At 48.9% G+C, this 69,737-nt stretch overlaps 3 protein-coding genes and 1 pseudogene across 4 annotated transcripts; 1 reads left to right on the forward strand and 3 right to left on the reverse strand.

Moving 5' to 3' along the window:
- Positions 1-3,533: 3,533 nt before the first annotated feature.
- Positions 3,534-17,514, reverse strand: POLR1E (RNA polymerase I subunit E). The gene is made up of 12 exons (XM_039234753.1): positions 17,364-17,514; positions 16,701-16,804; positions 15,425-15,501; positions 13,484-13,569; positions 11,306-11,364; positions 10,477-10,621; positions 8,588-8,695; positions 7,669-7,765; positions 7,158-7,291; positions 6,152-6,233; positions 5,344-5,475; positions 3,534-4,031 (listed from the first exon to the last, which is right to left on the reverse strand). Exons 1-12 carry the CDS (start codon positions 17,437-17,439, stop codon positions 3,872-3,874), a joined length of 1,260 nt encoding a protein of 419 aa, XP_039090684.1. The 5' UTR covers positions 17,440-17,514; the 3' UTR covers positions 3,534-3,871.
- Positions 17,515-30,125: 12,611 nt separating this feature from the next.
- On the forward strand, positions 30,126-42,373 carry ZBTB5 (zinc finger and BTB domain containing 5). 2 transcript variants are annotated; one of them, XM_039234847.1, is made up of 2 exons: positions 30,126-30,291; positions 39,504-42,373. In XM_039234847.1, exon 2 carries the CDS (start codon positions 39,508-39,510, stop codon positions 41,539-41,541), a length of 2,034 nt encoding a protein of 677 aa, XP_039090778.1. In that variant the 5' UTR covers positions 30,126-30,291; positions 39,504-39,507; the 3' UTR covers positions 41,542-42,373. The 2 variants fall into 2 exon arrangements, with proteins under 2 accessions (XP_039090778.1, XP_039090779.1); XM_039234848.1 differs by lacking the exon at positions 30,126-30,291 and adding an exon at positions 31,639-31,684.
- Positions 42,374-44,811: 2,438 nt separating this feature from the next.
- On the reverse strand, positions 44,812-55,396 carry GRHPR (glyoxylate and hydroxypyruvate reductase). Its single transcript, XM_039234857.1, has 9 exons — positions 55,271-55,396; positions 53,594-53,724; positions 52,393-52,465; positions 51,727-51,843; positions 50,758-50,846; positions 49,551-49,655; positions 48,659-48,794; positions 47,718-47,848; positions 44,812-45,154 (listed from the first exon to the last, which is right to left on the reverse strand). Exons 1-9 carry the CDS (start codon positions 55,351-55,353, stop codon positions 45,033-45,035), a joined length of 987 nt encoding a protein of 328 aa, XP_039090788.1. The 5' UTR covers positions 55,354-55,396; the 3' UTR covers positions 44,812-45,032.
- A 14,054-nt stretch (positions 55,397-69,450) lies between these two features.
- The window catches only part of LOC120233509, a 774-nt pseudogene continuing 487 nt past the window's right edge, over positions 69,451-69,737 (reverse strand).

Here is a 69,737-nt window from a genome sequence, read left to right on the forward strand (position 1 = left end):
ACAGAGAACACGAGGCCGCGCTCTCACGTGGCACCCCTTCTGTGGCTGCAGGGCTGACTCGGTGCCTGCGCGCCCGCCCCTCGAGCCCAGCTGACTCAGGTTAAAGTGAACGTCACCCTCAAACATATTATCCCCCCTCAACAGATGGGGAAATGACGCCACGGGAAGATTAAATAACCCGGCCGGCCTCGCACAACCTCCCGCAGGGGAGCACGATGCGATCCCTGCTTAGGAGCCGGCTCAGGGGCTGCGGACAAAGCCCTCCGGCGGCGAGCAGGACTTGCGCAGCAGAGCCGAGAAAGAAACAAGCAGAGGGCACCTGCTGAAAGCCACTCCAACGGTCCCTCTTTCCCCGCGTGTCCCCAGAACGCCGTTTACAGGGTGATTTTCCACCACACGCAGGAGAGGGGCCGAGTGTGAGTGTGCACGCAGAGAGGAGAGAGCGGGCCTGTAGGCGGCAAGGGGCCTGGCGACTGGCCCCAAAGGTGTCGGGCCGAGTCAGGGCCCTCTGCACCCCACAGGGCTCCGCATGAACTGGCGAACTCCGGCCTGAGACCAGGCCTGTTTCACTCCTTCGATGAGTACTAGCAGATCCGAGGGGGGCAAGTCAGGGAGACACACAGGATGAGCTGGACTGTCCCTGCAGTCAATGTCATCAAGGAGTGGACGTAAATCACATAAATACAAGTGGAGAGGAGTACGGGCACAGCAGAGGGGCTGGCAGCGTCTGATGATGGGACCGCATGTCCAGCTGTGGCTATGGCGGGGGGGGGCCGGGGGGGGGATACAAGAGCAGGTGACCAGGCTATGAAGAGTGGGACAGTGACACCTGCAAGGGTGAGGCGAAGGACATAGAAGTGCAGGAAGGGAGAGGACTCGGGGCTTCCCTGAAATCCAGGAAGAAGGATATAGGGGACCAAGGGTATGTCAAGGAGGGTTGAGGGACTTAGGGTAGGAACGGCAGGTGGAAACCCTATCACCAAAGGCCTTAAGTGTGGGACTAAGGAGATAAAACTTCCCTCCTGGCCACAGTGCTCAGCACGGTGTCTTGCTCACAGTACACACTCATTCTGTTTTGGAACAAAACGTAGGAAGGCAATTTCATTCGTGGCAAATGTACGACAACTCTAAATGAATATGCCACAAAAATTGCCTCAATTCTTTTTAGGAGTTGGTATCTGGCTGGGACCTTTATTAAATTTATTTTTTTAAGTTTATTTTTGAGAGAGAGAGAGAGAGAGACAGACAAAGCACTAGTAGGGGAGAGGCAGAGAGAGGCACAGGATCAGAAGCAGGCTTCAGGCTCTGAACTGTCAGCACAGATCCTGATGTGGGGATCGAACTCATGAACTGTGAGATAATGACCTGAGCCAACGTCAGATGCTCAACCCACTGAGCTACCCAGGAGCCCCTGATCGGGACAACTTCTGAATTTAGTTTAATGATCTAAAGTATTTGCTGGGGAGCCTGGGTGGCTCAGTCAGTTGGCATTAAACTCTTGATTTCAGCTCAGGTAATGATCCCAAGGATGGACTCTGCAGAGCGTGGAGCCTGCTTAAGGTTCTCTCTCTCTCCCTCTCTCTCTCTCCTTCTATCCCTCTCCCCCACTTGTAGGCTAAAATAAAAATTAATAAAAAATAAGGGGCACCTAGGTGGCTCAGTTGGTTTGAGTGTCCAACCTTTGGCCCAGGTGATGATCTCACTGTTGGGAGGCCCACACTGGGCTCGCTGCTGTCAGCATAGAGCCCGCTTTGGTCTTCTGTCCCCTTCTCTTTCTGCTCCTCCCCCACTTGTGCCCTCTCTCAAAAATAAAACATTAGAAAGAAAAGAATAGCTCCCTGGGCTCAATTACAAATGGAGTAGAAAGAATAATCACAGAAATTCAAGAGGAAAAAAAAAATCAATCTATTTCCTTCCCCCAAAGCTTTCACTTCTATACACTCCTACAAATGGGCTCAAGACCATTCTTATGAAAACACCACCTGCCGGGACTTTGCAAGATAAATGACGTGCCCATGTTGCTTTCAAAGCACTGAAGTTCAAACAATGCTCTCCAATAGCTTCTCTCTCCTTAAGTAACACTCACTTATAGCCAAGGATTATAACAGTAATATGTGTGCCTGGCATAAAATGATGAAATTCCAGTTGACCCTTGAATAACATGGGTTTAAACTTTGTGGGTCCACTTACACGTGATTTTTCCAATAAAGTACTGCATTTTCCTAACATTGTTTTCTCTATCTTAAAGAATACAGTAATGCTATAATATACAAAATACGTGTTATCAGTAAGGCTTACAGTCAAGAGTAGGCTTGACTTGAGTAGGCTCAAGTTTTGAGGGCGTCAAAAATTATACACGGGAGGCACTGGATGGCACAGTTGGTTAAGCATCTTCCTCTTGATTTCGGCTTGGGTCATGATCTCATGGTTTGTGGGATCAGGCCCCAACATCGGGCTTTGTGCTGACAGTGTGAAGCCTGCTTGGGATTCTCTCTCTTTCCCTCTGTGCCCTTCCCCTGCTCGTGCACACACTCTCTCAAAAATAAACTTAAAAAAAAAAATTACACATGGACTTTTGACTGTGTGAGGGGGTCAGTGCCCCTTAACCCTGGATTATTGGAGGGTCAAATGCTCACAGAAGAAGGAAGCAAGACGGAGGCCAGCTTCTTGATCTCCCAGCCGTTAGAGCTGAAAAGGGGCGGGAATGTGGGGACTGAAAGCACTGGTGGCCGGACTCAGCACGGCGGTGTCACGTACCAGCCTCCGGAATCCAAGAAGCGGTCTGGGCAGAAGTGGCATCTTGATGCCCGGCTGGCAACCCGAGCTATGTGTTTTTGTTTTCATATGTTTGTTTGTTTTGAGAGAGAATCCCAAGCAGGCTCTGTGCCGTCATGGCCTCGATCCCACAAAGCATCTTGATCTGAGCCCAGATCAAGTCAGACACCCACCCTACTGAGCCACTCAGGCGCCCCCAGCTGTGTGGTCTTGAGCTCAGCAGTTTCAGAGGCAATCTCCCGATTCCCACCTGTGCAGCCCTTTCATTCTATCCAGGCATTAAATCCTCTTTTTAAAGGGGTCTAGAGGGGCGCCTGGGTGGCTTAGTCGGTTAAGCGTCCGACTTTCGCTTAGGTCATGATCTTGCGGTTCGTGGGTTCGAGCCCCGTGTCAGGCTCTGTGCTGACTGCCAGCTCAGAGCCTAGAGCCTGCTTCAGATTCTGTGACTCCCTCTCTCTCTGACCCTCCCCTGCTCACATTGTCTCTCTCTCTCTCTCTCCTAGAAATAAATAAAACATTAATAAATAAAATAAAGAGGTCTAGAGCCATTTGTTTTCTGTACTTCACTCTGATTCATCGCTCTCGAAAAACGTGCTTTCAGAGCTGAGCCCTGCCCTCTGTGGGCCTCAGCCAGGCACAGCAACCTCACGACACAAGTGACCCACAGCTGCTGGGAAAGCCAGAGGCCTCCGCTCCCAGCCCAGCCAGGACGCATTCTCCTCCCCAGGCACTCCACTGGCCCTTCAGGACTAAGCATGGCACCTCACAGCTCTCTTTATTAACACTCACCGTTAGGTCTGGCTTAGGGCCCAGCCTGTAAGATCTGTCGGCTCGGACTCCCCAGGACCCACCCTCCCACAGGAACCACCCGCCACTTATAATCACAGCAACACCAAAGGAGAGAGGTGAAGTCAGTCCAACACGGCCTTCACTTTATGTTTTCGCTGAAGACAAGCACGACCTGAGATGTTCCTTCTGGCTTCATACCCACGCCAAGGCAAGGCTTCTTTTTCCTTCTCATTTTAAAAATAAAAATGGAAATGGACACAAGGAGAGTCCCTGGGAGGCCAAAACGCTCTAGCTGGAAAGCACGCCTCTAGGTGATTCTCCTCCGCTTTGACTGGCGGTCTGAGTTCTGGGCTGGAGGCAGCGGGATGGACAGGGTGCCCAGTTTGTGATCCTCGTCCCTGCCAGCTGCTAGAGACACGCTTCTTTTAGAGATCTTCAGCCTCATGGCTCTCGCTATCTCAATCATCCTAAGGAGCAAACACACAGAACAAATGGGAGAGAGGGTCCTCAGCAGGTCTGCGCGTGACAGGAGCAAGCGGCATTCACACTCCAGGCCCCGAAGACAGAATCCCCAACGCAGCCACCAGGAGCAGAGCGGAGAAGCAGACGAGATCTGCTCCAGAGCCATCAAAAAGACTATTTTATTCTATTTTATTTATTTTAAAAAGATTTTTATTTTCAAGTAATTCCTGCACCCAGTGTGGGGCTCAAACTCACAACCCCGAGATCAAGAGCCGCATGCTCCACTGACGGAGTCAGCCAGGGACCCCAAGACCATTTTGTTTTACTGCGTTCCTATCAGTAAGTATCCATACAGGTGATGGAAAACCAGGTTATCTAGACACAATTAATAACTTTGTTTACTTCTGATAACCAGGATTGAGCACTTGCTAGAATTCTGCTACAACTTTACGGGCTCTAAGCATCTTGTTTCTTATTTACAATCTCATTGCCTGTTAGAATGCCTTCTATGGGCAGCTCTCAGGATAACCCCTCCAGAGACTGCTAGCAAAGCCCAGACGAGGGTGTTTTCACCGGCTCTCCTGGAACACTATTGGGGGCCCTGGCTACCAGATGCTCTTAAATCATCCACAGGCCAACATACCCCACAGTTCATGATCCTGGGAAGTCCTGCCTCCTTTGTCTGAATCCTTCCCGGCAAGGCTGGAAAGGGCCTGAGACCACATGGACTCTCCCAGGACCTGCCGAGCCTGGCCCCGCTGCTCAACAGGGCTGCTGCGTCACAGAAGCCCCAAAGTGACATCCCTGACAAATGGCGGCCCCACCGTGCCTGGCAGCCCCTTCCATCGGACTCTGAGGATGTTCTTTTTGCTAGGCTGACATTGGGTTCTGTCACAAGTTCCACCCCTGGGCTCCACCCCTCAGGACCATACAGATCCCCTCTCCCCAGCGACAGCAATTCAGAGACCGCTGGGTTACACAGAGGCAGAATGCTATGGGAAGGCTCAGGCTCGAAGCCCAACAATTCCCCTTCTTGGTGACCCTGGGAAGTCACTGACTTCCTTGAACTGAAGGTTCTCCCCACTGGTTTTTAGGAAAATCAATGAGATCACGACAGATTTAATACTGTGTGTGGAATACACCAGGCACTTGGTAATGTCTTGTTTGCTCATTCACTTAATCACTGATTCGCTGACAACTGTCCTCTGACCTGTATCAAATGTCCCCAGTTCCCTTGATAGTGCCTCCCCTGCTTGCCAGTAGTACTAAAAATACATTGAGCACCCTGCAGGAAGTTTATCATTCTGTTGTGCTCACCTTCTCTCACTGAGCTTCAAGTCCCTCTGTAACAACGTCAGGTCAATCTGGAAGTCACTTATATGCAAAGCCAGAATGATTACGTACGCAGTGATCTTCGCCTTCATCGAATCCGAAATTAAGTTGCGTAGGCTACAAAATCAGTGGCAGCGAAGGAGAGACAGCGTTAAACTCTAAGATGATTATTCCAGGAGCGGAATAAAACCATCCAAGCCTGATTCTCGTGCATATTCAATCTCTTCCCACCTCGGGTAGAAGAAAAGAAATCTGAGCAACATTTCTTGTGCGGTCAAGCTAGCCGTGCCCTCACATACCGTGGAGCGGCAAGCCCATCCCAGTGTTCCGTCCGAGCGGGACAGAGAAAGCCACACCTACACTTTCCCCAGGCACGGTTAGGGCTTCTCAAGGCCACAGACCCTCTGAGCGTGTCCCCACTGCTCAGCAGGGCTGCTGGGAAAACAGTCATCTCAAACTCACAGTGTTGCCCTTTTCTGCACCACTGCCTTTCCATAGAACATTGGTTCTGTGAGATACTAGGAAAGGTTCCTTGGAACCTTTGGAAAGAAGTCTCCAGCTGCAGGACCTCCCCTGAGCCTCTACTGTGAACCTCTCCAAGGGGGACACAGCACGTAATACACAGTGTTTCCTCAACTGATCTGACCCCAGGCCCCTGCAAAGGGCAGTGAATGCTCGCCTCAGCAGTGTCTGTGGACGTGGAACCCAATCCATGCACTCATCCCCACCCTCCTGCCCTCCCCCACCCGCTTTCTCCTCTACAGGCAGAGCCCCGGCAGCCAAGCCCCCTGACCTGCCGTTGTTGTACGTCAAGCAGGTGAAGTGCTTCAGAAGCTTGGTGCTGAGGATGTGGGGGACCCCAGGTCCCAGGGCGCCTACAACACAAGGCTGAGTGTGAGCACTTTGTTTCCAAACCCTCACCCCACAGCTCCTCCACGAGGCGGGAGAAGAGGCCAACAGCTGGGCCCCCGCAATGAACAGACCCACGTGCTAAGAGAAGAAGGGCCCATGAAACGGAAGAGCCACTTCCCAGTGAAAACGTGCTCAGGTAGGCTTCGGCCCGCACACCGCGCACGCCCGGGGGACGTTCATGACGAGGCAGCGACAGGGAGGAAAACCAGACTCCAACGAGGCCTAAAGACCTAGAATTCGTAAGATGTTACAAACCAAAATAGGTAGCGGAGAAAGCCCAGGGAGAGGGAAAGGAGGAGAGGCTGAAATGTGACATAAGCAGCAAGCAAATCCTGAAGACATACAGACTCTTGGGAGCTCAACCACGGTAACAAGACGGCATCACCTTGCACCTAAAACCACAGGCGGGTTTCCAATGCTGGGTGGATATGGGGCGTCCACGCGTGAGCCTCGCTGCGTGACACAGGTCACCAGCGGGGAATGGACTCTCCTCGTCAGTCAGAAATGAGCTGACACAACACAAACCTGCCACAAGCCTCCATATGAGCAGGGCCAATTTTCATCCCAGAGGGCTCATGCTTGCTCAGCAGTCCCTTGAAACATGCATGATGTGACCGGATACTACACTTTGCCCCACGCAGACGAGAAGTAGTGAACGTCAGGTAGTAGTGAACAAGCATACAACCCAGCCTCTCCCCATTTTCAGATGAGGAGAGGGCTGGGCAGGCCCTGTCAGCCTGCCAGCATGCCTACAGGAAGCTCACCGTTACACACTCACAAATAGAAACAAAGACAGACACATCAGTTTTCTTCTCTCATTAGAGCCAGTCTAACAGACAAATAACAAGCTAGAAATAACCAGGATAAAATGTCCATCATGCACTCACTTTTCCGCTTAATCACTTTCTGTGCTCGAAATCTGATGAGCGTGTCCAGAAACCATATGCAGCGGGCCTGGTGGTCTCGGCTCTTCTCATCTGATGGCAAAGACTTCAAGGCTTCTATGACAAAGGAGCAGTGGCTGAAACAGAGGAAGGTGTCAGACCGGCTCTGTCAGGGGCTATTCATGCTGTCGGTGAAAACAGCGGGCATCCTTCACCGCTGGTACACACTCAACAGTTGAGGAAGGACCATCCTATCAACGCTTTTTATGACACAGTGAGCACGTTTAGTGCCAAGGCAGCAAAGGACTAGACAGTAAATAATTTAGGGTTTGGGGGCCATACGGTCACTGCAAAAGCAGCCATTAATAATACACAAATGAACATAATGAGCATTAATACATAAATGAGCATATAAAAAGAACCCCTAAAGGTCCATTTCATCTGACTCTGTCATGTTCTGACATCACTGCCCCGGACACTCCATCCGCCCAAGGGGTTGAGGAAGGGGAGGTACCTGTTCTCTTCAATCATCTTCAGGATTTCCTCTGAGGAGATGTTCCTGAAAGCTTCAGATGGGCTCTGAAGAGCTTCATACTCCGGAGGGGAGAGAACTAGTCACAGGTCAAGAACACAATCTGACCAAAATGGAAACCACCTGGCTAGCTCATCTCAGAGTGGCCCCTTTTTAGAGATAGGACAGCTGAGGCCTAGATAGGGGAAGATCACATAACACACGGGCTGAGATCAGGGTCTCGGTTCTCCAGACTCCCAGCCCAGAGCGCATTCCCTGCCTGGGCTCTTCTGCCTCCTTGGCTTACCACAAAGTTACTGCAGGCATTTTCCCTTCGACTAGACCTGTGTAGTGAACTTCTATTGTCCAACCCGAGCTTTAGAAATCAGTCTGGCTTAAACTTAAGGCACTGGTTGACTTAAAAGTCTTATTTTTGGGGCACCTGGGTGGCTTAGTCGGTTAAGCGTCCGACTTCCGCTTAGGTCATGATCTCGCGGTTCGTGGGTTTGAGCCCCGCGTTGGGCTCTGTGCTGACTGCCAGCTCAGAGCCTGGAGCCTGTTTCAGCCTGTGACTCCCTCACTCTCTGGCCCTCCCCTGCTCACGCTGTCTCTCTCTCTCCTAGAAATAAATAAAACATTAAAAAAAAAAAAGTCTTATTTTTGACTTCTCACAGAGTGACCCCCACAGGGCTGAGCTCGAGGTCATCTAGCACTCTGCCGAGGAATGGGTTTGAATCCCAGGGGCTGAGGGCCAGTCCCGCAGCTGACTACCCAGTGACAGCGCTGGAGCAAGTGCGAACGTCTGGATGTAGCTTCCGTGAGCACTGTGGGCCCACCAAAGCCCAGAGGGCCTGTCTGTCCACTCGCGTACACACATCCCAACCTGGGAAATAAAGCAGTTTTTCTACTGCGACAAGGATACGGTCTTCAAATTTATACACATCTTCAGGCTTGGCCGCATCAGCGTGGCAGGGAGGAAGGTACAGGGAGTCTTCCTGCAGATCATCATGGATGGCGTCATTGACCAGAGCTTTTTCATAAAGGAGAGGCGGTGTCAGTATCATTCTATTTGTCTGCAGGTTCCCCGATACTCTATATACGCTCCAGATCGTAACAGGCCCGGAAATTCCTCATCTGAATGCTTCTGCCGATGTGGCCTGAGCCCCCCAGGAGGCTGACAGCTCCAGGACAAGGTCCACCCACGCCACAAACCTAACCAGGCACCGGAGAAGGTGCACCCGGCGTGGTTCCCCTCATGTGACTTGTAATACACCTGAGAGAGACCGGTGTGCTGACAAATATGTACAATATAGGAGAAGCTAAAAGTGAGGGATATTCAAAAGAGCCTTTAGCGGCTTAACTTCCAGAAAACTCCACATATTGTGAGTAAAAACAAAAAAACAGAATATAAAACTGTGAACTACCCTACAAGGATAACCATGTAAGAATGAAGCATGCATATAAACGTGGACAGAGAGGAACACAGAAAAATTATAATTGGTCTGGTAAAATGATGAGAAATGGGTGAATTATTTTTCTTTTTAGATGTCCTTTGATAGCTGGCAGTAAACTCAACAAAAACATTAAAAAATTTACTTATGTGGGGCGCCTGAGTAGCTCAGGTCATGATCTCACAGTTTGAGAGTTCGAGCCCTGTGTCAGGCTCTGTGCTGACAGCTCGGAGCCTGGAGCCTGCTTCGGATTCTGTGTCTCCCCCTCTCTCTGCCTCTCCCCTGCTCGCACTCTGTGTCTGTCTCTCTCAAAAATAAACGTTAAAAAATTTTTTTAATTTACTTATGCTTTCAAATAAATGGAGAGATATATTTTTATGTTGCTGAATAAGAAAACATAATATTGTAAAGATGAGGATTCTCTCCATACTAATCTCAATTGCGTTTTGAGAGAATCTGACAAAATAATTCTTAAGATCACTTGGGGGAAAAAGCATGCTACTCTAACTAATGTTTGTGAAAAATAAAAGGAAGGGGTAGGAGGAACTTGCCCTATCAGAAAATAAAGCGGATGATGAGGCCACCGAGATCAAAACAGCCTCATGCTGCCACGGGAACAGAATGGACAATGAAACAGAGCGCACAGAGGATATGCTAACGTGAGGAGGACTTTTTAAATCATCTTCTACAAAGAAAAGGATGGAGCTGGGGACAGTTGGTTAGTCCTTTAGAAAATATAAAATTACGTCTCTATCATATGCCAAAAAAATCTGAAGATTTAAATGTAAAAAGTAAAATTGGGAAAGTACTGCAGGAAAATATTTACTTATGAGACCATAGGATTTGGAAAGATTTTCTAAAAATTACTAAAATCCTACTTTGACAGAAAAACTGCTCTTCCATAAGGTTTCTCTCACGTTCTTACAATACATTTGAGCAATAAATACATCGTTAAATAATACAATGAAATACGCAAGCTGCTGATGAACTTGGGAACGGAGGGAGGCCCACAGTGAAGGCCTGCCTCCAGAGGTTCAGGTCAGCAGCACCAGCGTCACTTAGGTCTTTCTCCCCAAAACCTCCCTGTGGCTCCCAGAGACATGAGGCCTTCCCCCTCGGCACCCTGGCATCAGCGGCACGGCATGCACATCCCATGCCTGTCTCCTCTACTTGACCGTGAGCTCCCTGAGGGCAGATGTTTCTCACTACTTCCAGAGTCCGTTACCAGGAAAGCGCTCAGGGAGAGGCCGGAATCCAGCCTGAACGCCCGTTATTTCCATCTGTGGGGCAGGTCAAAGGTCTCAAGAGAAGAGAAAGCGGTCTCTGCGAGCAGACTCTTACCCAGGTCCCAGCTGCTTACCAGTCACTCCTTTGGCGTCAATAATATTCTCTGCGGCTTTAGCTACCGCACAATTTAGAGATTCATTGCCAACTCTGTTCATTCTTCTGGAGTTCAAAGCCCGCTTCTGTTTGGTGGTGCCAAAGGCTTCAATGCAAGAATCCATCTGTGCAGAGACAAATTTGGTTCATCTAGGGACAGGCTGGGCACTGCTCTTCCTGTGGGACTACGGGGAAACCCTCAGCCTTTCTGAGCCCTCTATTCTCTCACCTGCAAACTGGGCTGAATCATACCTATCTCCCATGCTGGCTGTATTAACAGATCTGAAGTACTTGCTTTGTAAACTGTCATGGGCTATTTCCAAAGCAACAGTGTCTCCATTTGTAAAGTAAAAAGGCCAGAATTAGCACTTTGTCCCTCTGAGCCTGAAGACAACCTCATACCCGTTCTCAACACAGTGCTCCAGGTGGTCCTGAAGATTCAATCAAGTTGCCATCCTGGGGTGAGATGAGCTTTGTAGGAACCGCCTACCTTCAAGATCCTGAAGTTTACTTTTGTTTTAATAAGAAAGTTTCCAGGCTACAGCCAGTATTTTCTGGAACTTGTATTACGCTGCACCTATATCAGCCCAGAGAACCAGTCTGGCACACTGGCACAGAGCAGTGTACAGCTGCCCCACACGGTGCTCTGTGAGGCCACGGAGGCCTCTGCAGGTGGCCTGACCAGAGAACCACTGACTGAAAGAGCTGGGCGCAGCCCTGTGTTCGGCCAGCTCGTTTTACTGATGGGGAATCACGAGGCCCAGGAGGAACGCATTTTGGGTGCCACGTCTCAGTTCTGTCACACTTACCTTTTCTCTAAAAGTTCTGGCCTGATTCTCTTGTGTCGATTCACTCTCGACTGATTCATCTATCAAAGCACAAAACAAACAAAAACAGAGAGGAAAAAAAAAAGCGAGCTGTCAGGCCCAGAGATTATAGTAGTGTGTAATAGTTATTTAACAGCTAATCTCAGAAAAACAGATTTCTTTACTGCAGGACTTCCCAGAGTTTAATACAATGGATCCTGCGAACATTTAGTCTGTGGCTTTAGTGCAGTTAGAGGATCTGGAATAAATTAAGAATAAATTAAGGAGTCAAGCGAAGGGGTCATCTGGTCCAAACTCTTCATTTTATAAATAAGGAAAAATGAAGCCTCCAGATGAAATACTTTGCCCCAGGTCAGCTGACAAGACAGTGGCCAAGATGGGATTAGAAACTAAGTCCTTGGTTCTTTCCAGTAAATAGTTTTGCACTCCTTATAAAAGACCTAAAAGTAGGTAGGCATAAATGTGAGGTACGTATTACTTACATGAAGCTCTGAAATCTCCCAGTAAGTATTCATATATAAGGGGCAGTATAATCAAGTGGACGCAGGAGCATGAGCTCTAAGGCACCTTGCCCGAGTCTTAATCCCAGGTCATATGTATACACACGACATGATGTGGTATTTTATACAGACATGAACAGCAGCACTATGTCCCTACCAAATCAGTTCACTTCTGTGCCAGTTTTGTCCTCGATAAAACAACCAGAGGGTTATTTTATGTGAAGTAAAAGATGTAGTGCACTGAAAGTGCTTAGAACAGTGACAGTACATAGTAAGGACTTAATAAATGTTGTGTGTGTGCGTGTGTGTGTGTATACATATATACACTGTCTAGAATAAACCATTATTTACACATTTTTTACATGTAAAAACAAAAACTTGTTTAATCAACAAATTAATAAACAATTTCCTTTGCCTCTTTGGAAGTCGGAAGAGCATTTAGAGGATAATTTAAATGTAGTTACGTATGTTTGCAAAGCAAGGAATTCTTTTTGTTGGTTTTTTTTTTAAAGTTTGATTATTTACTTTTGAGAGAGTGAGAGAGAAAGAGAGAATCTCAAGAAGGCTCTGCACTGATAGCACAGAGCCCGACGCGGGACTCAGTCTCATGAACCCTGAAATCATGACCTGAGCCAAAGTCAGACATCCAACTAACTGAGCCACCCAGGTGCCCTGAGGAATTCTTAACCTATAGACTATGGATCTCTGAAATTCACAGGTGGGTTTTGGGACTCAAAAGCCCTTTACAATTGTATGCAAAATCTCACACATATTCTTGTATACTGTGTATGTTTCCAGGAAGTAAGTCCAGGTCCCTCAGATTCTTGAAAGGACTGGCTCTGCGGGAATAAAGTTGTAACTACTGCCTCTGAAGGTATCCGGCAGGCCCACCAGGACCCCAGCAACCCTTCCTCATCTTACCCTCACCATGGTTCGCAGACTTTAAGATTTAGGGAACAGGAGCCCTTTGAACCTGACCCACTGGAAGATCCCACTCCGGCCCAGAACATTCTAAGATGCCAAAGCAGAGAAAAGGTACAAGCTCTCCCTCTGGATTAAGGAAAAATGGATCTTCTCCTACATTAGAAAGCGTAGACAGGCACCTGGGTGGCTCAGTCAGTTAAGCATCCGACTCTTGATTTCAGCTCAGGTCATGAACTCACAGTTTGTCACGGAAACTGCTTGGGGTTCTCTCTCTTCCCCTCTCTCTCTGCTTCCCTCATTCTCTCTCCAAATTAAAAACAAATTTTTTTAAAATGAAAGTTACTGTCTAACCCATAAGTAACTCCCATCACCTGCTAGAGACCCTAAAACCTCTACTCCAAACAGAAAAGTTGAGTTTAAAAAAAGGCCTTTGAATGAAAAAAAAAAATCCGACATGCCCTCCAATATTCTGCTCTGATCATTGTTCAACTGGCTTTAACTAAAATTATTTTCTGATCTCAAATCTGTAAACACTGAAGGGCCAAGATCTGTATCTGTTTGGCTACATGCCCAGCCCCTAACTTGTGCCTGGGGCATAGTAGGTCATCAATAAATACTTGCAGGAAGGCACCCTTTTAAAAATAACTTCAAAATGTGTTTTTCCAATCAGAAACTAACTCATCCAGCACACCTAAACTATGCAGTGTTTTTGTGAGCCTTCATGACTGGGACCTACCTGCAAACAGTGGCTGCATGTTGAACAATTCAGCATCATACACCTCCATCTGGCCAGAGGTCTTGTTCAGAACTCCCACAAAGTGCCTGAATAAAGAAGGAATAATACCAACCATATGGATTATTCACAAGGTATTGTTTATACAACTTCCTTTTTCCGCTTAAAAGTACGCAAGGGTCTTTCTGCCCCAATACACTTGGGGGACATACCACTTGTTGCTGAGTAACAACTCTCTTTTTTTAATGTTTATTTATTTTTGAGAGACAGAGACAGAATGGTAGAGAGAGAGAGAGGGAGACACAGAATCCGAAACAGGCCCCAGGCTCCAAGCTGTCAGCACAGAGCCCGATGCGGGGCTTAAGCCCACGAACAGTGAGATCATGACCTGAGCCGAAGTCAGACGCTTAACCGACTGAGCCACCCAGTGCCCCAAGAGCAGCAATTCACAGCATGAGACAGAAAGGAGACAAGGGAGGAGGGACTTCAAGAGGTGGTTCTGGAAGAAAAAAAAAATGCCACGAGGTGGTTCTGGCAGCCAATCACACTTGTGCTCATTGCTGCAATGGGAAACTCTTTGGATATATAAAAATCTGGAATTAACACTAGAGTTTACTGCACACATAAATTTTATGGAGGCAAAGACAAGTAAAACCTTGGTAATAATGGGGAGAAGATAGTCTGAATTAGAGAATCTTTGTAAAGGCATGATGCGGTGTTAATGGTTTTAAGCACATACACATTAATCTGACCTCTATCAGGGTGCTTTCATGGGGGGCTTTGAAAAGGTCTTTTTTGTGGTTTACTGTCGGATACTGTCAGAGGGACACTGTCTGCATTATGCCAGCACCTGACGGTTACAGTCCATTCAGGTGGACAATCTTCATTACACCCAGGGGAGAGCGGGGGTTAGTGAAGGACAGAGTTGCCCAAAGTCAGTTGATCAGTAGTAGAGAGTGATGGAGTCTCTGAAACTACCAAATCCTTTTCTTAGTGAAAAGTTTCTGGCAAGCTTTGGCCTACTGGTCACACAGTCCAAATAAGTGGAGATGGCTGCCTTCTGGGAACGAGACAATTATAGAGGATATTGCAAATTAATGAGGTAGTCAAATTAATGAAGGTTGCCAAAAGGCACTTCCAGTTACAAAACAAATAAGCCCTAGGAATGTAATGTACAGCATGGTGACTGTAATTAATAATACTATATTGTATATCTGAAAGTTGCTAAGAGAATAAATCTTAAAAGTTCTGATCATAAGAAAATAATTCGAACTATGTGTGGTAATGGATGACTATACTTATTACAGTGACTGTTTTGCAATATATACAAATATCTAATCGTTATGCTATACACCTGAAACTAACATGTTGTATTATATCTCAATTTTTAAAAATTATTATTTTTAAGATTTTATTTTATTTTTAAAAATGTTTATTTATTTAGTTTGGCAGGGGCAGGGGGAGGGCAGGGAGGGGCAGAGAGAGAATCCCAAGCAGACTCTGCACTGTCAGCACAGAGCCCAATGTGGGACTCGATCCCCCAAACCTCAAGGTCATGACCTGAGCCAAAATTAAGAGCCAAATTAACCAACTGAGCCACCCAGGTGCCCCTAAGATTTTATTTTAAAGTAATCTCTACACTCAACGTGGGGCTCAAACTCACAACCCTAAGATGAAGAGTCACACACTCCACAGACTGAGCTGGCCAGGCACCCCTAAAAAAGTATAAATGAAGGAGGTTTGTTAGGAAATCCAAGAAATATAACTCATTTTTCCTTTTGAGGCACGTCCACGTGCTGGTGTGAGGGCCCCTGGATGTGGGAATGCAGGGACACGGTAAACCTCTCCAGATTTCCCCCACGACCCCTAAAATAAAGACCAAAAATAGCAGTGCCAGGCTCACCACCACTCTCCTCCTCCCACCGTCCCTTCCCCTATCCCTACCTGCAGAGAGTGTTGCATTTGAGAGCTCCAGTCCCAAAATTGTTTCCCACGTAGGAAAGTCTGTCTGTTTCAGCTGCCTAAAATGTAAAGGGAAAAAATACCACTACAACCAATGTTGAAAAGTATTAAACATCTTGTCTCCCTTTCCCACATTTGCAAAAGCGTTAGAATCCGAACCACGGCGGATTAGAACTAAAGAGCCTCTGGGAGATGATCCAGCCCACCATCCCAGTAATCTGGGGTGTCCCTAGGAGAAAGGCAAGAGGACTTTTGAAAGGGAAGCCCCAGATGGTGCTGGCTTCTATGTGGTCTGAGAAGTTCTCGGGGGAACGGCACCCCCGGCACCACGGGCCTGGGGGAGAGCTCCTGGGCTCCCCGCACTTAGAGACATGCTACAAAACAGTTCTGCCCTTCCTGAGCTTCTTGGCCCATCTCTCCCATGACTGCTCCTTATATGCCCACAGAACTATGGAAGCAGCTGTTTCATTCCTCAGTCACAGCCAAGCTTTCCTGCTTCCCTGTTTGTCCTTGCCATCCTCTCCACTTGGAATACTAAACCTCAGCTGTCAAACCCTCCTCCATCCTTCAGAGCTCAGCTCCACTGCGCCCTCCCCCAGGAAGGCCTTTTGGCAAGCACAGACTTCTCTGACTGAGCGCACTCTCCCTCTGCCAGGCTCTGAGCTTGTCTGCTTGGAGGAGTTACTGAACTCAAAACCAGTTCTCATCTCTCTAAACTAGTGGTTCTCAACCCCTGGGGAAATCCTCCTTCAGAGGACATCTGGGAGCGTCTGACATTCTGATTGTCACAACTACCAGGTGCTACCGGTATCTAGGGGTTAGCGACCAGGGAAGCCGTTGAACGTCCTGTGACGCCAGGATGGGCCAACAACAAACAATCATCGGGGTCCAAATGTCAATAGTGCCGAGGCTGAGAAACCATGCTCTAGAGTATGGGCTCCCACAGAGTGGGGTCCGGTCCCATCTAGCGGTTTCTCTTGCAGCTTACAGCACAGGGCCGCGGTGGGTGCTCAATAATTGCTTGTTGAATGAGCAAATCAACGAAAGGCCATCACTTCATCAAAAGTACATAACTCAACGGAGCCTATCCCCACACCCTGACCTGCTGGGACTCACAGGAGTTCAATGGCCCATTTGCTCTCCGCCCCTCCCCCAACCCCTTTCTCCTCCTACTCTGCCCCACATCCACCTGCACTCAAGCGCCTATAGGCCTCCAGAGGCCTGCAGAGTGGAGGCAACTGGCCCCTGCAGCACTTACCAGGATCCGCTGACCCCTCTTCCTGGGGTTTGTGGAGTCATTGCTCTTGTACAAGGTAAAGCGCACGTTGCCCGGATTCTGCAGCTTCCCATTGGAGAACTGGACTGTAAGATCGCAGCCCGAGAGTGAGATCAGAGTAGAAGGACCCACAGTGTATGCTGGGGAGGAACTGGACTGTCCTTGGGAGGGAGTGACTTAAGGAACAGGGATGGTAAAGAACCCCAGGTCCCGACTAAAAGGGGAGTGAAGGAGGTCCTGGTCCAGGTGGGAAGAGATGGGGAAGTGAGCGCAGTGCTGGGGAAGGGCTGGGGCCGAAGGGAATAACTAGGGGAATACGGCTGAGGAGGCCTGAGCCAGCCCTAGAGAGACAGGGGAATCTCTGCCCAGGGGAGAGAAGGAATCGGGGCAGGTGAGTGGGGAGCGAGGACAAGTACAGCTTTGGAGAGGAGGGTGCCAGGGGTATCCTCATCCAGCGGAAGTGGTGAAAGAAAGATGGTGGGATGACAGAGGAGCCCTGGCCAAGTCCCAAGTAGTGGAGGAGACTAGAGGGGGTCTCGGCCCAGCTGGGAAAGGGGCCCGACAGCGGCGGGAGGGCTGTAAGAGGCACCCAGACGGAAGGGGAGGGAGCTACGGGGAACTCCGCTCCGGCTCCGCAGTCTTTACCCAGTACTGCTCTCTGGCTCTCGTCGGGCTCCCCACAGTACTGCCACCTCGCACTCGACAACACCTCCGCCGCCATCTCGCCGGTCCGGCAGCCAAGGTCAGGCGTTTACACGAACACCGCCGAGCTGCGTTAGCTAGTCCACATGCCAAGGCAGGGTAGAACGGAAGAGGCACGGCCTCGCCGGCACCGCCCCGCGCGTGCGGAGAAGGCGTGGCTCCGCCCCGCCAGGCACCGCCCCCCTGAGAGCCCAGGCGTCCTTCCCGCCCACTCTTCGCCCCGCCCCTCCGAGGCGGGTCTTCTACCCACTCCTGGCCCCAGTCGTCTTCTGTGCAGAAACTCGCGAAAGCGCAGCGCTCCGCCTGTGCATTGAGGGTTCTCTGAAACTAGGGGCCTTATCAGAGCAGAAGGGCCAAAGAAGGTCTTTTAAGTGTGGACCGAAAGGAGGGTATTTTTGAAGGGCAAGAACTCGGTCGTCTCATCTCTGTTATGCAAATTGCTTTCTTTCAAAACTCCACAAGCGAGGTCACTAATCGTCCCAATAAAGTTTTTGCAGCAGAACGAACCAGTCAGGAAACAGGATGCATTTAGTTGTCACTGTTCTTTAGTTTCCTTCAACCCAGAACAGTTCCTCACTCTGACTATACATTTTAGATTTTCAAGATTACAGACCAGTTGTTTTGTAGAATGCCCCTCAATCTGGCTTTGTCTAATGTTTCCAAGTGATTAGTTACAGGTCATGCATCTTTGGCAGCAGTATCACAGATATGATGCTGTTCTTCTCACTGTGCCCTATTAAGTGGCACACAATTTCGACTTGTCTCATTACTGGTTATAGTAATTCTGACCACTTCAACCGTTTACAGGTTTCTCTGCTGTAAAGGTATTCTTTTCCTTCCCCTTTATAATTTCACTTTGTACTTATTTTCTGGGCAGATGCTTAGAAAGTAAGTAAAAATCCTGTTCATCACACTACCAGTTTATTCATTTATTTATTTATATCAGTCTGGACTTTAGGTTCCTATCTTATTCAATATATTAGAATCTGCTACTATCATTTATTTTCAAGTTCAAATTGTGTCAGATTGGGCCAATGGGCACCCCATTAGGCTGGCTTCTGTGCTCTATTAACATGTCCACATCATTTTTTTGAACATGGCCCTACTTTGTGGCACAAGCTATTTCAGCTTATCCCCTTCCCCAGCCCTGGAATCACCCATTTCTCCAAGGAGTTCTGGTTTCTTTTGGTAGGGAATGGTATTTAGAAACCAAGATCTATGTAGTTGGTATGGACTGCTTTGGGGATGTCACTGCTCCCAGGCCTGAATGAACTGAATTAGGGAATAGATGTAAGTAAACACACTTTTACAACTAAAAGTGATTTCTTTCTAAAATTTAGAATTTCTAAATCCATACATATTGAAAGCCATGAGATCATACTGACCTCTAATTCCAATTTGGCACCTCAGGGTTTATTCTGATTTTCCTTCCTCGCATATTTGTAACTTCCTCCTCTGGCAGTGAGAAACCTGGTTCACATCAGCTTTAATGTATTACTTATTTGATCAGTCCTCCTGTAAGTAACGTATCTCTCATCACTACTGTCACCACCATCACCTGACATGGAAGCCTATTACCCCATTCAGGCTCCAACACCTTAAATCAAGCCCTAGTCCCTATGTGGATGCTGTATTAGTTTAGGGAATCCAGAGAAACAGAACCAGTAGAAGATCCGTATCTATTTATATATTTAGAGAGAGAGAGAGAGAGAGGTTTATTATTATGAGTAATGGCTCACACAATTATGAAAGCTGAGAAGTTCCACAACTTGCCATCTGTAAGCTGCCAGGAACGCTGATGGTGTAAGTCTGAAGGCCTGAGAACTAGGGAAGACAATGGTGTAACTCCAAGTCCAATGACCAGAGAAGATGAGATGTCCCCGCTCACAGATGAGGCAAGAAAAAAAAAAGTGAGCCAATTCCTTCCTCCATCTTTCATTCTATTGAGACCCTCAAGGGATTGGATGATGCTTATGCACATTGGGGAGTGCAATCTACTTTACTGAATCCACTAATTAAATTAAAATGTTAATCTCATCCAGAAATACCGTCATACACAGAAATAATGTTTAATCTGGGCACTTAGAAACCAGTCAAGTTGACACATGAAATTAACCATCACAGGTGCCCTCCTTTCTCTGCCTAGTCTCTGACAGCCCTCACCAGTTTGTCCCCCTGCCTGGAGCCCTTCTCGCCTTGCTTGGGCTCAGACAGTCAGCACCAGGCCACACTTTCACATGGATAACCTCATCCCGGTTGGGTTCCAGCACCCCTGCTCGAAGCCACTCAAGCTCCCCTTTCACTATGAGTGGAAAGCTACTTTGCTTGACCCCATTGAATGGATTTTGGATTGAGTCATTTAGGAAAAGAAAAGGAAAAAGGGAAAGAAAGGAGTTTAAATGCCTAATTATTTGCTTTTCTCCCCTACTGGAGACAGACTTATGTGGGGTTAACAATAAACCGGTTGGAGACTAAACAATAAACAGATGTACATATACTGCTGTGTTTCCAGCTCCTGGAGCAGTGTCTGGCACAGTAGACCCTCAATAACTGTTGAATGAATGAGTGATATAGCAATGAATGAATCTGAATCATCACTAGCCCTAGGAGCCTTGGGACTGGAGCTCAAAGATGATTACTAGTGTTGCTTAAAATTAACTGGAATTGGGTTTTTACAGATTCTCTGTGAATGTTGATTGGTTGAATGAAAACACGAACATTAGTTAAGTCGAAGTGAAGGGGTGACCAAGAAGACAGCATGGCTAACGGGAGTCAATTGTATTTCTTTCTTTTTTTAATGTTTATTTTTGAGAGAAAGAGAGATCACATGAGTTGTGGAGGGGCAGAGAGAGAGGCAGACACAGAATCCAAAGCAGGCTCAGGGCTCTGAGCTGTCAGCACAGCACCTGACGCAGGGCTCAAACCCTCAAACTGTGAGATCATGACCTGAGCTGAAGCGGACGCTTAACCAACTGAGCCACCCAGGATCATCAGTTGTATTTCTTGAGAGGTGTCCTGACCCCTCCTGATAAAGGGACCTGTGTATAGTCTTGCTATTCAAAGTGTGGTCCTTGGGCCAGCAGCATCAATGTTATCTGGGACCTCATTAGTAGCGCAGAATCTCCAGCCCTATCAAACCTTCTGAATCAGAATCTGCACTTTAACAGGATCCCTGGGTAATCAGTGTGCATTTCAAGGTTGGGAAGCACTGTTGTAAAAAACTGTTTCCCTTTTAGGTACATCTTTACCAGTGAGACTGAGTCTGTGAAAGTCCTCAGATGTGACTGCTTTCTGGCTGGGTGGAAGAATGAAGAAAGCACACGTGGATTGAGAGCAATGACTCCCAGAATTACCAGTTAGGAATTCAAAGAATTAAAAATGCTATTTTGGAATGCAAAGTGCTAATGTAAGGGTGATTGGGAAGGGGACTGTTGTATACCCCTCGGCTGTTTAATTGTTTAACAATGATTCAAAACACATGTGCACCATATATGTACAAATACATATGTACATAACTAGATCAAGCAAGATGGAGGGAACCCTACTCAGGCAGTGACCAAAATGCAAAAAACTACAAAGACCTCTTCTAAATTAGAATCACTGGCTACATTTATCATAAGATGCTTGTTTACAAGCTTAGTTTGGAAACTGAGAGACTTCTGGAATTCTCTCTTTGCATCATTTTCCAGGGAAGGGAATGCATATTTAGAGAATAAGGAAAGGATTAGGTTGGCGGGGGCGGGGTTGGAGGGAGTTAGAGTCCTCTTTTCCTTGAGTAACATCTCCATCTGCTGGCGTTTCAGGATATGGCTAATGAAGACCCGTAAGTATGCTTGCAGCAACTCACCACCTACTTTCCAAATGGTTTCTTCTGCCTCACCTTTTCTCTTTCTTTCACTTCTGCCTCTCTTTTTCCTTCCTTTCTCTCTTTTCCTGTTTGTCTCACTCTCCTGTTCACCATTCTGTATTTCCTTCCCCTTCCATTATATCCCTGATGCAGACTTTGTCTTCCGTAGATGTGGTTAGCTCCTTTCTTATGAGGCAGAATTCACCTCGGACAGGTTTTTCCTTAGACGAGGCTGAGTCTTCTGTAATTCCATCTCTGCTCTCCAGGGCCACAAAGAACACGATAAACTCCTCTGCCCTGAGCCCTCCAGAAGCTTGAATACTCTGCCCATGCTTTCCATTTATTTGTTCCTTTTCTTCTCGGCAACTCCCTCCAGCCCCTCAGCTGTGTCGCACATCAAAGTTTCTAGTCACCACTGTTGGACACATGCCAATATATCCGGATCCCTCTTACACTGTGGGACCCCATATGGATCAATACTCCAGTTCTGGGTTGAGTAGCACAGAAAGGATCCATCACTTATGATACATGCCATGCCTCTCCTAATGAAAGCAACATGTGCTTTTATCTAAGCATCTTATACTGTTCAGTTAACTTATTTGGAGTTAAAGATAAACCAAAAATTCTTGACTTTGCTCCTGCTAAGTCCCATCATACCTGTAATTTTTTAAAATTTTATTTTATTTGAGAGAGAGAGAGAGAGCACATGCAGGTTGGGAGAGGGGTAGAGGAAGAAAGAGAGAGAATCTCAAGCAGGCAAGCAGGCTCCATCCTCAGTGTAGAGCCCACACAAGCTCGAGCCCAGAAACCTGGGATCATTACCTAAGCCAAAATCAACAGTTGGATGCTTAACTGACTGAGCTACCCAGGTGCCCCAAAAACTTGCATTAAACCCCCCCCACCCCAGCAATTCAGAGCTTTGTATGAAGGCCTGTTAAATGTATTGTTAGATTCAGTCTATTCAGTTATTACAAATTTTCTCAACACATTATATATCTTTAAATTATTAAACCAACACATATGTGATGTACAATATTGGGGGGGAAGTACAAAGAATGCAATTATAGTAACTTATGATCCCTTCCCCATCTAAAGGCAAACAATGTTAACATTCTGCTTTATTTCTTTCTAGATTTTTCTGTTCATATGTATACCTATATGATTGGTATTGTATTCAATTCTGTATCCTCCTTTAAAAATTTTTATAACATTATCTTGTAAGTATTTTCTCAAATCTCACATGATAATCCATTGAATGTTGTCACAGTTTACCTCTAGTTGAACATTTACACTATTCCCATTTCATTTCAGTGAACTTGTAAATTTTTTTACTATCATAAAGAAGCTTTATTATGGCTTTGCTTATATAATGAACAAAGAGTAAACATTATTTTCAATTCCCTTGGGGTTTAACTTATTTTTTTTTCTTTTTAAATTTTCTTAATTGAAGTATAGTTGACATAAAATGCTACCTTAATTTCAGGTGTTGAACTTTTAAAGCATAAAATTGTCTGCTTTTTGGGTGGCTTCCTTTGGATGGAGTCCTAGGATCTGAATCAATAGATCCAAAAGCATGAGCACTGAAAGAAGATTTTTAAGAAATTTTTAATGTTTGTGTATTTTTGAGAGAGACACAGAGCATAAGTGGGGGAGGGACAGAGAGTGAGGGAGACACTGAATCTGAAGCAGGGTCCAGGCTCTGAGCTGTCAGCACAAGTCCCAACGCGGAGCTCTACTTCACAAACTGTGAGATCATGACTTGAGCCAAAGCTGGAAATTCAACTGACTGAGCCACCCAGACTCTCCCAAGAAAGATTCTTAAAACACACGGTCAAATTTTGCTCCAAACATTTTTCAGATCTTTTAAAATCTTCATTCTGTCTTCTAATACTATTCAAGGCACTTTGGGAGAGAAAAATGAAAATATGTGATCCTTGCCCTTAGGATTTAACTTCCTAGAAGGAACACCAAAATGGAAAGAAAAGCAACTCAAGGGTAGATACTGTTAAAAGTCTTTGGAACTTCTCTTTTTAGTTGTCAGTTTTATTGCCTTTATTTGATATGAAGCTTTGTTACTAGGATCATACTCATTCAGTCATGTTTTTTCTTCTTGATAAGTTAACCCTTTTATCATTCAAACTTCTTTATCTACAATATCTTGTCCCAAAGTCCACTTCAGCTGACATTAATATAGTCACTCCAGCTTTCTTATGATAGGTGTTTGCAGGACTTAGTTTTTTCTATACATTTTATTCTTATTCTATTTGTGTCTTTATAACAGATTTTTTTTAAAACATGTCCCATGTTTTCTTCTTTTATAACTTAAAAATTTTTTAAATTTTCATTTCTGAGAGAGAGAGAGAAAGAAAGAGAGCATGGGAGCTTGGGGAGGCAGAGAGAGATGGAGACACAGAATTCAAAGAAGGCTCCAGGCTCTGAGCTGTCACCACAGAGCCGGACGCGGGGCTCAAACCCACGAACCAGGAGATCATGACCTAAGCTGAAGTTGGATGCTTAACCAACTGAGCCACCCAGGCACCCTGGTTATTGAGTTTTAGTTCTTTATATTCTGGATATTAGTCCTATATCAGATATGTGACTTGCAAATATTTTCTCCCATTCTGTGGGTTGCCTGTTTATTCTGTTAATACTGTGTTTTGTGAACATTTCTTAATTTTCTCAAAGTCCAATTTGACTCTTTTTTTCTTTTATTGTTGCCAAATCCAATGTCATGAAGATTTTGTCCATTCCTATGTTTTCTATTAATTGTCTTATAATTTTAGGTGTTACATTTAGGTCTTTGATTAATTTTAAGTTAATTTTTGTATATGGTGTGAAAGGGTCCAACTTCATTGTTTGGCATATGGATATCTGGTTTTCCAAGTACCATTTTTGAAAAGACTGTCCTTTCCCCATTGAATGCTCTTGAGATTCTTGTCAGAAACCATTTGACCATATATGTATGAGTTTATTTCCGGACTTTCTATTCCATTCCATTGGTCTACACATTTGTCTTTATGCCAGTACCACACTGTTCTGATTACTGTGGCTTTATAGTAAGTTTTAAAATCAAGAAATGTGAGTTTTCCATCTTTGTTCTTTTTCAAGATAGTTTTGGCTGTTTGGGGTCCCTTGAGATTCCATATGATTTTTAGGATGAGTTTTTCTATTTTTCAAAAATAAAAAACACACAATAGGAATTCTGATAGTGATTTCATCAAATCTGTGCATTGTTGGGGGTGGTGTTAACATCTTAATATCTTCCAATCCATGAACATGAAATGTGTTTCTGTTTGTCTTTAATTTCTTTCTGTAACGTTTTGGTCATTTTCATTGTACAAGTCTTTCCATTCCTTGGTTAATTTGAAAGCATTTAATCTTTAGATGTTATTGTAAATGGAAGTGTTTTCATAATTTCCTTTGGCGATTGTTCATTGTTAATGTACAAAAATGCAACTGATATTTGCATGTTGACTTTGTACCCTGGTACTTTGCTGGATTCATTCACATGAATTCATACACAAAAACAGGTTTCTTTGTATGTGTAGAATCCTTAGGATTTTTTACATTTAAGATACTATCATGTGGGAATAGAGAGATGATATTAGTTCTTCCTTTCCAATTTCGATGCCTTTTCTTTCTTTTCTCTTCCTAATTGCTCTAGTTGGAAATTCTACCATTACATTGAATAGAAGTCGTAAGGGGCAGCTGGAAGGCTGTTAGTTGAGTGGCCAGCTTTGGTTCAGGTCATGATCTTGCAGTTTGTGGGTTCGAGCCCTGCATTGGGCTCTTTGCTGGTGGCTTGGAGCCTGAAGCCTGCTTCAGATTCTGTGTCTCCCTCTCTCTGCCCCTCCCCGTGCTGTCTCTCTCTCTCTCTCTCAAAAATTAAACATAAAAAAAAAAAAATAGAAATTGTGAAAGTGGGCATCCTTGTCTTAAGAGGAGTCTTTCACTACTGAGTATGTTAGCTGTGGGTTTTCATTATGTTGAGGTAGTTTCCTTCTATTCCTAGTTTATTAGGTGTTTTTGAAAGGGTGTTGCATTTTATCGAATGCTTTGTCTTCATCAGTTGAAATGACCATGTGAGTTTTCCCCCTTCTTTTAAAGAGGTGTATTATATTAATTTTTGTATACTGAACTATACTTGCCTTCCAGGAATAAATCCTACTTGTTGTGGTGTATAATCCTTTTGATATGCTGCTGAATGCAGTAGCTAGTATTTTGGGTTTTTTGAAAAAATTTTAATTAAATGTTTCTTTATTTTTGAGAGAGACTGTATGGGGACACAGGGGAGGGGCAGAGAGAGAGGATGAGGATCCAAAGCAGGCTCTATACTGTCAGCACAAAGCCCAACTTAGGGCTCGAAGTCACAAACCATGAGATCATGACCTGAATCAAAGTTGAATGCTTAATCGACTGAGCCACTCAGGTGCGCCTTGCTAGTATTTTGTTAAGAATATTTGCATCAATGTGGGGTGCCTGGGTGGCTTAGTCGGTTAAGCGTCCCACTTTCGCTTAGGTCATGATCTCGCGGTTCGTGGGTTCGGGCCCCGCGTCGGGCTCTGTGCTGACTGCCAGCTCAGAGCCTGGAGCCTGTTTCAGTCTGTGACTCCCTCTCTCTCTGACCCTCCCCTGCTCGCGCTGTCTCTCTCTCTCTCTCTCTCCTAGAAATAAAAACATTAAAAAAAAGAACTTTAAAAAAAAAAAAGAATATTTGCATCAATGTGCATAAGGGATATGGATCTGTAGTTTTCTTTTCCTATAGTTTCTTTGCTATCTTTGATATCAGCATGACAATAAGAAGGAAGAAGGAAGTGTAGAAAGTGTTAGGAAGTATTTCTTCCTCTCCAATTTCTTGGACAAGATTGAGAAAGATTTAAATCTTTAAATGTTTGGTAGAATTCACCAGTGAAGTCATCAGATCCAGGGCCTTGATTGTCAGGTTTTTGATTACTGATTTAATCTTCTTGCTAATTATAGGTCTCTTCAGAGTTTTCTATTTCTTTGTCATTTAGTGTTTTTGTAGATTTTGAGTTTCTAGGAATTTGTTCACTTCATCTAGGTTACTTAATTTGTTGGCATAGAATTGTTCATAGTAATCTCTTATAATCCTTTTTATTTCTGCAGAATTAGTAGCGATCAGTCCTCAGTTTCATTTCTGATCTTAGTAATTGTAGTCCTTCCTTTTTTTATTAATCCATGTAGCTGAAATCCAAAATGTCGATTTTGCTGATCTTTTCAAAGAACCAGTTTTTGGTTTTGTTAATTTTCTCTATTGTTTTCTACTTTCTGTTTCATTTACCTCTGCTCTACCCTTTATTAGTTTTTCCTTCTGCAGTTTTGAGTTTATTCTAATTCTTAAGTTGTAAAGTTAGTTAATTTGAAGTCTCTCTTGTCTTTTTAAAAAAATTTTTAACATTTATTTTTTGAGAGACAGAGCGTGAGTGGGGGAGGGGCAGAGAGGGAGTCACAGAATCTCAGAGCTCCAGGCTCTGAGTTGTCAGTACAGAGCCTGACATGGGGCTTGAACCCACGAACTGTGAAATCATGACCTGAGCCAGAGTTGAATGCTTAACCAACTGAGCCACCCAGGTGCCCCTTGTTTTTTTAACGTAAGCATTTTTTGCTATAAATTTTCCTCGTAGCACTGTTTTTCTGTTTCCCAAAGGTTTTGGTCTGTTATGTTTTCATTTTCATTCAGGTTTAAGTATTTTCTAATTTCCTTTATAATTTCTAATTTGATCCATTGGTTACTTAAGAGTGTTCCACAAAATTTTTAAGTTTTCAGTTTTATGTTATTGATTTCTAACATTATCCCATTGTGGTCAGAGAAGATACTCCGTATAACACATATCTTTTAAAATCGACTGAGACTTACCTTGTAGCCTAACATACGGTCTATCCTGGAAAATGTCCCAAGTGCACTTGAGAAGAATGTGTGTGCTGTTTTTGTTGAGTACAGTGTTCTGGATATGTCTATTAGGTCTGGTTGGTTAATTGTGTTAATTCCTCTGTTTCTTCACTTCTGTCTGGTTGTCCTATCCATTATCAAGAATGGGATTTGTAGTCTCCAACTGTTAATTGCTTCTCCCCCCAATTCTGTCAGTTTGCTTCAAATCCCCGGGAAGTTGCTTCTGCTGGAGGGGAAAAGGCTTGCAACGATGGGGGAGGGGGGTTGCGGTGAAACAACAGGTGCTTGTCTCTTCATCTACACCCATATAATTAAAGCAGCAATCAGCGACCCCAAATATATTTGGACAGAGTCCATTTCTGCCTAGCCTGGCTCCCATAAGCTGGTGCAAGTGACTCCAGGACCCAGTGCACAGCTGCCTGCCACGTGGCTGAGGAGTGAGGGATGGGTCGCTTCTACGGTGCTAAGAGCTAAACCTGACCAAAATTCACTGCAATATATCATCCAAGCCTTCCTCTAGAGGTTGCAAGCCTTCAATAGACTCCAGAATTCCAGAACAGTTACACCAAACAGATTCTGCCACTGCAATTATTGTCTGGGTGAGGAGACAGACTCCTGGTGCTTCCTCCCTTCTCTGCCATCTCCATAAATCCTCTCTCCAAGTTCTTTTTTTCTTTCTTTCTTTCTTCTTACACAATAAAGCATTATGAAATACATTAGTAATTGTTAGGGCTATGGCTGCCTTGTAATTTTTCTCGCTTATCTTGCAATATTATCTTCCGTTATAAGTCTTAGAATCAAATGTCTAGTTTCAAAAGGAATCTTATTGATACTTTTATTGGGAAATTTACATCTTAATTTAGGAAGAATATTGTCAATGATTTAAAAACCGTAACTAAAATTCTCAGTTTTCATAAATGCTATTAAATTAATAAAGCTTATTATAAAAGTTAAATAAACACATAAGTATGCAGACTAAAAATCTAGAAGGCCCTCTTAAAATATCTCCTTATCACCTCCTCGTTTACCGAAGTAACTACTGTGAACAGTATCCTCTGATACTTAGCCATACATTTACAAACTTTCCTGTACCCCCATATGCAGGTTTTTATTAATTTTCTTTTATATTCATTGTGATTAGAGGTAAAGGAACAATAATATATACATATCAACTTTTGGCAATCCTCTGTAGATGCACATTCAGATTGTTTCCTTTTTTTTCTTCTACTGACAAAGTTGTAATCAAAAACCTCATATCTATTTCCACATTTGTGTATTTCAGAATCATTTCTAGAAGGAATTGCCAGCTAAAAGGAAATGAATGCATATTTTAAATTCTGAGCGATACTACCAAGTTATCTTCAAAAAGAGCATCAATGATATTCCCATCAACAATATAGGAAGGGGCCTTTTCACACCTTCTTAAGTAATAAATATATGTCTTTTTAACTTTTTTCCAGTTTGTAAATCTGAGATAACTAACTCACAGCATTTTTGTAAGGATCATGTATAGGGAAGGAACTCACATTGCCTAGATTATCGTCAGAATTCCATGTATACAATTTTACCAACGAATCTGCAGTTAAATATGTGTAAGGGCTATAAAATGTCAGGCAATCTTCATGTACAGAATTTACCATCAGACTTCATTGAGATCTTAAAGAAATAAATCCAAAGGACAACTTTTCCAACCTGTAACGTCGGAATGGATGGATCGGCTGTAATGATGTTTGGGTATTAAGTTCTGAAGAAGTGGGGTGTTCCAATCTAGAGTCTCTCCCTAACCCCACCCCAAAAAGAACCCAGCGGCGATCCCTAGCCTGCCTTGGTCTCCGGATCCACGCAGAGCTCCCGGACAGCTCCCGCCGGAACGCCCCTGACGGGCTCGCTGGTCTCCTCTTCACCCGAGAAGGAAGGCTTCCTTCCAGCCCAGGCCCCGGTGCCCCCGGGAGGCTGCTCGGTTCTCCATCCGAGGGTGCACCTGGGAGCTCGGGAGCCGCTCCGGGGCCTGCCGTTTTCTGACAGCGTCCCACCGACGCCCGCGAGCCTGCCACGTGGGTTCTGGCGCCCGGAGGCTGCTGCGACCTAGAGCACTGAGTGCGGAGCGAAGGGCGAATGGGGGCCGGTACCCTTGCCAGACTCCTCGGGCGCCCGCGCTAGAAGACGCCGCCGCGGGGACTGGTCGTGGGCCGCACCTCACCTAACTGCTGTCGGACGGACAGTATTTTTGATATGCAGAGTATCAGTCTGGATTTGGCTTCATTCAACCTACACAGCCTCTTGGAATGATATTTTATTTTTCCCAAAGTCTACGAGGTGGGAACTCCACCTCTGGCCGGCTGCGTGCGCGTGGGCTCCGCGAAGGGCACTCACTTCGGAGAGGGATCCGGGGTCACGGAAAAGCGGGCCGCCGCGAGAGCGGGGAAATCCTTAGTGTCCAGCCAGTGGTGGGAAACCGTACCCGGCGGGCTCGCCCCGGAGCTCGCGCAGACCTCAGGCAGCCGCGACTGTGATTGGCACAATTAGGCGGAAAACCCGCTTACCTGCACCACAGCGGCTCTCGATTGGCTGCAGCTCCAAGTCTCTTTTCTACAGTCCAAACCTAGAGCCTCTTAGTGATAAATCCCGCCTTAAAAGGCGTTTGATAACAGTTTTACGTGTTGTAAGGCAAATGGTGATTGGCCACAGCGCTCACGGATTCGGTCGGTAGTAAACACAGCGAGCTCCTGGGGCCGCCGATTGGTCGATGTTCCGGGGGGCCGAGTAAATTCCTTCGAATTCCGCGCGCCGACTGGCTGCTCTTCTGCCCCGGCCCCGCCCCCTCCCATTCTGATTGGCTGCAACTCGACCGGAGGGAGGAGGAATGGAACGGAGAAAGCTCCCTCGCGGGCGTCACTTCCGTTTACTGTCCACCACCGCCGTGGTGTTCTCAGAGTGCGGCGGCGAAAGGACTGAAGGAGCTGGGGGACAAGAGGCGGGGTGGGCGGTAGGGGGAGGAAATCCCGTCGCTGAGACGCCGGGCTGGACGTTCCCGCCTCCTCCGACACTGTCAGGTCGGATCGGAGAAGGGTCACCGCCTCCTCCAGAGAGCAAGGGGGCGGAGCCCGGCTCAGGTGAGGCGACCCTGTCAGTACCAGCGGTGGTGGGGCTCGCGGGCGCGCTCACGTGGAGACCGTTGAGCTCCTGGAGAGCTAGGCTGGCTGCGCGAGCAGGCTCAAGCCTAGGCGTCCCGGCGCGCGCAGACGCGTACCAGTGACCCCCGCCTACCCTGCCGGTCTTTCTGTAGGGGTATTGTTACCCTCCGGAGCGGAGGGGCCAGGCGGGTTGGAGGCGGGTTCTTCTGCGCAGGCGTCCCCTAGGTCCTGACGCCAGGCTGTCTGTCTGCCGGGTGGGGCGGGGGCTCTTGCCCCCACGGATCTGCGGGCAGGCGGCGTTGGTTGCTGGGATGGGGTGGGAAAGGCCTAGGACCTATAGCCTGGCGGGTTAGCAGAGGATCTGCCGCCCTACGGGATGGGGTCGAGTGGCTTCGTTGCCCCCTTCCTGGGTCTGCGAGCGTCGAGGTTTCCTTTCACCAGAGCAAGGCCAAGGCGTTCTGGAATGGGGGACCAGCGGTTGACCCTTGGGGGGGTGGAGCCAGTCTTTTGGAATGTCTCCGCTTGTTATCAGAGGACTAAACTGATTATGGGCATTTACTGAATGCCCATTACTTCCAGCCTTCGTGCTAGGAGCTGGGGGGTGGAGGTAGGGGGGCGGTTGGTAAGAACTGCCGTTCCCCCTCTTCCCCTTGTTTGGAGGACAGCTTTGAACGTAAATGCTAATAACATCAGGCACTGAATTAAGGAGGGGTGGAGAGTTAGGTTTTTCCCTTCCAAAAACGAGAAGGAAAAAAAAAAGTCAGCCTGCATTCTGGTCTGGTGGAGGGTACTGTAAGAAGTCCTTCATAGGAGACAAATCCTAAATATTTATTCGGAGGAAAATTTTTAGGGAAAAGCACAGTAATGTCTTGATTACTAAGCCAAAGAAAGGCTCGGGTTCTAGTTAATTTGAATGAATAGAAGAAACCCTTCACCTTCAACAATTGAAACAAAACTTCTTCCAAAATATGCTAATATACTTTTCAGTTATAGTAAGTAGAAGATGTTAGGTACCTTGGGATCTTTAGAGGTTGAAGAGAATGTTGTGCCTTAGTCGTTGGTGATCTGTTACCCTTGTGTGGGCCGTTGTGCCTTAGATCATTAAAAAGGTGTGCTGGACGCCTAGTAGTCTTCTGGAGAGCTGGCTTTTCATTTGCTAAAGTCTTGCAATTTCCACGGAGAGGGTGGCTGGCCTCAAGCTAAAAGAGCAGCGGTGGGGAGAAGAGACCAGGTGGAGAGAGAAGAAGGAATTTTAAAGAACAGCCCCTAAACCAAAGGAAGCTTCCCACTGTTGCTTTAACCCCCACTGGAAATCTTAGCAAATTTGGGAAGAGTGGCCTGGCCACCACCTTCAGCTTTGGTGACCTGCCAGGTAAGACTAACTGGTTGGGGACCTATTCTGAGCCTTTGTGTTTCGCTGCATAAATGAACCAGGACTTTTTAAAAGTTCTGAAGTCAACCTGGTTTTTGATTTGCCTTTTTTCCCCTAAAAATTGTGTGAAAACATAGCTGGAGATGGTGGCAAGCTCTATTCTGGTGAATTGAGGTATTCCTAGCAAAATTCTGAACGTGATAAGATTTGGAAGAAAAACATCTCAGGGTGGTGTTTCCTAAGTTTAGAGGTCAGTGCTCTCTCAAAAGGGACTTTGTTGTAAGACTGTCATGAGAAGTTGACGTGATCTAAAAAAACCACTTTGATACACGATGCATGCAAGTGCTTTAATACTGAAAGTACTGAGTATGAATTATACTGCTTTGGAGCCCTTCGCTGTGGGTAAGACTTAAAAATAGCTTCTGTACAGGGAGACATGACAAAGTTTGCCTTAGGGCTGACACAGAATCTTGAATGTGCCTCAACTTCTCCTTAGAAAGGAAAAAGAAAACTTTAAGATATTTGAGTCCATGTTAGCTTTCAACTTGTATTTTCTTCATGTAAATTTGTTGTAAAATACTGTTCTCCTTTGTCAGTGGTAAGCAGAGCTTTTTCTTTTGCTGTACTTCTCATTTCTCAAATGTGAACATTGTCTAGTAGCATCAGATTTTGTTAGTGTAGCAGGTGGGATGGAATGTGACACGACACTGCACCTTTTGTCTAAGTATGAAGTGAATGTCTCAGATGCTAGAAGACCAGCTGTGTCTGAGCGCACTTGCCCTTACAGTTTTTTTCATCATTTTCATCACTAAGCAGTGGCTTTTCATCTGTGGGTCCAGTTGTGGGGGGGTGCCTTTCACCTGATTCGTTATATAGATGTTTGCTACAGGCTTTGGTTTATCTTTCGGGCAGCTCAAACCGTCCGGCAGCCCGACTCCGTTGTAATATAATAGGCGGGCTATACTGTGCCCTGGAAGGAAGTCCCCATGCGCAGCTTGCCTCAAGGAGCGGGGACTTAGGCTGCATCTCTTTGAGGGTCAGGTGTCTACATAAATTACTTGGAATTGTCCTGACAGGAGGTTTGACACTTCTCTCCCGATTATTTATGTAAGCAATCGCCTGTATCAGCATGGACCTATGGATACTTGTTGTATATATTTGGGGTACAGTCCAGTACTGTTTTATCTTTTTGCTCAAATTGTTTCACCTGTGGCCTTTGGGAGTTCTTTCTCCTGTTGGTCTGTGTCCCTTTCATGTACTCATTATCATGTTTGTTTGAAGCATTTCCTTACCTGCTGACATTATAAGATACTGCAGGCTTATCATGTGTATTTTCTGCCCCAGTCCTAGAATCAGCCATTTCTCCAAAGAGCACTAGTTCCTTTTGTTAGAAAATGGTATTTGAAACCAAGTTTTGGGCACCAGGATGCTCAGGGTGGTATTAATATACTTTTTTTTTTTTAATTTTTTTTTAATGTTTTTTTTATTTATTTCTAGGAGAGAGAGAGACAGCGTGAGCAGGGGAGGGTCAGAGAGAGAGGGAGTCACAGACTGAAACAGGCTCCAGGCTCTGAGCTGGCAGTCAGCACAGAGCCCGACGCGGGGCTTGAACCCACGAACCGCGAGATCATGACCCGAGCGAAAGTCGGACGCTTAACCGACTAAGCCACCCAGGCGCCCCAATATACTTTTTTTTTTTTTTTTAAATCTCTTTAATGCCTAGTTTAAAAGACAGGTATATTCTCATACTTTTGTATTCAATTTGTTGTGATATAATCTTTAAGACAATTTTTTTATGTTCATTTATTTTTGAGAGAGAGACAGTGTGAGCGGGGGAGGGGCAGAGAGAGAGGGCAGAGAGACCCAGAATCTGAAGCAGGCCATAGGCTCTGAACTGTCAGCACAGAGCCCGACTCGGGGCTTGAACTCACAAACCGAGAGCCAAAGTCAGATGCATAACTGACTGAGCTACACAGGCACCCCTGTTGTAATAATATCTTGATTAAAGCATAACTAAGAAAAATCCAGGGCCATACAGATATGTATGTAGTTGGAAGAGGGGGGAGTATTTTAGTAGCTTTGTCAGATACTTTTCCAGTACTATAACAGAGCTGAGCAAATGGTATTTTCTTAAGTGGTTAGTTGCAATGTGTAATCTGAAACTGTATCAACAAACTTTTCTATTCTGTTACACAGAAATACATTACTTTGTGTCTTGCACTGTGAATGCATTTCTTTATACCTTTTTTTTAAAAATTTTTTTATAGTTTATATTTATTTTTGAAACAGAGAGACACAGAGCATGAGCAAGGGAGAGGCAGAGAGAGAGGGAGACACAAAATCTGAAACAGGCTCCAGGCTCTGAGCTGCCTTCACAGAACCTGATGCGGGGCTCGAAGCCACGAACTGTGAGATCATGACCTGAGCTGAAGTCAGACGCTTAACCGACCGAGCCACCCAGGCGCCCCGATCCATACCTTATTTTTTAACATCACGGTTTATAACATTGGTCATTTGGAAAATACTGATTCACTGAGTTATGCAGATCTTCCAAATGTTGATGCATTTAGTATACAATATTTTAAAAAAATCACGTTTCATTAATATCGCTAGTGATCTCATTGGGTTTGAGCAGTTGGGAAGCTGTCAAACTCATGGTGACCAATACATATTTTCCAAAATTCTAACTTTTACCTGAAAGCTCAAATTTTATCATAGGCAATAAATACTGTTAAGTTGTTTTCCTTGAAACCACAAGCTCATTTCATTCATTTTCAAGAGAATGTCTGGCAGATACACAAGTCTGAATAACCATAGTTTGTCAGTCATTATTCTCCCAAGTTATAATGGTGTTCCATGAGAAAAGCAATTAGTTCAGCTTACAACTCCGAAGTTGCACAGGTATTTTTCCTTGCGACAACAGTGCATTCCATTTCGCAGCACAGTGACTTCAAGTATACTTTCCATTTCATCTCACATAATATTTAAAAAGACATGTGTTCAAGATTTGAAACCAACGATGAAGAAGGGAAGGGGAGATTCAGTCTCCTGTGGAGTCGGCATTTTGTAGTAGTGCCTGTGTCCAGCACTCACACAGCACTCTGGCCAGATTGTTCCCGCACCCCAGATCCAGCTCAGGTGGGCAGCCTTCCCATCAACTCTTCCAGCCACTTACTTTTATGCTTAGGTTAGCTAGAAACAGTTTCTGTTGCTACAGCCAAGAACCCTGACTAGTAGTGTGCTCAAGCTTTAGAAAAACAAACAAACAAAAACAATTAAAATATTTTTGGGGGCGCCTGGCTGGCTCAGTTGATTAAGCTTGATTTCGGCTCAGGTCATGATCTCAGTGTCCGGAGATGGAGCCCATCCCTGTCTGGGCTCCCTGCTGGGCACGGAGCCTGCTTGAGATTCTTGTTCTTTGAAAAAAAGAAAAAAACTTCTCTCCCTCTCCCTCTGCTCCTCCCTGCACTCTTGCACGTAAGCGTGCTTTCCCTCTCTCTCAAAAAAAAGGGAAAAAACATAAACGACTTTTTTACAAAAGTAACCTGAAAAGTGATGATAGTCTTTAGTTCAAAATTATATGCCTCTTTTTTAACTTGTCTGACCATGTGTGGTGATCATTAACATCAGTTTTGAGCATTTACAATCCACTGCCTACCACGCTAGCCTTACCTACTCTCCAGCCAGAATAAATACGCGGCTTCCCCCCCGCCTCAAACCTCTCCCACTTTTACGTCTGTGTGGAATGCATTTTACATCTCATTTTATTCAAATGCAAACCTGTCCCTAGCTCTATTGTCAGGGCCACTGAGAAGCTGGAAATAACCTTTGCCTTCTCTGAGCTGCTGAGCACACTTCATCTTTCAGGTGGCACTTAATGCTTTCCACTTTGTCGTATGGTTATTTGTATGTCTTGTTTCCATTAAGCACCTGTGATGGTTAGGACTATGCCATCCAAATCTCTCTTCCACAGCACTTAACCTTGGACGAAGCAAGCACTTCAAAACACTGGATGAATGAATTTGTATACCAAATACACAAATGCCTTCATGAGCTATTGTGATCTCTAGGGCTGTGTAGCCCCTCCAGGACATGGCTCCGAGTTGCCGGCCTCTTTTGTCCCTTAGTGGGTCAGCTGTCTTTTTTTGCAGCTGTCAGTGTGCAGCCGCCACTTGCCCTCATTCTAGGATTGCTGTTGCTCTTCTTCAATCAATTGGGAAACTAGAAAAACTTGAAATTTGTTTATTTAAAACAAAAGACTATGTATATGAGCTCCTGAGGGGCTTTCCTATGAGGAAACCTTTCGTACACAGGCTTTGATCTTTAATTTGGGTGTTCTGAGACTTTCTGGGTTTTGGCTGATTGTAGAGACAAGGACTCTCAGGAAAATGACTGTTGGGTAATACGGTGTTATATTTTGTCTACATACAGTCAAAGCTCATTCAAAAAATAACTTACTGAACTGTACATCAGGCACTTTGGGTGGGAGAGAAAATGCCCTCAAAAAGCTGTTTTAGTAGAAAGAGCATTTTGAGTTTGCACTAGGAATATAAGTAGGGCACTAATACCTTTTCTTATTCAAACAGAATCATGAAGTTCTAGGTCAGCTAATCCCCAGGAATTTTGGACTGGAAAACAAGGTGGCAGAGCAGGGAGAGCTGGAGGGGAGGGTAAGATGGTACAGGCTCTGGCTTTAGCTTGAGTTCCCCAGTCATGCTCACTTTTGGTGGTTGATAGATTCCCTTTCTAATAGATCTGATGTGTCCGGTGTCCGAGCCAGCCCTGACAGAGCACAAACAGAGAGATTATGAAATTAGTCGTGCTGACAGATTGGGTTCTGGAGTTAACCTTGGGCACCCGCCCGCCCACCTGGGCCCTAGCCTTTGCCCACTTCCACTCAGTCAACTCAGAACAGTGGGTTCTGTCTCCAGGACTTGGAGCCCTGTCAATCCTCGACCGCTTGTGTGGGCCCTGGCCTAGTTTTATTCTCTTACATTTGGTTTTGCCCAGATCATCTTTAAAAGTGGAGGACAAGTTCTGCTTGGTTACTTTTTCCGCTAGGGTTTTATCCAGATTAGGGATATTGAATGTGGAGAATTCCTTAGAAGGTTAAGACACTTCCTGCAGGTGGCAACTTGTGTGCTGGTCCTGCCTGGCTCGCAGGCAGCAGGCCCCGCGGTACGGCGGTAGATGATATCTGAGTGTGGGTGTACTCTGCTTTATGAACTAAGTATATTATTGAAAAGCAGGCGGGTAGGTCAATATAGAAGTCAAATAGTTTAAAATGTGCTATTAATGGGTTTGTTCTCCTAGAACACAAATGAACTTTTTTATTAGTCTAAGTAAAGCACTATTAGGAAAGTAAATCTATTGAGAAAACAGTCAGCTCTTGATTATTCATGTTAATATAACAAGCAGTGGCGTAAGTGTATTTTCTTAATTATATTTAGTTTGGAAATTACTAAAAATCTGTTCCTGTAGATAACAGATATTGTAGTGTACACTCACTCTGAGTCAGGCAGTTACAAATTGGTAGATTACTTGCTGAATCTCCTCCAACTATATAGGCTCATATTGTCACATTTTAAGATCTTTTAGAGACCTGAAGCTTTTTTCCTTGGTTTCAAAGCCTTAGACAGTCAGCTTTTGCTAAAACACTTACCTTCTCAGCATGAGCTCTTTTTATTGCTTTTACACTGGGTTTTACTCTGAGTTTGCTAGAACTGCTTGGGAGTTTTGAATAACCATGATCTTGATTCATGATTCTCTTCCATCAGAGCTGAGAGTAACAACTTTTATGTCTCCCAAACTGAATTTTTAAAATACCCCTTCTAGATCCAGAAAGGTTTTAAGATAGACATGTTATTTAGATTTTTCTGAAACTGATTTAAACCTCATGTTTGACTATGTGACAGATCCAACATAAACTAGGTTCGGATAGAAGGGGAATTCACTGGCTCATGAAATAGGAAGCCCTAGGGTGATGCCACCTACAGTCCTGGCTGGATCCCAGGGTCTTGATGGGATCAGGCTGTTGATTTTGGGGTTGGCTTCCTTCTCAGACAGGCACAAATGGCCACCATCAGTGCTAGACTTACATCTACCTTATAACTTGCAAGCTGGGTTCAGAGAATGCCAGGGCAGACTCTAATTGGCATGGCTTGGGTCACGTACCTATCTCAGAAACCATCATTGTAGTCGTGGGGAGTGGGTACCATATTGACCAGGTCTCCCTGGATTATCTGTCCACTCTTGGAACTCAGAGGTTTGCACAGTCTGATCTGCACCATGTGCACTAAGAATGTCCCCCAAGGTAGGCAGACAAAAAAAAAGTATTCCTTGAGACAGGATTTGAATGTTGATCTGTGAGGTGTTAACAAGTTTCACATTGTCCCAGTTATTTGTTGCCATGTAACAAATCACATTGCAAACTTAATGGCTTGAAACAACAAAAAGCATTTCCTTATCTCTAGGGAGTTCTATGTCATTTCTGCGATAGTCACACAGTTGCCTGGCTTTAGGGGGAGTGAACACAGACCCCACGTCTTGATGAGAAGAGGGTCAATGTCACACTGTAAGAAAGCATGCAGTATGGGAGAGCTTCATGTGGTGAGCCATCTTGGAAGATACAATCTGCTTTACACATTGCCCTACTTCAAGTGACTAGTTTTTATAAAGAACATGAAGTCTCAGGGCTTGGCTTGCCCTTATATTGACCAGCTCACTTTGTTGCCTCGTGTATCTTGTATTTCACTAAGGAGTGCTCTGGCTTTCTTTCTGCTTACCTGATAGCTCTCTGATTTCCTATTTTTGATTGATCTCAGCCCACTTTATGTATAGTCATGTTTAGTGGATAAATCAGCAACCAGCCTGTCGCTATAGAAGTAAAAAATAGAAAGACCCTTCTTTGCTTCCCCTGCATAGTCAAGGGCAGGAGGTGGGTGGGTCCCTAAGCTCAGCAGCTGAAAGCTCTCCCTAGAACTTCAAGTAGATAATTTTTTTTATTGAATAGACCTCCAGCCAGTCCTCCTGCCTTGGCATCACCTTCAGTCTGCTTCCCCGGCACTCGTGCAGTCAGCTCCCGAGCCTTTGGGTAGGTAGGGGGCTTATATAGATGTCAGGTTGTTTTGGCCACTGCCAGTTTAGGATTTAGCTCTCTGGGCTTGCTGAGTCAGTCAGTGCTCATTCATTTTCCTGCTCACCAGCTTCCAAAATGCTAACTGATACTTCTTTCCCATTTTCCTTTTCCTCATGGGTTTCTACCTTTTAAAGAGCAAATTCAAAAACTTTGGTGTCCTTTTAATGGGGTTTCAGCAGTGAGTGGAGGTAAATGCATGTGTGCGATCTACCACCGTCTATAATTGGAAATGTTACCCACTCATACTGATTTGCCCCATCACTTCCTTAAGGTTGCCAAAAGACTGGAATTTCTTGGAGCTTAGGGAATGCAGAATTCAAATGAACTTCTCCAGGTAGATGTTCCATCTCTTACACACTGGGTCCTAAGTGTTCCAGGGATCAGTCCAGTAAGAGTGAAGGGGAGCCTGTAAATGGCCAGTAGCTGATCCCACCTGGGAACATGTGTCCAGGACTGTTAGCTGAATTGGCATTTGCTCCTCACGAGACAGGTTTTTGGTCTGTGTGCCCATCATCAGAAATATCAGAAGCTTTAAAAGGTCCAAGCTGGGCCATCCACATCTCTCTTCATCACAGCCTCTGTGCTCTTGCTTTGATTTCAGCTTTTCTAAGTCTTAACATGTTCTCTCTTTATTTTTTATTTTTTTTTTTGTTTTGTTTTTTTGTTTTTTGTTTTCTCCAGGATCATGGATTTTCCTGGACATTTTGAACAGATCTTCCAGCAACTGAACTACCAGAGACTTCACGGTCAGCTCTGTGACTGTGTCATTGTAGTGGGGAATAGACATTTTAAAGCCCACCGCTCTGTGCTGGCAGCATGCAGCACGCATTTCCGAGCCCTGTTCTCCGTGGCAGAGGGAGATCAGACCATGAACATGATCCAGCTGGATAGCGAGGTGGTGACAGCGGAGGCCTTCGCCGCACTGATTGACATGATGTACACCTCCACCCTCATGCTGGGTGAGAGCAACGTCATGGATGTCTTATTGGCAGCCTCTCACCTGCATCTGAACTCTGTCGTTAAGGCATGTAAACATTACTTAACGACAAGGACGCTGCCCATGTCCCCCCCCAGTGAGCGCGTCCAGGAGCAGAGTGCCCGCATGCAGCGCTCCTTTATGCTGCAGCAGCTGGGGCTGAGCATCGTGAGCTCGGCCCTCGGTTCCAGCCAGAGTGGTGAGGAGCAGCCAGCCCCCCTGAGCTCGTCAGTGCGCAGCAGCCTGGACCAGCGGACGCCCTTCCCCATGAGACGCCTTCATAAGCGCAAGCAGTCTGCTGAGGAGCGGGCCAGACAGCGCTTGCGGCCCGCCATGGAGGAGTCCGCCATTGCTGATGTCACGCCAGAGACTGGGCCGTCAGGGGTCCATTCCCGGGAGGAGTTCTTTTCACCCGATTCCCTAAAAATCGTGGACAACCCGAAAGCCGACGGCATGACCGACAACCAGGAAGACAACGCCATCATGTTTGACCAGTCCTTTGGTGCTCAAGAAGACGCCCAGGTGCCCAGCCAGTCGGACAACAGTGCCAGCAACATGGCCCCACTGTCCATGGCCTCTCGTGCAACTCAGGTGGAGACCAGTTTTGAGCAGGAAGCCACAACTGAGAAAAACGGTTTTCAGTGTGAAAATCCTGAGGTTGGTCTTGGTGACAAGGAACACATGAGAGTGGTGGTTAAATCTGAGCCCCTGAGCTCTCCGGAGCCTCAGGACGAAGTGAGTGACGTGACCTCACAAGCAGAAGGCAGCGAATCTGTGGAAGTGGAAGGGGTTGTGGTCAGTGCTGAGAAGATCGACCTCAGCCCTGAAAGTAGCGATCGGAGTTTTTCAGATCCCCAGTCTAGCACTGATAGGGTGGGTGACATCCATATTTTGGAAGTCACAAATAACTTGGAGCATAAATCGACTTTTAGCATTTCGAATTTCCTTAACAAGAGCAGAGGAGGGAACTTTAGTGCAAATCAGAACAGTGATGATAACATCCCAAACACCACTAGTGACTGCAGGTTGGAGGGCGAGGCCCCATATTTGTTGAGTCCAGAGGCTGGGCCTGCGGGCGGGCCCTCCTCGGCCCCTGGCTCTCACGTGGAGAACCCGTTCAGTGAGCCTGCGGACTCCCACTTCGTCAGGCCTATGCAGGAAGTGATGGGCCTGCCATGCGTGCAGACTTCTGGCTACCAAGGAGGAGAACAGTTTGGGATGGATTTTTCCAGGTCTGGTTTGGGCCTCCACTCCTCCTTCTCCAGGGTAATGATGGGCTCCCCGAGAGGAGGGGCCGGTAACTTTCCATACTACCGACGCATAGCTCCCAAAATGCCAGTGGTAACTTCTGTCAGGAGCTCCCAGATCCCAGAAAACCCGGCCGGTTCCCAGCTAATGATGAACGCGGCCACGTCCTCATTTGAGAATGGCCACCCTGCACAGCCCGGCCCTCCGCAGTTGACCAGGGCATCTGCTGACGTCCTGTCGAAGTGCAAGAAGGCCTTATCCGAGCACAACGTCCTGGTCGTGGAGGGGGCTCGCAAGTACGCCTGCAAGATCTGCTGCAAGACTTTTCTGACCTTGACAGATTGCAAGAAGCACATCCGTGTTCACACAGGTGAAAAACCGTACGCCTGCCTCAAGTGCGGCAAGAGGTTCAGTCAGTCCAGCCACCTGTACAAACATTCAAAGACGACGTGCCTGCGCTGGCAGAGCAGCAACCTGCCCAGCACTTTGCTCTAACCCCGGGCCCCCGGGGTCACGCCGACACCAGCCGTGGGACCCGCGCCGTCATCTCCTCTGGTTGGCGGTTAGTGCCGTCGGGGTGCAGGCTGCGGGCTGCCCGGCGGCTCATGGAGATTCCGGGCCCAGCGCGTGCGGAGCGAGTACGTATAGGATGCGTACTGCTGCGTTTCCGAGCAAAATGCACGCGGTCCCCGAAGCCAAGTTCTTCCTTAGGGTTGAGTAATTCAGTCAGAAAGTAGTTTGTAATCGATGGTGTTACAAGTGGCACATTTAAACATTAAGAATTGAAGTGCAAAAAAATTTTTTTAGCAATTTTTATAAAACTCCGTGGAGCATTTAATGAAATTTCCTATATCCTCCGAAGGGAATATTATATACCTGTACAGTGATGCAAAATGCACTTAGGTGTGACCAGTGGCGCACTCGTGCCTGTCCAAAAGGAAGGCCCTTGAGGACATGCCTGTCCGCCACGAATGCTTTAAAGTGTATCCTGAGCGAATCCAAGGCCTCAGAAAGTACTGTATTTTAAATTCCCGTCTCATTTGCAGTCACAGACACTGCACTTTGCTGGTGCTGACACTGGGTCCAGAGCGAGCGTTCTCCGGACCGTAGGTGTACATACTTTTGAAAACATCACTGCTGGATAGTTGTTTGAACAATTTTTCCTGCTTTTAAAAGCAGAGCTGTAAATGGAGTACGTACCTGTAGGGAGTGACAAGTGAGGTGTTGTTTCTGTTCGTGCTGTTTTAGTGGAGTCTCAGCCAACTTGTGTCACGGATGTTACAGCTCCATGTTTGGAAGTCAGAAAAGAGCTGGTGTTCGTCTTTGTTCCGGTGGTGTGGAGTCCTGTTCTGTGGGATCTTTCATGGCGCATTTACCCTCCGCTCCATCCAGCCTCCGGGGGCCGGGCCAGCCTGCCGCGTCTCACCCAGTGACAGCCCATCCTGCTTCGCTTCCTCACACTCTCTCGCCCCAGGTGGCATCTTTCCCAGGCCTACGTCACTGTTTTTGTTGCACACTAACCAAAAACGATGTTAACCCCCTCCACCGTGGGTTTACTTACTTTTATATACTGTAGTTTTAAAGTGTAGACCTGAGCTTTTATTGTTGTTGCTCCCACCCAATACTGAATGTTTAGAATCCAAACGTAGCAGTGTTCCCAGATAGATGTCTTCCAGACTCTGCAGGAGAGTTGGGCAGCCCAGAGCATGGCAGTCACCAGGCAGCACCAGAGACTGAGGAGACATCTGGGCCACTGCCCGGGCCTCTCGGGGCCACTGCCCGGGCGTCTCGGGGCCGCAGGGCCTCGCTTCGCCAGCCCTTCCTGCGCTGTCGGGGCTCTGCCGGCACCTGTGTTAGGTTGAGCCCTGGCTCCTGGGCCTCCGGGAGACGTGCCTCTGTAGAGCTCATGAAGTCAGTTTAATTCATGCATGAACGGGAGTTCAGTTTTTATACGGCTTTTTTAGAGACACCAAACCATTGTGCTTAATCAAGAGAAATCCTTCAGTCCCTTTGAGTAGGGAGCTGAGTACGTGTAGCCTAAAACGATCGGCATGGGTTTTCTCCTCTGAATCTAATGTGCGAGGTCACACATTTGTCTGTGGCTGAGATCCGAACGTTCAGAGTCGGGCTCAGCATCGACCTGTGAACTGAGCTCCAGGGAGAAAAGCCGAACGGGAGACTTCTGTGATTCCTCTCCTTCCTCAATGTGGGAAAGAGACTGCCAGAGGATAGATCGCGTGTGAAATTCGGTCGGGTGTGTGGCTGTTGTCAGTGGTTGTGTTCTGACGTGTTGTGAGGAGGCTCTACATCCACCCCTCTACTTGACATCGGGACCAGTGTCTTGTGAGGACACTAACCTTGGGAAGCAGGTAGGTCAAGGTGGAGCACAGAAGAGGCCCTGCCTAGGCCCAGGGAGAGGAACCAGTAGCACCGGGGAGAGCAGTGCTAGCCCTCCCAGCCTGAGGAGGAGGTGCCAGGAGGCTGCGCCCTCACCTCCGCTCCGGTTTAAGCGGACTTCGCTTTAGGGCCTGGCTCTGACACAGTGGCTGGAGCCCTGTCTCTCTGCGGCTAGATGGAATCTGGAATCTCTCATCTACCTCTTAGTTTCTATGTGTGAGAAGCAAGCTTTTGGGCCAGCGTCCTCATACATGCTGTAGAACTTACAAAATAATTCAGAGGTTCCCTGCAAAACCAGTCAGGGTTCCTATGATCCGAGGTTTCTACCTGAATTATAACTGGTATTGGGTACCTGGATTCTGATTGGTTAGCCTTAATTAGAGCCCGGCATAATCATTTCTGGTGATCAAATCACAAAGTTCTGTCAGGGCACCCATGTCAGTGGTGCTGTGCTGGTCAAAATTTGCGATTTTGAAATAAAAACTTTGTCACATTCATGCCTCTAACTAAACGTGTTCTTTTTCTTCACCTAGGTCATTAAGGCTGAAACAAACAGGGACGTAGTATGGCTTTCTCTGCTAATGCTGCTTTGACCAGTACTTTTTAATAAAAAAACCCAAACCTCCTAAAAAACACCCTTCACACCGCCCCGCACGATCATTGGCCACCCCCCTCGGTTCCACCCCTTTGCGCTCCCTGCACTCTGCCTTGGAGGCGAGGACGTGGGTGAGCCTTGTTCTCAGCGCGCCCTGTGCCCCTCCTAACCAGCTGCTTACTCCTGTGCTTTCTGCCGCTCCCTTACCTGCCTCCCGGGGCGAAAGCTCCGTGTGCCAGGCTGGCGTGGCTGGGCAGAGCCGGAAACTGGTGCCTTCGGTGGGAGCAGGGCTTTGGCCATGCAGGGGCCTGGCCGCAGGAGGAGCAAGCAAGGTGGTGATCAGAAAAAGGGCATCCACCTGGGGTGGGGATGACGCGGGAGATGGACAAAGGGAGCAGAGCGTGAAGGTACTGACGCTAACTTTAAAATAAAAATTAAGAAACCCACCTATCTCCACTTCTTGGCTCCCAAAATGAGAGTACTGTGACCTTACCTAGTTCTCTTTGCCATGTATATTGACTGATGGTCTAGGTATCAGACTGAAGTGCTGTGGTCACCACTGGGCTATGGCTGTCCCACCCTCAGTGAGGAAGAAGTGAAGGAGCAGAGCAGGAGATGAGGGATAAGGTAGTGTGGACAGGTTCTAATAATTCACATGCAAGGAGGGTGAGGGCTGGGGGCGGGGCAGATCCCACAGGCCGCTAGATGCCCTGATTTCAGAAAGGGAAGCAGGTGCTCGTGTTAACTTCTCCCAGTTAGAGGCCCACACCGTCTCTCAGACAATTCTTTAATAGGATCACATACTTTTGGCTCAGATGATTCGAACCACAAAAGCGGCAAGCCCGTGTGTCAGCACCGGTCTTCCTTCTGCAGGATGGGAGCAGATCAGACTTTCTTCCTTGGCTCCCGTCCTCTGGGCCCAAGTGAAGCCTGTGCCCACTGACACACTCCAAGGGCACTGTTGGCCTCCTGACCTTCCAGGACTCCCGTCTGGCTACAGCTTGAGTTCACTGGGCATCGGCTCCCCTCTCAGGCCAGCCAGCAAGTTGTTGGCTGCCAACAAGGACATGGTGTTTCGGGTCCCGTAGGTGGCACTGCCAATGTGGGGCAGGATCACTGGAAAAGGGAGGAGGAGAGGGAGGTAAGATGGGTGTTTCAAGAGCCTTAAAGTGGGCTGCTTTCCCCACCAGGGGTTGCCAGTAAGAAAGAACAGAGAGAACCCGCCTCTGTTTTTGTGTTTTTTTTTTTTTAATTTTTTTTTTTTTTGGTTTTATTTATTTTTGAGACAGAGAGACAGAGCACAAGTCGGGGAGGGGCAGAGAGAGAGGGAGACACAGAATCTGAAACAGGCTTCAGGCTCTGAGCTGTCAGCACAGAGCCTGACACGGGGCTTGAACCCACGAACTGTGTGATCATGACCTGAGCCAAAGTCGGACGCTCAACTGACTGAGCCACCCAGGCTCCCCAGCCTCAGTGTTCTTTGATTTGCCTACTGTCCTTATGTGTGCTGCTCCGTGGGGCTGTCAGAGTAACGGCAGAGGGACTCGGGGCCACAGAAACCTAGATGTGAGGGTGGTGACAGATACTTATCCTAAATAGGATGATGAGCCCAGAAGGGGTCTTGGAGCCTATCTAGACCCAGCCCTTCAGAAATCAGATGGTGAAACTAGGTGCCAGTTCAGCTTGGGGGTTTCAGGCTGGTCATCCATACCCGTGCCCCTAAACCACCCTGAACGTGGTGCCACATGGCTTCTGATCTACGCAAGTCACTACAAGAAGGAACAGTGGACAGACCAGCTCCCTCTGGCCCCTCCCACTGCAGAGCAAGTGAGGTCACTTGTCCCCAAAGAACGCCTTTCAAAAGCAGCACCCAGGGCACTGGGCTACACTCCCGGGCCTCGCAGGGATGGGACAGTCTCAGCTGTGGGCAGCAGCCCAGATATGGCAGCCAGTGTTCCTCCTTTCAGCCTGGCATGGGTGCTGGGGCCAGGTGTCCAAGGGCTACGATGACAGCATTCCCTGCAGGGAAGGAAGGCAGCCAAGAACCTGCTCTCTGAGTTCCCATTCCCTTTCCTGGTAAAAAAAGGACCGGGACTGGCTCAGACCCTGCAGTTCTATATAAGTCTGGACACAGAAACCACACCAGCTACCTGGACAGAGCTTACCATGAAGAACGCTGACCAGGTATACAGTACGTGGGGAGGCTAGAAAGAGAACACTGAGGCAGCGGTTCTCGAAGTGTGGTTCCCAGTTTTTGGTTTGTTTTTTTTTAATACACACCTGAAATTACAATGGACTTTTAAAGATTCTGATACACAGAAAAGAATAAGCTAGATGGGGAAAGGTAAAGAATCAAGGCTGAGGAACAAAAGTACCATGGGATATCTAAAGACTTAAGCGAGTATGCAAAATTGCATTATTCTGGTTCTTAGAAAGCAAAGTTATTTAGGCTAACGTAAGTGGAGATCAGACTTTTTAAGAGGACTGAAGAGATCATGGAATATGGAGAAAACCCTACAGTCAGCAAAAATCAAGGAAACACACAGAGAGAGCCCAGCTGGAATCTTTTCCTGTCGCATTTTCAAAGGCTCGGAAAGGAATCTTGCACGGGCTGAGCTTAATCCACTAGTTGACTGAGACGACAGACGACGAGAAGATGGACTTTTAGGAAAACGCACACGTCTCGCATTTTAGATGCACAAGCAATCTAACTTTTAAAAATCCTGTAACTCCTACGTTTTGAGGCCCCATTCAAAGCAGCACTGGTGTGGGAGCCCATGATAAGCACATATTTTCAGCTCCCACCCCAGACCTCCTGGAGCCGAAGCCCTTGGCCCAGCACCCTGTGCCTGGTCAGTCCCTTCAGGTGACTGATGAATGTAGAAATTTTAAGAACCTCCACACTAGGGTATCCTAGACAGCGACCGCCAGAACCGACCTCCCTGGGCTGGGCGACAGGGAGAGGTGGGACTGTACAAAAGTTCAGAGACTGAAGGAAGGGCCCCTCCTAGCCCTGCAACTAGGCCTCAAGGCCTGCATCTCTGAGGCGGCGCAAGGGCTAAGCAGGGGCTAAGCTGATGCTGGGAAGACCATGAACCAGATTCACTGGCCGCCGCAAGAAGGAACGGCTGCTGCTGGGCGAGGAAGCGTTGCCACGTGCTGCTCACAGAGAGAGACCCGCGAGAAGGCAGGAGGAAGCCGGGTCCTGCCGCTGCCCAGCTAGCGGGTCCAGCAGCAACGGGTGGGCAGCGTCCCAGCCGCCGCAACACGACAGCGGAATAGCCGAGGGTAGGTTTGGAGGCAAGAGACTAACTGGCACAAGTTACACATATCAGAATTGCAATTACACTGTTAGTTCCTCACACTTAAACTGGGCGTGGCAGTTTCTAGTGATGGGTTTTACCCACGCAAGCTATGGATGGAAGACGCGCAGTCACCCCCTTCCTTTTAACAAATCCACCCCCACCACCTAGACTCATTCCCTAAGGGACAGAGACCCAGATGCACAGCTCAGAAGGCCCCTCCCCTCGTCCCTATGTGCCAGTGTCACTAAGAGCATAAACGTGCCGTCCCGGGCGTGTCCCTCTGTGCTCGGTATTGCTCACAGCGGCTGTGCACCCAGCACCTCCAGATCACCTGGGTCCTACGTGACTCTGCATGGGGAAATCGCAGTTCTCACCACAGTTCTTCAGGGTCAGGAGAGGGTGGCTTGTAGGCAGTGGCTCCGGGGTCGTCACATCCAGTCCAGCAGCGGCAATCTGCCCGCCAGCCAAGGCCTGGTACAGGTCGTCCTGGTTCACGATGTCTCCCCTGCGGATGACATGGTGATGTGGGTACCCAGAAGCTTCCTCTATCCAGGCCTCCTTTACAGCAGAACCAGCCACAGAATGAATTTTCCCACTGACCAGGCACACTTGGCACTGGCTTGTAAAGTAATAAGATACTTCCTTACAATAAGTCTCTATGGTAATACCAAGAGGCCCAGCCCTATCACCTTGCAGCTGCGTGGCCTTGGGCAAGCGTGCCCCATTCCTCCGGAAGACGGGGAGAATGCACCCACCCGATCTGCGTTCGTGTGGGGCCCCATCGAGGCATTTCTGATGTGGAAGACGGGGAGAATGCACCCACCCGATCTGCGTTCGTGTGGGGCCCCATCGAGGCATTTCTGATGTGGCTGGTCCCCGGGGCACCCACTGAGAACCACCGCAGCCTGCCGGCGGGCACGTGCCTACTGAGGGCAGAGACGCAAGGAGATTCCTAACTGGCTGGCTGGAGACTTCACACTGCACACGAAGCAGTGTCTGTACAGTAAGAAATGACGCAGCACCCTGGACGGTACTGGGTACGTGCAGGTGCTCAGTAAATGGAAGCTGGGATGCTGTCGGCCATCAGCATGAGCCCTATGTTCCTGCAGGTCTCGCTCCCCTCCAGGTCACCTCCTCTGGAGTGGGGAACCCTAAGGTGGGGGTGGGGGGGGCTCATGAAATCCTTCCCTTTGCCTTTTTTGCCTCCACACTGACTTGAGCAGGTTCACAGGGCACCATCTAGGAAGGGGTTGGAGTGGCAGAGAGGGAAGGTCTGCCCCCACAACATGGCCAGCGGGCTGAAGGCACCGCGTACCTGCTGATGTTGACAAACACGGCTGTCTTCTTCATCTGCCGGAAGAAGTCCTTGTTGCAGAGTCCCTTGGTTGCAGGCGTTAAGGAGCAGGCCACAATGATGAAATCAGACTCGGCGGCCAGCTTGGGGGTGGACACTGGGGGAGGGCGGGGCTCCATCAAATGCCGGCTCCCAGGGTGGAGACAGCAGAAGGGTGGGCAACCAGAATTGGTCCTTGCTTTCTTGTGCTGAATTGGAAACTCCCAAGAAACTTCCTGAAGTCCTTGTCTCTACCTGAACACCTCTGATAACTACAAAGTCGATAGCTGCTCGTGGGATCCAGTGTATTACAGCATTCGTCCAGCCCTCTGGTCTCACAGATGGGGAAACTGAGGCCAGGGAGGGGCAGGAGCTTGTCAAGGTCAAGGTCCCACCCAAGTGGGACCTGGGTGCCTCTGGCAATGCGCCAAAGGTGTGAGGAATGGCTAAAACCCAGCTGCCCTCCGCTCACAAGGCTATGCACGTGCCAAGGGACTGTGTCCACCAGATGCAAGGCTGGGGGACAGGGCTCCCCGGCTTATTAAGAAAATGTGAGTGAGAGTTCCCAGCAATTCCTTACATCCATCACCATCCCTGCTGCTCTGCCCAGACATGGACAGCAGTGACAGGGAACTCTGCAGGTGACCTGGAGAGCTCCGGCACAAAGAGAACTCACTGTGTGGCCTGGATAAGTCCCTGTGCTCTCTCACCGGGCCTGTGTCCAGAGGCCGACAGATCAGCACCTGAGGGACACCGCAGGCCCTAGACACACCTGGGGCTCCCACACTCTGCCCCCAAAATGCTGTCACCTCAGAAACAGACCCCTCTAGCCAGGCACAGATGGGGCTCCTGTGGAAACGAAGGCTGTACTTACCAAACTCGGCCTGGAATTCTTCTGCCTCCTGAGGCCTGGGCTGGCGCCCTGTGTATAGAAATTTCTGGACGCCGAAAGGCTTCAGACGCCGAGCAATGGCCTGGCCTGGAGGCAAAGAGAGTCCTGGCTTGTCCCCAACCCCCGAGAGGGCAGGAGTAGCACCCAGCAGCTCCAGGGCCAGGGAGCCCTTGAGAGGTTGGCCCTTCCATCAGCATAGTCCCCACACGAACTGAGCCGGCCCCGTGAACCAGCCCGCGAGGGGCCAGAGATCTGGAGGGAGCCCCGCAGCTCCTCTGTGGCTGTGGCTGGCTTGTGCTGTCCTCACATGGTCCTGGCCATCTTGAGGGCCATTTGTTAACCTTCCCTGAGAACTGGACCTGGCATCCCAGGAGAGGTCTCACTGAGTGGTCCCCTCCCTGCTTCGGGACCCCTGCTTCTGTTAACGCAGCCCAAGACCTCTTATGACTTTTCAGTCCCTCAGCTGCCAACTCGGCCCAAATCTTTAAGACATTTTTACATGTGCTGCTACTGAGCCAGGCTCGGGCTGCTAGGTTTTCGGAATCAGAAAGCGGCCCAAAGCTGGTGGGTTCCTCCAAACAACTCTGTGTGAGAGGCCCTGCTAGCTGGCCAGACAGACCGTCCACGCACTCCATCCTCACCCTCACCTCTGCCAGACAGATGCCAGAGTACCGCTAACAGCGGCTTATCTGGCTGAGCACACCCTTCACGCCAGAATTCTCCAAGCAGGAGCCACTGTCCTGTCTGTAGAATCACAGGTAAGCCCTGCCCACCGGACTCTGTGGTTCCTGAGTCAAAGCTTTACAAATCCAGACAGTCCCGGGGGAGCATGAGCTGTCCCACAGGAAACCCTCCTAGAGGCCCCAACCCTGCCACTGTGGTCGTCATCATCTTCATCTGTTCTGCATGGAGCTGTCACCATACAGAATCGGGACGCTTACAGCTTGCTTCTACCACCCAGCGAGTTCTTAACAAACTCCTGTTTTTGTTTCTTTTTTTTTTTTTTTTGCCTGTGTTTTACAAAACTGTGTCAGTCCATTAGATGTCCCTACTGAATGCAAAGTGCACTGGGAACTGCCAGTTACGGCCACCCTTTCCAAAGGATTGTCAATGTCCAGACATGGGGCGCCAAAGCCTCACGCCATGCCAAGGTTGCTGGAGCGGGCAAATGGGAAGGTGGGGGCCTCACCTATGCGCCCCAGCCCAATGATGCCGACCGTGCTCTGCGAGAGTCCGTAGCCACACATCCACAGCGGCTTCCACGACGTCCAGCCACCACTGTGAGGAGGGGAGGTGGGGTAAGAGGGCCCTGCCTGGGGCAAAGATGAGGCCTCCCTGCGAACTCACAGACCCAGAACCCCCAGGGGTAGAAGAGCCTGCTCTCCAGGTCCAAGGACACACACGAGTCACACTCATAGCACTCAGTGCTTTGGATAAGCAGCAGGAACGACTCTCTTTAAAGCCACCAGGGATGGGGCGCCTGGGGGGCTCAGTCGGTTAAGCATCCGACTTGGGATTTCAGCTCAGGTCACGATCTCATGGTTCGTGAGATTGAGCCCTGCGTCAGGCTCTGCGCTGACAGGGTGGAGCCCGCTTGGGATTTTCTCTCTCCCCCTCTCTCTCACTGCCCCTCCCCTGCTCGTGCTCTCTCTCTCAAAATAAGTAAGTAAACTTAAAAAAAAAAAATGAATGTTTACACCAAGTGAGAAAAATAAGAATCATAAACAGCCTTCTGTTGTTTCTAGTCTGGTTTTGCTACCAAAAGACTTACGAAACAACCTTCAGCTTCAGAGCTTTTGGGATTCCAGCATCACGAGCAAGGAGGGTGGCCCTGTCCCTCTAAGGGTTCAAGACGACGCACACCTGCTCCTTCTTGTGTGAAGCCTCTGATCCACACTTCTGGCCCGGCTCCCTGCCGACCAGGCAAAACGGATCCGTCCCTCCCTTGTCCTTCCCGCTCACGATTTCCCTTCCGTGCCACGATTCCCCCACATTTCTCTTCAGCCCCTCCCTGTACTTCAGGATGTGGGCTGAGTCCGTCCCCCCTCAGTAGACGGGACACAGCTGGGGGCAGGGATCGCATCCGCACCAGGGTGACACTGGGTGCTCAGGAACAGCTCCTGGGCAGAGCCAGCTTTCCCGTCGGGGGCTCACTCACCTCCTCACTTCCTCCATGGCTTCTGGCAGGCGGCGGCAGGTGGTGAGAAGCAGGGAGATGGCGAGCTCTGCCGTGGCGTCTGTCAGGACATCTGGGGTGTAGCCCACACGGATGCCGCTATGAAGCAAAGATCCGGTGGCAACACAGGCCTCAGGCACCTTTGTCAATGTCTACCTCTGGGACATCGACAAGCTGCTGCCCCCCCCCCCCCCCCCCCCCCCCCCCCCCCCCGTCTGTGCTGCCCGCCGCAAGCTCTGAGCTGTAAATGAGCCCTCGGGAATGGTCAGCCCTCCTTCCGCATATCTCCCACTTGGGGAAGGACACAAAGATGGAAGATCAGGGCCCAGAGTCCAGGGCAAGTAACTACTTGACCTTCCCAAATCTCCTTATCTAAAGAAGGAAAGAAGAATACTAGCCTCTTCTACTTCAAGGGGTTGTTGTGAGGGTCACAAACCATACTGAGTGAGAAAGGGTGCAACCTGCCGTTTGTGACCATTTGGGCTTATTGTAACTGACCTGTGCCCCCGTGGACAGATTTTATCATCAGCCACCTCACGTCCCCCCCGAAGGATGGAGGGATGCGAGCAAATAAACATTCTGCTCCCCTTCCGGCTCTGGGGGTCAGCCCTCACCCTGGACCCTTCCACATGTGCAAGCTGCATTTACCGCTTCTTGATTTCATCCAAAGCCAAGTGGTCAACGCCCACGGACATTGTGCTGATGACTTTGAGATTGGCTCCTGTCGTGCAGAAAAAGCATTATTTGTCTCTTTCCTCATGGGATTCAAAGCCACAACACTGGAGATATCAGGGAGCCATCTGCTTATTATTATTTTCTTAGAGTAAGAGGAAAGGCTGACATGGCTATTCCTTATTAAAATTCTGAACAATCTGGGTTGGCTCAGTTGGTTAAGCGTCCGACTTCGGCTCAGGTCAGATCTCACGGTTCGTGGGTTTGGGCCCTGCATCAGGCTCTGTGCTGACAGCTCGGAGTCTGGAGCCTGTTTCGGATTCTGTGTCTCCCTCTCTGCCCCTCCCCCACTCATGCTCTGTCTCTCAAAAATAAATAAACTATAAAAAAGTTTTAATTCTGAACAATCTTATTCAACTGATTTGACAATCCTCCTTGACTCCTCAGTGCACAGACTCTGTGGCTCAGGGATGTGAAGTGGCCTGTCCCAGTCACAAGCTGCCAAGTGGCAGAGCTGGGGTTTACCTAGGGGCCTCTGACACTAAGGCCTCTACTCTTACCCACTGGACTGTTCCCCTAGTGAAGCCTCCAGGCTCCACTGACCACACCTGGGCCCTGCTGTGGACACCTCTGAGATGTCCACTGAGAAGTGTGTGTGTGTGACCCCCTCACCCCCTCTCCACAGGGCAGGGCACCAGAAAGCTCCAGGGCCAAGGCTGGGGCATGGACTGGCTCGGCATTGACTCGTGGGGGCCTCTTCCCATCCGACAGCCTCTGAGTCTGCACCTTTCCTCAAAACTACTGTAGAGGGTGACATTTACCCTGGCCCAGGGCTGAGGCCTATGGCTGGGGTTAACACATCCTGGGTCCCTGCTGGAGCTTGGCACTGAAGACGGGCCCTCCCACAGCACACAAACGAGCCCAGGAGGGACAGGGCCTTTCTCGAGATCATAAGGCAAGGCTGTGGCAGGGCTGGAGGAGGGCGCGGAGTCCCAGCCAGGAGAGCAGCAATGCCTGTGCTGGAGGGAGCTGCACACAACGGCTCCCTCTGGCCTGGTACAGCAGCGAATGCCTTCAGAACTCGGGCCGCTTCAGACATGTGGGAAGCCAGCGGCCGCAGACAGAGGTGCCCTGCAGGGCCAGCACACTCATGGAATCCTCCCCAGAGTGCACACACCTGCGGTGTCCAGGAGCCTCTTGTCCACGTGGTCGGTGAGGAGGCAGAGCAGGCCGTGGGCCCCGGCCACCCCTCGCTCCAGCTCCTTGTCGGGGATCGGCTCATCCGAGTCCCAGTGCTCCACCTCGCAGCTGAAGCCCGAAGAAAGGCCGCTCAGAAGCAGGGGAGTCCCCAGGGGCCCCCAGGCTCCCAGAGGCCTCCCAGGGCTGTGGCTCCCTTTCCAAGTGGAAAACACTGCCTTCTGCTCGCTCTGGCCTCAGGCCGCCTGGGGCTGGCTAAGGAGAGTCAGGGTCAGGCGCGGGGCCGCCTCCAAACTGTCCTCAGAGGGTGGCTGAGGGTAAAGGGTTGTTGAGCTCTGTCACCCTCACAGGAGGCCTCTTGGCCAGTGGGGGGACATGGGGGTGGCGTGGGCCATTCCCGCCCCACATGAGGCTTGAACGTCCTGTCCTGGGAATCCATGCCACGGAGAAGCCTCCTACTGGGACCCTGCCAGGAAGGACAAGAGCAAAGCGGTGCGGCGCGGAGGAGTTTCCCGCACACCCCCACGGCGCCCGTGGGCAGCGGCCGTGTTCCCAGCGGTGCTGCCCAGCCTCCCAGTCCTTGCCATTTAATTCGGTGCGGCTATCGTGTACACCGCGGCAAGACACCGGACGGCTGATGGCACCTCCCGGGACACCCTGCTGCAGCACCTGGCCGGCCAAGCCCCTGGCACAGGCCACCTCTCACCCTCCTCTCCATGGGCACGACACGGGTGCTAAGCTGTGCGGGCTCCGGCCGTTACCACCGTTGTTGCTTCCGCCTTCCCCCTTCCCGCTCGGTGCTGGGTCCCTGAAGGCCCGCAGCAAAGGTTTCGGTGTACTGAACGAAAGAAATCTCCTTTTCGAATGGCACTGGGTCCCACCTTCTCTGCCTGACATTGACAGTGCACACCTGTACGACGCAGTGTTCACACTGCAGTCAGACAGAGCTGAGTGCAAACCCCGGCTCCCCCCACCCCAGGGCCCTGCGACTCTGGGTGAGGCCCTTAACCTCTCCCAGTTTTCTTATCTGTAAAACGGGAATTACAGTACCAACTCCACAGTGTTGCAAGGATTAAGAGTTCATGGACAGGAAACACCTGAAAAACTGGCATGCAATCTTCAATTTAAGGGTCAGGAAAGGCCCCTGTGAACTGTCCAAAGGGACCAGGCCAGTGACTGCCAAGGTCCGTGACCCTGGTAGGGTAAAGGTTTAACAGCCTGGATCTTGCGTCACGGGCGGCCTCCCCTCTCCCCAGGCCTTTCCCTTCACCCACACTGCACATGCCATGGGAGTTGCGGGGCCCAGCGTCACTGCAACAGGCTCGGACAAGGCTAGGCCGCAGAGAACTTTCTTCAAGCCTCCGTAAACTCCACGACCGGCCCGGTCGGGCACAGGTTGGGAAGTCCGGCCAAGGCGCAAGTGCACGGTCCCAGCTCCCTCTGGCCCCTGGCCGGTCCGGGGCCTCCCCACCAAAAGCAAGTGGGGCGACAGGAGACCGCCCCAAGCCCGCCCGGGCGCGCCTGGAGGCGCTGAGTCACCCAGGGTGCGGGGCACTGGGCTTGGGGGTCCCAGGCTCCGGAGCCCCTTCCCCGCCACCTCCCCCAGCCCCGGCCCGGCCCGGGGACTCGGCACGCCGCGGGGACGCGGGGTTCTTACTCTGCGGCGCGGGCGAGCGCGGCCCAGCCCTCGGGGGGGATCCTGCGGGTGACGAACACCTTCATGAGTCTCACTGGCTTCATCCACCTTGCAGCCGCGCGACTCTGACCCGGACCGCGGGACGGAAGCGGGACGCGACGTGAGATGGGGCGGGGCCTCGGAGGGGCGGGGCTGGGACTGGGCGGGCGGGGGAGGGAGGAACAGAGGGGTGGGGGGGAGAGGGGGGAGGTGGGGGAGACGGCAGGGCGGGGTGGGGGAGGGGAGCCGGTGGGCCTCCAGTGGCGACTGTGCGTGTTAAGGGAGTGGCGATGACGGTGTGACTTTATGGGGTGTAACTGTGGGCCCCCTGAGCGTGAGCCTTGTGAAGCTGTGTGTGCGTGATCAAGCCCTGGTGGAACTGGGACTTGTTCTGGTGAACCTTAGCCCTTGGCCCCCAGGGCCTCTCTCTCTGAGCACTCACTGCCGCAAAGGCCCAGGGACTGGCAGGTGTGTCTGGAGTTGGAGTTGGGGTGGAAAGGGGCATTCCGGGGAGAGTCCTGTGTGAGTGTGTGTGGATGCCTGTCAGGAAGACTATGGCTGTCGGAGTGTGTCTGTCCGGAAAGGGGAGATGCAGTCAGGGACCATCCTAATTCCCAGAGCCTGACTGTCCTTGCTAGATCTGTTCCTTTATGGTCACACTGTTCCAGGCAGAGGCCTTTGGTCTCTGATCCAGGCCTGTGTCTTCTATACTCAGGAGGCTGGGCCAGGGCAGTGTGAATCCAGGCATGGCCTCTTTAATACCTGGTGCATTTCCCCATAGGAAATCCACAGTTGTGAGGGGGAGTTTACTGGTTATGGGCCACCTGGCATGCTGGACAACTGCTGACTGGCAAGTTGAGTCCTCTTGGTCAGCCTCAGTTTCTTCAGCTACAAAATGGGGTAATGATCACTTACCTTTGAGGGTTACTGTGGCCATCAAACAGCTCCATTTCCATGGCCCCTGGGCTGTATTAGGTGTCTGTCATGCACTGAGGCTGCGGAGGGAGAGGCGAGGAGCTCAGGCCCTGAAGCCAGTGTGCCCGGGCTTAAATCCCAGCTCTGCCACCCACTAGCCACAAGTCACTAAACTTCTGTGTGCCCCAGCTTCCTCATCTGTGAAATGGGGTTATTAGTCATGCTACATCACGGCTTGCTGAAGAGATGATCTATGTAGAGTGCCACATGTTACCACAGCATGTCACACACATAGCGGGTGCTGACAAATAGTAACACATCCAAGGAAACCTACACGCTGGTGCCCTGAGGTAGTTAGTTGGCCAGAAATGTAGGCGCAGAAACCAGACTTGGGACAAGTGGAGGGGGGCGCCAGGCCTAGGAGCACTCTGAGGACAAAAGCCTTGTCTGGCAGTCTCTTCCCTGCCAGTTTTATCTGAATCCCTTTCTGCCCCCTCAGGGCCCGGATAGGAAACAGAGACAGGCACAGAGAGGTAAGGTGTCCAGTTTGGGCTCACACAGCAAATCACTGGAGAGGCTAGAGCTGGCCCCCTGAGTCACTTGGATCCCTGGCCATGTCCCTAAGTAACACATTAATAAATGCCTTACCCCAGAGACCATTATCTGCACTGCTAGGCCACCCCAGGGACAGCTTCTAAAATACTTTAAACATTGACACAAAGGTGTTTTTCTGTCCCCAGGCCAGGGGACACAGCGTGTTAATCAATGATGACACCTGAGTCCAGCTCCTCCTACACACCAGGACAGGCGAGGACACTGCTTGTCCACCAGGGGCAGGAGATGGCATGACAATTTAATGGGTCCCCTCCTCCAAGCGAGAGCACTGGGCTGGCACTCAGTAAGTGCTAGTGGGTGGCGGGTGTGAGCTGGAACATGGAGCTAGCTGCCGGTCCGTGAGGAGGGAACTGGTGAAGTGGCAGAGAGAGAAAGGATCTGGGCTGGAGAGGGGTTCACTGGGTAAAATTAATGATGTAGTAAGTAGCTAATATTGATGGAGCTCTTATTAAGTTCCAGGCACTGGACATGGTAGCTCACTAATTTAAACCTCACAACACCCTGTGAGACAGACTGTTATTCTCCCCACTTCACAGATGAGGAAGCTGAGGGCAAGCACAGTGAAATCATTGGCTTAATGTCAGACAGCTACTAGGAGGCAGAGCTTGGATTCAAGACCCAGCACCCCAACTCCAGACCCAGGCTCTTACCCACTGTGCCAGCCCGGTGGGAGTAGGGAGAGTCTCTGAATCTGTTAGGCCTGCTACAACACGATGCCATATACTGGGTGGCCTAGACAGCATTTATTTAATACAGTTCTACAGGCTGGCAGCCCAAGGTCAAGGCACAGGCAGATTTACTGTCAGGTGAGGGCTTCTTAATTCATAGATGGCTGTCTTCTTGCTGTGTCCTCACACTGTAGAAGAGGCAGTGGAGTTCTCTGGGGTCTTTCTTAAAAGGGCACTAATCCCATTCATGAGGGCTCCACTCAGATGTCCCAATCTTCCCAGAGGCATCACCTCCTAATACCATCACATCGTCACATAGAGCATGAGGATTTCAAAATATGAATTGGGGTCAAGCGACACAAACATTCAATCTCTAACAGAAGATAAAGGGGCGAGTGGAGAGCTACATATAAGGTACTGGCTTGGGGGACTCTTGGAGACAGCTGTCACTTTGATGGATCTCCACGAGGAGGTGCGAGGGTTGGGGAGGGGAGAGGTAGCTAAATTCGGGAGATGCTCCCTTCGAAGAGCCTAGCAGGGAGGTGGAGTCTAAAGGTCAGGGAGAAGTGGGGGCTGGAGCCATAGTTCCAGAGTCATCAGCATGGCATTGGGAGCCTAGGGGACACCGGGGCAACAGAGAGGCAGGGACACAGTTCTGGCAGGGAGACTAAGGTTTAGAGCACACCAAAGTTCAAAATGATAGTAAGAAAAGGAGTTTTTGTAGGGCTTTTATGATTTCACTTTGACATTTAAATCTTGAAATTTTTAGAGGGTACCGGGTGGCTCAGTCGGTTAAGCGTCCAATTTCGGCTCAGGTCATGATATCCCGGTTCGTGGGTTCAAACCTTGTGGCTGGGCTCTGAGCTGCCTGGGATTCTGGGTCTCCCTCTTTCTCTGCCCCTCCCCTGCTTGCGTGTGTCTCTCTCTCAAAAATAAACATTAAAAAAAAATCTTGAATCCATTTGGAACATATTGGAATATTTGCATATGGTTTGAGGAGAGCATCTGAATGCTCTCAGATGGTTAACCAGTTACTCAAATACTATTTTTAAATGAATGTTTTGTTTAATTTTAGAGTAGATTACAAATGCACAAGATGCAAATTCCCAAAGGTACACAAGGGCATAAGGTGGAGCTGTCTCTCCTCTCCCAGGAAGCAGTCACACCTTCCCTGAAGTGTTTAATGCCTACGAGAACACGCGTACACTCTCACAGAAATGGTAGCACGTGCGTACACTTTGCATCACCTGGTTTTTCACCGAACGGCGGAGCTTGGTGATCGTTCTGCATCAGCACACATTGATGCCTCATTCTTTTTATTGACGCAGAGTATTACACTGCAGGTGTGAACCATAAACAATGAACAATCCCCTATTAAAGGACAGTGAGGTTGTTTCCCACCTTTCGCTATCACAATGCCACAAGGCACAACCTTTGGCAGATGTCATTTTGTGCATGTGTAAATACGGCTGTAGGATAAATTCCTAGAAGCAAAACTGTTGGGTCAGAAAATATATGCACTATAAGTTTTGACAGATTCTAATAAAATGCTTTTCACAGTTGTTCAAAATAACCTCCTACCACCAATGTATAAAAGCACCTATTTCTCCAGGGTGTTATTTTTTAAAATGATACTTTCTAATACATTTCCTTTTCTATAAACTATGTATTTGTATCCTTTGCCTATGCAGATAAGTAGGGGGCATCTTTGTCTTAGTGATTCACAGGCACTATACATCCAATAAGGAAATTAGCCCTCTTTCTGTAATACGAGTTGCAAATATGGCCTTTCTCCCAGTTTGTGTTAGTCTTATGATTTTGTTAATTATTTTTATTATTTTTGTTATTGTTAAATTTATTTATTTTGAAAGAGAGAGAGAGACTGAGAGAGAGCGCAGGGGAGAGGCAATGAAAGAGGGAGAAGAGAAAGAATCCCAAGCAGGCTTTGCACTGTCAGCACAGAGACTGATGCAGGGGTTGATCTTACAAAACGTGAGATCATGACCTGAGCAGAGATCAAGAGCTCGACACTTAACTGACTGAGCCACCTGGGTGCCCCTAATTTTATTGATTACTTTTAATGCAGAATTTTTTTATTCCTATGGTTTCTTTTTTTAAAAAATTTTTAATGTTCTATTTATTTCTGAGAGAGAGAGAGGCAGCATGAGCAGGGGAGGGTCAGAGAGAGAGGGAGACGCAGAATCCGAAACAGTCTCCAGGCTCTGAGCTGTCAGCACAGAGCCCAACGTGGGGCTCGAACTCACGAACCACAGGATCATGACCTGAGCCAAAGTTGGACGCTTAACCGACTGAGCCATCCAGGCACCCCTATTCCTAAGGCTTCTACATTTTGTCACACACAGTGTATCGGGTATCTATTGCTGCCTAACAAATTATTTCCAAACAGTGAGTGGCTTAAAGCAACAGCAATCACTATATTATCATCGCTTATGGTTCTGGACATTGGCTGGGCTCAGCTAGAATTTCTTATTTCAGGCTCTTTCATGTAGTCAGATGGTGGTTGGTTTGAAGTCACTCATATATGTCTGCTCATCAATGCTGGCTGTCAGCTGGCTCTCAGCGAGGCTGCTGGGCTTATCGTCTACACAGGATGTCTGCATGTGGCCTGGACTTCCTCCCAGCCTGGAGCCTGGGCTCCAAGCCCGGGCCATTCCATGAAATAGAAAGTGAAAGCTCTCAGCCTCTTAAGATCTGAGCCTGGAGATGCTGCATCACTTCTGCCATATTCTATTGGTCATGCAGTCAGAGTCTTTGCATATTGGGTTTAGGGTTTTGTTTGTTTTACTGTATCTCATGGTTTCTAGGTCTGATATCTTTATGATTTACTTTTTTACTGAAATTTTGATCCATATTTATTTTCAGATAGCTAGCAAGTTGTTCAACAATTTTGATTTTTTTAGTGTTTTTATTTATTTTTGAGAGAGAGAGAGAGAGAGAGAGAATGGGAGAGGGGCAGAGGAGAGAGGAAGACACAGAATCCAAAGCAGGCTCCAGGCTCTGAGCTGTTAGCACAGAGCCTGATGTGGGGCTCAAACCCATGAAGAACAAGATCACGACCAGAGCCCAAGTCAGATGCTTAACCGACCATGCACCTTTGATATTTAAATCTAAGTACTGTGATTGCCCTCAAGCCTGAGGATGGTGGCAACCATGGCTGGGGCTGAGCAGGGCAGCCCCAGCCCCAGCCCAGGCATTGGCCATTGCTCTCTGCTGCCCCCTCTCAGGGCCTGCACACCTACCAGCACCAAAACTCACAAACTCATAATGGAGATAGCAAGGTCTCTTGATCACTTGATCACTTGGTCACTTGATCTAGGTGCTCAACTGCCTACCCAGCTCAAAGCTTCCGAACACCCCACAGGGTACAGGAATCCTCACTTTGGGGAGGAGAGGAGGGGCAGGAAAGCCTGCTTCCTGGTCCCTGCCCCAAGACCCCTGAAAGCCTCTCCTTTCAGGAGCCCCGGGTCCCCATTTTCTCAGGAAAAGGCCTAATATCAGTCATGCACACCCTAGTAAAAGGAACCTGGTTCTCCTGTGGGTACCCACATCTCATTTGAGACTCTGTACCAGCTTCATTTGAAATGGAAATCTCACTGCAATGTCTTGAGTACATCATAAATCTTAGACAAGAACCTTTTCAACAAGATCATCGCTCCAAACATAGAAAAGGTGAGGGCAACTCAACTCCCCAAACCAGACACTGTGCAAACAGGGCCTTGAGTGGTATGTCCTCCTATGAGGCCTTGACAAGATACTGCCTCTCTCTGAGCCCTGATTTCTCATTTGAGGAGGATGCGCTGGAGCAGGGATTGGGAAACTCTGTCTGCAAAGAGCCCAAGTGTATATATTAGGCTTTGTGGGCCCTATGGTCTCTGCTGCCCTACTCGGCTCTCCCGTGATAGCCTGAACGCAGCCCCAGACAAAATAGCTATGTATGGATATTGAAACTTGCATTACACATAATTTTCATGTGTCATAAAGTATTATTCTTTAGTTTTTTTTTAAAAAATGGATTTATGTTAAGTAATCTCTACACATCATACGGGGCTTGAACTCAGGACCCTGAGATCAAGAGTTGCATGCTTTTCCGACTGAGCCAGCCAGGCATCCTTGGATTTTTTTTTTTTTTTTTAACAAGACCTTTCTTGTATGGGAGTAGGCGGCCGAATCTGGCCCGTGGCTGTGGGTCACCCCTACAGCTCTGGACTGGAGCAGAGCTTCTCACTTTAACATGTGCAGAAGTTACAGGACAGATTCTAATTCGGTGGGACTCGGGAGAGACCCGAGGGGTGTGCATTTCCTATAAGCGCCCAACTAAGGCTGATGCTGTGGGTCCATGGAACACACTTTGAAGAGCAAGAGGCTAGGGGGACTTCCAGCTTGGCCTCTCTCTGAGATCCTAAGTGACACGCGCCTTCCAGATCCTGCTGTTCGGTGAAGAAAAGCTCACTCAGAGGCCTGAACACAAGGAGGGGCCACCCAGCTTGTTCTCTTGAGCCTTCACCTCTGGCCCTGGTTTCTCTTACTTTAGTTCCTTATTTTGTGTGTGTTTTTTTTCTCTTCCCTCCTGCCATTAGAACAGAAGCTTCTTGAGAGCAAGGACCTGCTTGCTTTGTTTGCCTCTGCGGTCCTGCAGCCTCCCACATGCCAGGTACTCAGAAAATATTCGTGGAGGAATGAATAAATGATGCACCCAGCACTCAGTGACCTCCCTTACTGCTCATCCCCTCAGGGACACTGTCATTTTGTCACCACCTAGTGGTCATTTTTGTGTACTGCGGGCTGGGGGAGAAAAATGCTCTGCATGTTTGATTCTGACCCAGGCGAAGGCAGAGGCTGCTGTGGGCAGGGAGTTGCCCCTTCTGGTGCCCATACTATCTGTGTTCTAGTCCGCTGGCACAGGAGCAGAGCATTCCTGGAAGAGATGGCATTTGAGCCGAACAAGGAAGGCAAAAGATTTGGGACGGTGGGAATGAGAGAGGGAGAAAAGGCATTCTTGGTAGAACCAATGCCATGAGCAAAGGCCTGGAGGCTGGAAAGCATGGGTGTAGGGCAAAAGGGAAGAGGAGCAGAAGCAGCTGACATGGGCAGTGGAAGATGAGGCCAGATGATGACATGGGAGGAGGGGAAGAGGCACCAAGAAAAGGGAGCTTTTACTTAGTGAGTGTTCGGTCCATTGCTAGGCACTTCACACACACAAGTTCATTTAACCCCTGGAAAGACCAGTGAGGTAGATTTTAGGACCCCCCCCCCATTTTACAGATGAGGAAACTGAGGCATATATCAGGGAAGTGACTCGCCCAAGGGTAAGGGGCAGAATCGGATTTGAATTTAGATCATCCGATGATCTCCTCCCTGATAGGAGTGTCTTCCTCTGGCTTGTGATTGGAGGGGACGTGTTGGTGGGCCATGTGCCGGAAACTGGGGGCTGGGGTTCAAGACACCCAGAGATGTTTGCTCCTCTTCACTCTCTCAGGGCCTGACAGCACATGACCAAGAAGTCTCCCTCTGTTCATCTGCCTGGTTCTAGAACCCTGACCTGGGTGGTGGGATGCCTGGGTTCTAGCCTGGGCTCCCTTTACCTCTCTGGTTACAAAATGCAGTAGTTATAATGACTTATGAGAGGAGCTCAGAGATCTCTCACACAACCATTACAGAGATATGGAACCTGAGGCCCAGAGAGGGAAAAGAACTTCCCTGATGATGCACACCAAGCTGGGCTCAGTGTGGCTTTCATCCTGGCCCCTGCCAGGGCTCCCATCTGATTGCTAGAAACGGATGCTACCATCATCAGTCCTGAGCCCTGGCCACAGGGGGTAACTGAGGGTTCACTGGGGCCCCTCGGCCAGCCCAGGCCTTTGGGAAATGTGTTTGAATTTCATTTCCCAGGGAGGCATGTCCCCAGGGATAGGGTGAGTGTTTGAGCTACAGGCAGATTGCAGGGCCTCTTTGAGGAAGGAAGGGAGGCTTAGCAGGGATTGCCTCACAGGCTTTCAGGACACCTCTGGGAGACTCACCAGGGCAGAGGGACGGATTAGGGGGTTACCCCAGTGTCCCAGCAGACCCAGACCACCTCTGGACTTTCAGCTCTGCCACAGCCCTGCATCTGGCTCAGGAAGCCACACTCCCTTTTCTCAGCAGCTTGGCCAGCTCTTCTGGATAGCAGGGAACCCTGGCTTGGGAGACTCGGGCGCCACCTCCACCCGGGACTGAGCCCATCTCTGTCTGGCTTCACACTGTGGGATCTTCACCGCCACACAGGCCTGACAGTGGTTGCTGTTACTCTTCCTCAAAAACAAAACAAAACAAAGAAACCCACAGAAATAAGCAAACAAAACAAAAAACCCCTGAGACTCAGAGAAAAGGACTTGCCCAAGTTCACCAAGTTTGAACAGGGCCTCAAGCTCAGGAGATAGTGACACCAAAGCATTTGACCACAACACCCATGACTGCCCTGACCCAACCCGCCGGCCAGCCCCTGTGGCTCCTTTTGTCACTTCCTCAGCTATTGATCCATGCCTCTCTCGGAGCTTCTGCTTCTGCCCAGAGCCCCTCCCTGAGGCCCAGGATGTCGGCTGCAAGCCTCTGGTTTTGTGCAGCGCCCCCCACTACACGCACCACACTCTCCCCCCCGACCCTCACCACTTACCTGTTTGTCTTCCCTGCGCCCCAGGAGCAAGGACCGAGTGGGGGTCAAGCCTTTTTGAGGCCCAGTGCCCTGCCTGGGAAGCCACTCAGTCAACATGTTCTCTGCGAGTGGACCCCTGTGAGAGCGGATACCACTCCCATTTTTCAAATGGGAAAACTGAATGTTAGCAGGGACAGTGACCTGCCTGGGTCACTGGTGGTCTCCGGGCAGAGCAGTGACCTGCCCGGGCCTCTTGCTGTCCAAACTCACATTCCTTCCATGGGATGACCTGAGCTTAACAAAATGCTCCCCCGACCCACCCCCCGCCACTCCCCCCCCCCCGCCCTGTGCCCCCTGGCTGCTGCGCCACCCCAAGTCCTGCCTGGGATTCGGGAGCTGGTGGCTGGGTGGCTGCTCTGCCTGCCAGAGGCCTGTCACCCAGAGTCTGGCCAAGCCAGCTGGTGTGCAGACACCAGGAGAGGAGTGTGCCTCAGTGGGAACAGAACAGGAAAGATTACCAAAGATTACTGTAGTCAATTTCTAGGGCTCCCTGTGGTGCTTATTTCTGCTGGGTTTTTTTTTTTTTTTTTTTTACCAGAGCTGTTTCCTTAATCCTTCTCAGGGCATGGCTGGGACTTAGTAATGAGCTGTAACAGCCAGAGTATTTGGTTCTGGGAGCAGGGAAGGGTGGTTCATTCTTAAATGAGCTTTCTTGAAGGCCTCCTTTAAAGCGATGGAGCCACCGAGGCCCGGGGAAGCTGTGAGGTTGGGGGTGGCACCATTCCATGTGCAGCGGGACAGTGGGTACAGCAGGGTGGGGCCAAGGAGAGGGGCCACCTCCCAGGAGCCTGGGCTGTCCATCAGGCACCTCGGGACCTCTGGGCTGGGCTGTCCCCACTGGGAAGGCTCCCTGCAGGCGGAGAGGTTGTGTGGGACCTGGCCAGCATCCGGCATCAGCATCTGTCTAGTGTGTAAGGAAGCAGCTGCTGAGGGGATGGTCTGAGAAAAGGAAACAGCAGGAGTAAAAGCATGGGGGCTTTTTCAGTCAGTTCCCCAGAAGCAGGCTCTTAGCCGAGGATCGAGGATCAGATCATATGCAAGTGATTTATCCAGGAAGTGTTCCCAGAATGAGCCTGGAAAGGAGGGGGGCACAGGAGAGGGGAGGAGAGGAAGGTAAATGGTGCCATTTCTGGCCTACTCCTGGGGAGGGCTTGGGCTGGTGGTTTGTCTCTGGAGTGTAAGTTATATCTCAGAGTCATTGAAACCTCAGACAAGGGGACTGGGCTTCTATTCCCTGCATGCCATCAGTCAGCACCATCCAAGGAGATCTGGGCTGAGTATAGCTTCCAGGAGGAGGTGGTGGCCTGGCCTGGCTCTGTGATGTGGAGCAGGATGGGCAGGTTGTACTGAGGAAAAGGATTTGAGTGGGGCCTGAGGGAGCAGGGCCTCAGGCACACGGCTGGAAAGCCAAGGTTGCCGTGTTCTACCTGGATGAGCACCAAGGTCCCATCCCTGATTTAAGACAGGCCAAGGAGATTTAAAAAAAGAGAAGTGGGCACCTGGGTGGCTCAGTCGGTTAAGCAGCCGACTTCAGCTCAGGTCATGATCTCACGGTTCATGGGTTCGAGCCCCGCATTGGGCTCTGGGCTGACAGCTTTGGGCTGGAGCCTGAAGCTGCTTCAGATTCTGTGTCTCCCTCTCTCTCTCTCTGCTCCTCCCCTGCTCTCAATCTGTCTCTCTCTCGAAAATAAGTAAACACTAAAAAAAAAAAAAAAAAAAAAAAAAATGACAGGCCAAGGAGGAGCATGGAGCTCGGAGGGATGAGTCAGGCTGTGTGTGAAGTTCACTCAACTATTTCAGCAAAAGTCCCATAAACCACATCTGGAAATCCCTCTCATCTGCTGCTGTTTGGGCCGAAAACCCTGATCTGGGACGAGAAGGGAGAGATAGCTCAGGAGAAGTAGAATGCTCATCTTCAGCTAAAACTGCTCAGGAATGAGTTCCTGGCCTGACTTGGGCCCCAAGAGGCTGCAGGCTGCACCCCGAGAGGAGCCCAGGGCCTGGATGTGCTGGGCATCAGACTGGCACCCAAAGGGCAGAACCATGATTGACTATGGACAGCCTGGGGAGGTGGATGTGTATTAGTGGCAACTCCTACCCCTTTACTTGACCCCCATTCCCTTCCCACCCTGCCTCTCCCAAGGCCCTACCTGGACCTCCTGGCCTCCAGCCTCCCCTCCTCCAATCAGATTTCTTGGCGTTGCCAGAGGGTCTCCTCTGGAAAGCAAATCTGGTCTTGTCCCTTCTCTGCCCGCCACCTTCCATGGCTCCCCATTGCCTTCAGGAGAAAGAACAAAGCTCTGGTGTTCTCTTGTGTCCTCCCTGGAGATGAAGATGCTTAACCCTCAGGGGCTGAAAGCCGGGACCTGTGGCCAGAAATTAGGAGTTCCGGCAGCTCCCAGCCCTCAGGCAGCAGCCCAGCTGTCTGGGGAGCAGGGAAGAGCTATCCCAGCGCCTCCCTCTCCGCCTCCTTCTCTGCTCTGCCTCTGTAATTAATTTATGGAAAGCGTCTAAACTGGAAGTCAACCCAGTCCTGCAAATCTTGTCTAATCCTCTGCCTCCATGGAGGGAGGGAGCAGCGCCCTGGGGGTGGAGTTTTTCTTCCAGTGATTATGTTTAGTTTTAATGAGGGGGGGGGAGGGGCGCAAAATGAAGCATTTAAAGTCTTATTTCTGCAATCACCTGTGGAATGAGGAGACTCCTTGGTGGTAGGTGGTGAGGCCACAGGGGAATTTGTGGCCCCAGGAGAGGCTTGGGGGGCAGATCCTGGCTCATCAAACTCTGGGTCTACCTTTATGCCCACCTAGGATCCCCTCCACTGCATCCATCCTGGTCCAAGCGCCATCATCTCTGTGGTGGCTTCCTGACCACCTGGCCCTGCCCGGGGCCTCTTACAGGCAGCAGGAGCCTGGTGGCATTCCTCTGAGCAGCCGCCCAGGGCTCTCATGTCCCTGGGGGTCACAACCGGGGCTCTACCCCGGCCCACACAGCCCACACGATTGCCTCTACCTGTACCCCCTCTCTTCTCCCACTTCCCTGGGATCCTCGATGCCTATACTCTGTCGAGGGGACTCCAGCTCGAGCTGGAATCCTGCCTGGAACTCTCTTCCCCATAACCCAAAGTCTTCACCCTCGCTTCCTACACACCCCACTGTCAAGTCAGCCCTTCGCAGATTCCCTGGCTGCACTCCACCAACCATTCCCTGTGCCCCTCATGCCGCTTTATTTATCCCCTTCGCACTCATCCCCAATCTGATATATCTTTATTTTTTGATTATTGTCCAGTTTCCTTCTATTCTCCACCGGCACGTAAGCCCTCAGAGAAGGGGATTTGTTTGTTCACTGACATATCTCTAGTACCAAGAGCAATGCCTGCACATACCAGATGCAAGATACATATTGACCAAATGAGTGAGTGAAGTGCATCTGTCATTAGACAGAGAGGGTGGGCAGAGTTCCCCAAGATGTGCTGGGGGCGTCCCCTCTGGGCGCGTGGAGTCCCCCTAGTCTCCTGTCCAGGTTCTCAATAGAAGTTCTGGCCGCAGACAGCAGCTCTGATCACTCAACAGAACTGAGTTTCCTTTGTGCAAACACTAGCTCTTCCGCACCCTCCCAGAAGCCCGCCTGCCCAACCCTCAGGGAAAGCTAGCCCTCTCCCCTCCTCATCTGACACTTTTCCCTGCCTGTCGGTTTTGGGTGTCAGTGTCATGCTGACCTCTCCAGGGTGCGCAAGAGTCATAGCCAGAGAACACCCAGAGCGACTTTTGTGGAGCCTCAGTCACACCCTTAGCCCCAGGCAAGCCTCACAACAACCCGCTGAGCCAGTCATTATTATCCCCATTTTACAGATGAGGAAACTGCGGTCAGAGGCCGCAGAAGTGACTTACCCAAGCCCCATGCTGGTGTCACAAGGCAGAGTGCAGCGGGTTCCTCGGCCCCAAGGCCAGCACCATCAGCCTTCAGTCCATGTTCAAATACTGTTTGGAGAATGAAGAAAAGGGCAAATTTGAATTTTGAGCTCCTGAGTGAGCAATGGAGACCCTGTAAGCACAGCACATGCTAGCCTGTCGCTGGCTGCTAGGGGTGGCCTGTCCATGCTCAGCTGAGCCCGGAGATCGCGACTCCCCTCATGTTCCATTCGGAGGAAGAAAAGGCAGTACCTGTCCCACCAGGGTCCAGGGGACCCAGATTTGGGATGTGAAGAACCTGAGTGACAGCCCTCCACTTCCCCCTGGGTGGAGACAAGGTCCAGAGGATTGAATAATAAGCTAGAGGTGGGGACAGAGCTGGGAGCAGGGCTCTTGCCGCTTGACATCAGTCCTATTCTTGTTCTCAGTCTTCCCGCTACAACCATAATGCCTGTATCCCCAGGAACTGTGCCTTTGTTTCCTCATCTGTAAAGTGGGGAAATTGTACCAATCTAAGAGAATCAAAGGTTAAATGAGATAACACAAGAAAGTGCTTGGCAGAGAGCAAATTCTTAGTAAGTGGAGCAGATGACTATTAGCAGGTTCCAGGAGGGGTGCATACATTACACTGCCACTTCCTTCCCTGCCTTAGGAAAGGGTCTCACAGGGGAGCTGCAGATTTAGTAGTTAGAAGAACACTTATTTGTTTAATGGAAAAAACAATTAAAATAAGAGTGCCTAAGTGGTGGAGATGATGTGGCAAAACTAGCACAGTGTGGGAGCATTTTGTAAGCATCTTAATTTAATTTTAAAGAAAGAGAGAGCACAGGTGGGGAGGGAGAGAGAGGGAGAGAGAGAGAGAATCTCAAGCAGGCTCCACAGGCAGGGCAGAACCTGACTCGGGGCTTAATCTCACAACAGTGAGATCCTGACCGGAGCTGAAATCAAGAATTGGATGCTTAACCAACTGAACCACCCAGGCACCCCATGCAAGCATTTTAAATGTGCAAGGCAAATACTTTATGGAATGTTAACTATAAAATAAAGGCTCATTTTGTCTGAATTCTCCCACCTTTCAAAATGTATGTCAAGAAATAAATAATTTTGAAGCTGTCCAGCTAAGTGAGTTGTCAACTGGATTCACAATAATATTGCCAAGTGGGGCATTTTTTAACCTGGCAAACAAATATAAATGTCTCCTCTCATCTTTTGTCAGGATTAGCCTTGAATTTGGTCCATTTGTTGTTGTTGTTTTCCAATGAAAGGGAAACTTTCCTGAGGCTCCAGGGCCTTGAGGTTCATGCAGGAGGCCACCTTGCCGGCAAAGGAAGAGCTGATGGAGGGCCCTTAGTTGACCTTCTTCTGGGGGATGGGGCCCGGCAGGTTGTTGGTGTGGCTGCACTTCTTGAGGCAGTAGACAGTGCGGGGGTGCAGGTGAGCATAACGCCTGCAGCAGATCATCTTGTCGCAATTGTATTTCTCAGCCAGCTGGTGGAGACGATGGGGCAGAAGGAGATGATGGTGAAGACGGAGATGCTGGTGAAGATGGAGATAATGGTGAAGATGGAGCTTCTGGGGAAGATGGAGATGATGGTGAAGATGGAGAAGATGGAGGATGGAGATGATGGGAAGAT

Source organism: Hyaena hyaena, unplaced genomic scaffold (genome assembly GCF_003009895.1).
Source record: "Hyaena hyaena isolate Hyena2069 unplaced genomic scaffold, ASM300989v1 scaffold_93, whole genome shotgun sequence".
Lineage (NCBI taxonomy): Eukaryota > Metazoa > Chordata > Mammalia > Carnivora > Hyaenidae > Hyaena > Hyaena hyaena.

Bases quoted from the DNA above. Each gene is read 5' to 3' on its own strand.
- POLR1E (XM_039234753.1), bottom strand. From the start codon at position 17,439: ATGGCGGCGGAGGTGTTGTCGAGTGCGAGGTGGCAGTACTGTGGGGAG. The intron at 10,622-11,305 runs GTAAGTGTGACA...GTCTCTGCACAG, and splicing joins CCAGAACTTTTAGAGAAAAG to ATGGATTCTTGCATTGAAGC. The intron at 8,696-10,476 runs GTAAGCAGCTGG...TTTATGAAAAAG, and splicing joins TGACGCCAAAGGAGTGACTG to CTCTGGTCAATGACGCCATC.
- ZBTB5 (XM_039234847.1), top strand. From the start codon at position 39,508: ATGGATTTTCCTGGACATTTTGAACAGATCTTCCAGCAACTGAACTAC.
- GRHPR (XM_039234857.1), bottom strand. From the start codon at position 55,353: ATGAAGCCAGTGAGACTCATGAAGGTGTTCGTCACCCGCAGGATCCCC. The intron at 53,725-55,270 runs GTAAGAACCCCG...TTCGGGCTTCAG, and splicing joins GCGCTCGCCCGCGCCGCAGA to CTGCGAGGTGGAGCACTGGG. The intron at 52,466-53,593 runs GTGTGTGCACTC...TCTGCACGACAG, and splicing joins GAGGCTCCTGGACACCGCAG to GAGCCAATCTCAAAGTCATC.